This window comes from Podarcis muralis, chromosome 9, assembly GCF_964188315.1.
Source record: "Podarcis muralis chromosome 9, rPodMur119.hap1.1, whole genome shotgun sequence".
In the NCBI taxonomy this organism is placed as follows: Eukaryota; Metazoa; Chordata; class Lepidosauria; order Squamata; family Lacertidae; genus Podarcis; species Podarcis muralis.
The window spans coordinates 31,993,001-32,065,089 of NC_135663.1; positions in this window are offsets into that span (position 1 = coordinate 31,993,001).

Here is a 72,089-nt window from a genome sequence, read left to right on the forward strand (position 1 = left end):
GAATGTGCAATTTTCTTCTGTTAATATTACCTCTGGATGAGATGGCAGCAGTGGCTTCTGGCATGCTGGTAATGTTTGCTTTATTTTCAAACATACAAGCAGCACATAAGCGGAGGTGCTTGTAAGGTGCCTGTACACTGCTGTTAGACCTGCTGGTTTGATATCCCTCAGTCACCTCCAGACTGTCAGTATTTTGTGGAATGGATTCGATATCATGCTGGAAATTTTGGTTGGCACAATTACAATGGATTAAACTGCTCTGTCCCTTTGATACAACAAACCAACTTCTTTTTAAATGTATTTTTTTGTGGAGGGCAAAATGATGGGGAAATGCAATACAAGGTGTGTGATTGACAGAAAGGCATATGGCATCCATGCCAGCAAATCAAGATGGATGCTTATTGTGCTGTAACAACCCCACAAGCAAATAAGCAAGCAAATAAGAATGAATGCAAAGCAGGTTGTCTGGAGGAGCTCCTGGTGTCATACAGACCTAGGATCTGAGGTGGAATCCTTCATGCTCCAGTTATGTGACAGAATAAGCTCCAGGTGAGGCTGTAGGAAACACACATTTAGCCCCACCTCCCCGTGCTTCACAACCTCTTCCAGCCCCATACATGGTTAAAGTAAACATCTGCAGCAGAGTCTTGTGCATCCATGGAGCTCCCCAGGCAACTGAGAACCCTGGGTTCTAAGTTACAAAGGAGTGAAAGGAGTTGCTAAGCCCCAGGGGGGCAGGGCTAAATGTACATTTTTGCAATCCTGCTTTACCTGTGTTGCCTCTTAGGGAAATAGTGCCTGAAATGGAGTACTTATTGATGTTGCTATGGATTTGTCCAAATATTGTGGCGTGTATTGTGCTAAAGACAGAGGACAACCTCATGCCAGAGGTGCCCACATAATCCCATAGTACAGCCCTGAAAATGCATGACATAGAGAGATCAATGTGTCCTGGGCACCAAGTCCACCCCTTAAATGGAAGGGCTATGGGTTTCAAAGTCTGTTTGAAATGAAACATCATAGTTAGCCAGCCATTTATTTTATCACAACAGAAAGAGCTGCTGCATAAGGGAAGTCCCTTAGGTTTGTTTTTCTCCCCAGGCATTTCTTAATGCTTTCTAGTCAAGATTCAATGAAGGTCAATGCAGTAGGAAGTGTCTCTACTGATTTAGATAAATGGTGCCTTTTGCAATGGATTGCTTTTCCTTTTATCCAATTGAAGGTTTACCACAGGATTTTACTTTAGGCAGTATGGCAATGTGCAAATATTTCATAAGCCATGGTGGGGGTTATTAACTTGGCACCAATTTGACCCTGCAGGGCAAATGCGTCTTGCTTCTTAAGAGGGTTTTATATTACAATATAGATGCTATAAATACTCTAAATATCTCATAGTAGTGATTTATTCTTCTGCCACCGTGGCACACAGAGCACAGACATAGTCAACAAATTCAAGATAAAGGAAGACAGTGCAAACCCCAACATATTAATTTATTTCCTATTTTGTCAAAATAAACTTTGGAGTTCAAGCTGTTTAAAAATGTTTCTCCTGGATCTGAATGGAATGGAAACTTGACACACTGTGACTCACAGAACAATAATGGGTTATGACTCATAGAACAAGAACTAGCAAACATGGAGTTAATGCTTTGCAAGAGATAGAACCTCTGCTTTGGTCCCCACTCTTCCTTATCTGATGTCCTCTACAACTCTCATTCCTGACCATTGGTCATCTGGACTGGGGCTGATTGGAGTTGTAATCCAACACTTCTAGAGGGCAAAAGGGTTGGAGAAGGCTGGTATAACCCTTATGCAATCATCCTAATGTCACAGACAGAATATACTTGATGAAATTCCTTCCCCAACCCCCTCTGTACTATGCGTTCCTTGGTATACCTAAAGCTGAGACTCTGTGGACATTACCTCAATAATATGCCCATAAATAAAGTTAATGTCTCTATACTAATCGTTCAGAGTACCCTTTGCAGTGATGGATGATTTGGTCTCCTGACCACTGCAACACAGTGTTCCTTACTGTGACCCTGTAGATGATCTATAAAGTAAACCTGGTTCAGTATGTGGTCTTTAAATAATGCTTCTCATACTATAAGGCTTGGATAACTTAAATATATGTAAAAAGGCTGCTGTTGTTTGAAATTTAGTTGTGTCTTCTCTAAGATACATATGTGCCTCAGCATTAATCATTCATGGATCTTTGGCTGATAGCACAAGAGTCTATCTGTATTTTTAAAATGCAGTTAGCAGTGGCAGTAGGAACATAGTTGGAACATAGGAGCCACTAGATCATATGCAAGGACCATTCACATGATCTTCCCTTCCAAACAGGGGACAGTATTTGTATTGTACACTCAAATGGCTTCAAAAACTATCAAACAGTTGCCTATGGTTGGGTAATGTTGATGTTTTCTCACCTGTAGAGAAACCATGTGTGAACCAGGCCTAAATGTCTAACCGTAATTCCATATGAGAAAATAGGCAGAGAATATGCTCCATTCAGCACTCTATTAATTATTCTTTTTAAGGAAAAAGATATTTACATGGGAAATTGTTTGGTCATTCATAGATTAACTGTGCCTTTACCAATGTATGCTTGCATGGGAAAGGCTTGAAGTTTGGTAGTCCCTATTCACTCCAGCACAGAAATGGTTAAACTTAGATGCATAGGCTTTAAGCAAAGCAGGGTACCTACCCAGAAGGTGCCTACTAATTCTGGAAGCAAGTGATTGTAAGGTGCATATTACACTAAGAAGCGATATGAACACAAGTCAATCAAGAAACTTAGGGATCTTATTGATCCAGCATAAGCCTTCCTGGTGCATCAACAGAAGATCTGATCCTGGAAGCACCCCAGTCAAGTCTTGTTTTAAGGTATAGAGATTGAAGAAGGGAGGCCTTGACACATCAGGTGAGCATTGTGCATTCTAGTTACTGTCAGGTTCATTGCAGTCCTTGTCCAAGCTATGGTCCAAGAAATGCTTATGAGTGATTCTTTGGAATAGGATCCTATAGGTTGATGATTCCTGACCAAAGTCACACTCTACATATGGAAGGCCTACTAAAACGGGATAGCTTGTATGGAACCAGACTTTTCCAAGAAGGTATTGTTTTTGAGCCTTTGTGTTTGCAAATGTAATGTCCTCTTAGTTTTGTTTACCATCATTCAAATTGGAGTAATAACATCAATCAGTGTTTGGAAAAATTCTACTAGTGCTATTCTTTCATATATATTTTTTTGCAAGGAATAAACTTTACAAACCTTGTAAAGGTATTTTGTCCTGAATTTTGATGCTACCTTTGATTTGCTTGTTTAAAATAGTGTATGAACCCGACAGCTTACAAACAGAAACCTTCCGGTTATAAAACTGTGACCTGGGATCATCTGTTGTTCTGAGGTCTTGCTTGTTTTATGAAGCTTTATGGCAGATCTTAATGATAAGTCAGCAACAGGCCAGAATTATTGTACTGTCATAAACACCCCTTGCCATCTCTTTTCCTGAATCCATAGCCACCATTTATAGGATCAAGATGGATTTTGTCAGTGTGTGGTGGCTAGATTTCTGTTCTTCTGCAGCTTACTTTGCTTTCAGCTGTAGATATGAGCGTAGATTTATTTATTTTTATCTTTTAAAGGATATACTGGGGGGAAAAGTTTGTAAACTCTGAAATTGGGATTTAAGAGACAGGTCAAGCTGGGGTTTACCAACCTGAAAGTAATCGAATGTCAGTGGACATTTATGCTCTTGTCATCTCCTTTTCCAAGCATAGCTGTTTCCAGCCTATTTGTAAGCATGGTTACTGTGTTTCCTACTCTTTTCAAAGGTTAGAGCATTGGAAAAAGACACAGAGATGAAAGCCATTGTAAGGGAACATTTGAGTCTTTCGATCCCATCCTTCGCCTCATGTTTTTAAGCGCTCCACAGGCAGCACAGTGGTACAATGCTCTGTGGGATATCTGCTCGAAAGACCTGATTGCATCTACAAAAGATATACTGCTGACAGTGCATTTTTAAAAAGGTCCAAAACGTGAACTGTCAAAAAGAGTATATACAAAAATACAAAGACTTTGATGTTTATTGTTTTGTTTCCCTTTGAAATGCTCCATGGAGGTGAAAGAGTTGATGGACTGAATGACATATACAGAAGTAACTTTTGTTAATATGGTATGTATATTTGAATGGGACTTCTATTCACTACTGGCCTTTCATCTCTTTGGAGTTTGTCTCCAAGCAAAACTGAAAACATAACTGTTTTTCTTTGCGATTCCTTTTAATCATAAAACATATACACACATAGTCACAAGACATGAGGATCTAAGATTTCAGAGAATCATGGAATCATAGAATTGTAGAGTTGGAAGGGAAGGGACCCCAAGGGTCATCTAGCCTAGAGTTGCCATTTTTCAAGAAGTAAAAATCCAGACACAAAAAATTGTTGAGCTTCCCCAGCCCCCCAGACATATGACAATCCTTTCTAGTCCAACCCCTTGCAATGCAGGAATCTCAACCATGCAGATCATACATGACAGATGACCGCCCAGCCTCTGCTTAAAAACCTCCAAGAGAGGAGAATGCACAACTGCCTGAGGTCAACCATTCCACTGTCAAACAACTCTTACCACTAGAAAGTTCTTCTTGATGTTGACATGGAATCTCCCTTCTTGTAACTTGAATCAATTGGTTCAGGCCGTAGTCTCTGTAGCAGGAGAAAACAAGCTTGTTCCATTCTCCATGTGACAGTCCTTCAGATATTTGAAGATGGATATCATATCTCCTCTCAGTCTCCTCTTTTCCAAGCTAAACATATCCAACTCCCTCAACCATTCCTAATACGGCTTGGTTTCGAGACCATATAACATCTTGTTCACCCTCAACTTTACATGTTCTAACTTGTCAATATGCTTCTTAAATTATGGTGTCCAGAACTGGGCACAGTATTTCAGGTGTTGACTGACCACAGCAGCACTATTACATCCCTTGATCTGGACACTATGCTTCTGTTGATGCAGTTTAGAATTGCATCCCCCCCTTTGGGGGGGGAGCTGTTGCATCACACTGTTGATTCATTTTAAGTTTGTGGTCTACTAAGACCCCTGAATCTTTTTCACATGTACGATCAGAACTGTCTTTATCTGAGGGTGCAAGGGGTGCGAGGCACCCGGGCGCCAAATTCTGGGGGCTCCAGGCGCCCACCACTGAAGCCACCTAAGCTCTTAACTATCTACCTGTTATAAAATAATAAATAATTTTGATCAAGCTTGAAAAACAAAATACATATATACCTAGGTATTACCGACATGTATATCTACTCTTTCACTAAAGGACTTTCGACTTTGTGCGCTCATTTACCAACGACGCACTGAACCAGCGGCGGTGCTTGTCATTCACAATGCTGGCGCTTGTCAGACTCAGCAAATATAAGTGTATTGTAAATAAATGAGCAAATAAAAAAGTTTGTTTCTTTTTCCTCCCTTCTTTTGTAAACAATAGATAAGGTGTAAGCGTGGTGTCTGACATAAGCATAATAAACGTTAATTTGGGGGCTAAACTAAATTTGGGGTGTGCTGGGTGGATCTTTGCACCCCGGCGGCACATATGCTAAAGACTCCCCTGTGTACGATTGGTGTCTATTATTTGTGCAGCTGGTTCTTTCTGCCTACGTGTAGAGCCTTACTTTTGTTCCTATTGTCCCTTTGTTCTGGAGTCCCCCACTGCTAACATCTTATTATAGTATGGTATTATGTATTTTCTTTCTTTTTTTGGTGTAAGTTGCTTAGAGACCTTCAGGTGACAAGCGACTAATAAGTTGAATTAACAAAATGAAAATGAAATGAAGGTTTGGCTCTGTTTTCCAATCACTTAAGGTCATATTGAATCCTGATGCTGTTTTGTGTCATCTGCAGATTTGATCAGCATTCCCTCAATTTCTTCATCCAAGTCATTTATGAAGATGCTGAACATCAGTAGGCTCAGGACAGAATCCTTCTCACATTTTCCCAGGATGATGAAGAAACTTTAGTGAGCACTCTTTGGGTTCAGCCAGTCGTAGTTGGGCCCAAAGGAATACAGGACTACTAATGATAGGTTTCTCACATCCGAGTGTAACATTGGATGTTTATTTACTCACAGTTGTAGTGACTGGAGGTGCTTGGAGTGCGAAGTGGCTGAGCTACCTGTGCTAGATCATGGCAGCAGGAAACCAGCATTGGAATGTAAAGGCTCAGATCAGAAAGCAATAAGGCAGTCTTAGTTTCTGAAGCACCAAGTGACTCCTAGCCACTCCCAGTCATTTCTTTTCTCCTAGATACACTTTTACACAGTTAACCAAAGACTAGAACTCAACTGCATGCATGAAGAAAAGGTGCTAGGACCGCAAGTGGCAGGGATGACGCAAGTCCTTTATACCCCAGAAGATATTTTGTGGTCGTTGAACCATCTTCAATATCCTGCTTGGCAGGGATGCCAACTTAAATAAACTTAAAAACAATCAATCACATGATGTGGTGCACACACACCATTTGAATGGCAATACACATCAATTTTGGGGGTCCCAACCCCCTCAAATATTTTATTGGGGGGGGGGGTGAAGGGACCTTGGCCCCTAGGAGTTGGGTCCTATGCTGCTTGATATTGGGCTAGGCTGGGCATGACAGCCTCTGGTGCAAGAATTGTGATGTAAAGCCAATATACTTCACTTCATCCAGCACAGCCTTCTCTTTCTTTTTCTCCCCTCCAGCCAGTGCAACTTGCTTTTCTCACTCAGAAACATGCTTTGCAGAGTATTCGTGTTGGATCCAATTTTGCAGTCATTAACTTTGCCTATGCAGTCATTAACTTCCATCGGGGAAACACCGACTGATCATCTCTATTAGCAAGCAATGAGCATAATTAAAGATGGACATCCAGAATCCAACAGGCCATATTTTTTTCCTGAATCCAGTTGCAGATAATGTTCTTAAAATATAATATATCTAAGGCCTATGGTTCTCCAGGCCTATGTTTAGGCTCTGATAGTTGTAAGGAGACCCCTTTCCCCCTCATAGACCTACAGTTCTCAGAGTTCCCTAGGAAGATGAATTGACTTCTAAGCACTCTGGGCTGCCCAGCTTGTCCCCTGCCAAGGGTGCAGACCCAGGTGCAAAAATCTTGCCTCTCCACTCTGGCTCAGAGTAGCTAGGAGCCTGTCTGCCCATTCACATGCTCCCCAGGCTGCTGTTATGGGTGGCTGGGCAAGGTGTGCAGGCCCCTCTGGGTGCATTGGCAGCTGAATCTAGTCACTGGAATGGGGCATTGCAACAGCCCTTCCCAACCAGCTAGTGGTGCTATTAAAAGTGTGAGGGGAGTGCTTGACAGGGAGCAGAGGGAAGAAAGATGGAGAGAGCTGGTAAGAGTTGCAGGAAAAGGAATAAGGGAAGGAGGGGGGGGGGGAGAGGCAGAAAGGAAGGAAGGAGGCAAGCAAAGGAAGGGAGGCAGGCAGACAGATGGACCAGCAGAGCAGGTGGTGGTGGAGGGGAGGCAGAGCAGACTTGACCCTAATGGGCGCAGAGGAGGAAGTCAATGGCATGTGAAAGGTAACAAAAAGCAAACGTTTAGAGTTTCTGGTCCATGGCTTTAGGGGTGCAAATATATCTTCTTGCCAAGGGTGCATGGGAAAGTGGTGCTGATACATCTCCTTGCCAAGGGCACAAGGGACAGGAGAGCAATACAGCTCCTTGCCAGTGGCACAGTGGAGCCTAGGTACACCTCTGTTCTGGGAATTATAATTCTGTGAAGGGAATGGGGGTGTCCCAAACAACTCTCAGCAGCTTCTGTCTTCTTCTAAAGCTTCTTTTAGAATTCTCAGCACAAATTCCAAGGATTTATAGTGCAGATGGGGTCTGAAAGGGAAGATGCTTTTGCTGATATGTTCTGTGCTCCTATGAGAGCTCCTGTTCTAGAATCAAATCCTGGAATCAGCATTATTTTATGCAAAACATGATATTCCCAGTAGTTTGTGTAGACAGGCACAGTCTCTCTCTTATTACACTAGAGGAAGAAGAAGACCAGGATCAGAATGACACAAAAATAGTTCAGCATGGTTCACCTTCTCCAGTATTTTTGCTGCTTAGGTTTCTGGAAATTTGACTTGCTATTAAATGTTTCTGAGCGCTTTGGAGTGCGAATTGTGAGTAGACACACAAGTCCTGTGTGATTAATCATTATGACAAGACAATGACAATAATGGATTCAAATGTAATCTTTATTTTCAACATCAGTAATGAAAATAGAGAAAGCATTCCTTCCAAATTGACATGCAGTCTGAATTAGTTGGAGAGTGCCAGGAAAAAGAGTTATGTATTTGTGATTCTGCATGTGTTAAGTTTTAAACAGAACAAAGAAGTTGATGAGAGCATAGCAGTGCCCAGCTCAAATGCATTGGATATATTTTTAGATTCAGAAACATACTGACAATATGAGCCTGTGAGTGAACCCAGGCTGTCACTAACTGTCTTTGTGACTTTAATAAATACCACTATTTATCCCACTCCATTACCAAATACACTACATATCAATTTCTGTTATAGCTTTTTAGCATATTAATATTAGAGACTCTGAATTTTGACTACCTGTCTTCTTTGGCATTTACATTTGGCTTTATTGCCCACTATATCAGCTGCATGAATGGTCATGTATTCTATTTCCTTTTACAGTCATACCATTTGGCTCTTGATAATCCCTTGGAGAGCTGAGTCAGCATCATACTCTGATACATATGGTAAAGCATTGTTGTTGCTGTTGTTTTAAAAAACATACTTCCATGTATGCTGCTAAGAACAGACAACATTGTGCTCAAAGATCTGATTTATTAAGTGTTGCAGATAATATTAAAAAATAGCTTTCATTCCCAGTCTCTTAGGCACAGCACCATGAAATATGAACCACAGACACTTGGAAGTACCTAACGTTCCCTGATATAATGCTCTCTGAAGTATATTATTATCTGACCTTTAGAACACACTTTGTAAGGACTAATATATTGATTCCTGAGTGTTTTAACTATTGCAAAATCTAAATGGCATTTAGCAGTTTTAAGGTCATTAGATACATCCAACAACTTGGGGAGAAGATAAGCAACAGCTGGGGAATAGATTGGGAATGCTACGGAGGAAATCTTTGGGTTTACTTCCTGATCCTGCCTTGTATAAATTAATTCAATTGTAAGTAGGTTGTTTATATAGGGGTAAAACTAATTTAAGAACAGTCTCATGCATCAGTGTAAATAAGTGATGTGATAAGTTCCAGACTAGTATAAGAAACCCACAATTAATAACAAAACCAATATCTAGAGATTCTCTATTCAGTAACATAACTTTTTGTAGCCTGGAACCTTTGGCCCGCCAGATGTTGTTTGGCTTCAGCTCGCATCAGTTCCAGCCATCGTGCCAATGGTCAGGTATCATGGGAGTTGTTGTCCAGTAGCATCTGACTGGGCCCCAGGTTGGGACTTCTCGGGGAGGGAAGATGGTGGATTGATTGTCTTTCAACAGCTGTCTGCCGACTCAGATAGCTAAGTGGTGTTCAAGATAGGCAGACTCAAGTCTTGGATATCAGCTTCACTCTGGAAAAAGAGTGAACAAAGGAATTAACCTCTGGATGCTTTGGGAAAGACATTTCTTGTGTGAAAGGACTGAGAAGCTGCCAACAGGTCATCTCTGGGGAGCCGTGGCAGGTGGAATGACTTAGAAGCCAATTGTTATCTTGCCCATAGCACTTATCAGCCTTTGGTTTCACAAATGCTTCCCTTTCTTAAGTACATTTAGAAAAGAATAATTTACAATCCATACAAGTTTCTGCATCTGCCAGTGAAAATCCACATTCAGTGAGTCAGTGTCAGGGCTGGAGTCAGATGCAGGTCAACACAAAAGACTCAGGGTTCCATTGTCAGTGAAGTCAACTCTTCAAGGAAACGGCATACAGCTCAGCAAGCCTTCCCAGTAGGTCTTGTCCCTATGGAGCAGTTGCCAGAATTGAAGGTCCTTGCATCCCACCCTTTCTAAGACTCCTTCTCCTGGATGTTTCTCAAACAGTCTCAAACTATGTCTGTGCACCTCTGGCCTCTGTTCAGCGACCCATCACCAATCCTCTGGCTCTGAGCATTCCCACAGATGTTCCCCAGCTGGTGCCTCCCACCACTCATCTTCGTCCAGCTAGTCCCTGACAGTCAGCTGCTTTCCAGGTTTAAGAAGAAGAAAAGGAAAGTTCATAGAATCATAGAATCATAGAGTTGGAAGAGACCACAAGGGCCATCGAGTCCAACCCCCTGCCAAGCAGGAAACACCATCAGAGCACTCCTGACATATGGTTGTCAAGCCTCTGCTTAAAGACCTCCAAAGAAGGAGACTCCACCACACTCCTTGGCAGCAAATTCCACTGTCGAACAGCTCTTACTGTCAGGAAGTTCTTCCTAATGTTTAGGTGGAATCTTCTTTCTTGTAGTTTGGATCCATTGCTCCGTGTCCGCTTCTCTGGAGCAGCAGAAAACAACCTTTCTCCCTCCTCTATATGACATCCTTTTATATATTTGAACATGGCTATCATATCACCCCTTAACCTCCTCTTCTCCAGGCTAAACATGCCCAGCTCCCTTAGCCGTTCCTCACAAGGCATCGTTTCCAGGCCTTTGACCATTTTGGTTGCCCTCCTCTGGACACGTTCCAGTTTGTCAGTGTCCTTCTTGAAGTGTGGTGCCTAGAACTGGACACAGTACTCCAGGTGAGGTCTGACCAGAGCAGAATACAGTGGCACTATTACTTCCCTTGATCTAGATGCTATACTCCTATTGATGCAGCCCAGAATTGCATTGGCTTTTTTAGCTGCCGCGTCACACTGTTGGCTCATTTCAAGTTTGTGGTCAACCAAGTCTCCTAGATCCTTTTCACATGTACTGCTCTTAAGCCAGGTGTCACCCATCTTGTATTTGTGCCTCTCATTTTTTTTGCCCAAGTGCAATACTTTACATTTCTCCCTGTTAAAATTCATCTTGTTTGTTTTGGCCCAGTTCTCTAATCTGTCAAGGTCGTTTTGAAGTGTGATCCTGTCCTCTGGGGTGTTAGCCACCCCTCCCAAGTTGATGTTTAAAGTGCTCAATTCAGAACAAAAGGTTTGATTTATGATTCGAGATAAGAAGGATTTAAATGGACAAGGAAGGAAGTTATATATGTTAAGAATCAGTGGATTGATTTTTATCTCATTTTTGACACAAGTGCTCTCTAGAAACCAAAAGTAACATTGCCAATTGAAAATTCCTTTGGGTGGGGAAGGGTTGAACTAAATCTGTTGGTGCTATTGTCATAACAAAATATCTAGCTCTGATGATGTCAGGGGCTCAGGAGCAGAGGCACAGGGGAGAGAGGAAATGGAGAGCGAAGGCGAAGAATCTGAGGGCAGCGTAGGGGAGTATGAAAGTGGCCCGAGAGATTCCATGAGTCTCTCCAGCGAATCAGAAGATTCCCAGAGGGGGGCGCCGATGGCCAGGGCAAGGGGGGTCCCAGGGGGGGACACACCAGAAGCAAGGGGCCAGCGGGGACTCCCAAAGCAGCAGCGGGAGAGCAGGACCAGCTCCTCCACCAGAGCGTAGTGAGGGGGAAGAGTCACATGTATCAGGGCCAGCTTCTCCTCCAGCAGGGAGAGAAGATGAGTCAGGAGTGGCCACGCCTCCATCGCAGAGTGAGGGAACGGAGGGAGAGTCAGGTGCAGCTAGCCTCCCTGAAGGGGGAAGCAGTGACAGGAGCAGTGTAACGGTCAGGAGGAAGGTGGCCGGCTGGGCGCGCGCGCCAAGTTCGAATGTACAGGCATACACAGCAGGAAACCAGGATTGGGAACCAGGTCCTAAAGCACGCCGGAGGGAGGGGGAGGACTCAGGAGACTCAGCGTCAGAAGAGTCTAGGAGAGGCGAGACCCCAGCGGACAGGCGGGCCCAGAGGAGAAGAGAGCAAAGGAAGAGGTGGAGCAAGGCTAGAGTCTTAAACTGGTGTCTGGGGGGAGGAGATTCAGACGGAGCTTCGGCGGTCTAGAGTTTGAGACGTAGAGCTGCGCGCCGCGGCTGTGAAAGAGAAACTGAACTTCAATAAAGACTTTTGTATATAACAACGAAGTGGCGTTGATCCTTTGTGAGCTGGGACCTAGGGCAGCTCTGACAGATGGTCTTAAGGTGGCAATGGTCTTAAGGTAAAAAAATTGAACTTTTAGCAATATAAAAAAAAACCAGGAAAATGGGGGGGGGGGGGAAATGTCTGGGGTTTTTTTACGTTTTAAGTAGCCTTAAAATTCAACATGGCAAGTACCAGTATGGAGGAAAGAAAGGCAACTTTTGACACAGTGCTTATTGTTGGCATTCTTCAGCAGATATTTACTGAACAAATAAAATCTTTCGTATCAGAGATGAATGAAATGTGGAATGAAATTAAACCAGAGGTGGATGAAATGGAAAATGGGGTCAGAAATGACCTAGAGGTTGTAGATGTCAAAGAGCTGACAGGACTGAGAGCTGAAACTATGGCAAAATTAGAAGTAACTGATAAAATGGAAGACCCCACTATCCAAGTGCATGGAGAAATTACTCATTTTCTGGGTTTTTTGTTTTAAAATGTTAGAAAATGATTCCCCCACGCAAAGTTTGTATATGCTTATTTAGAATCTTCACATTTTCACATCTTATGTTTCTTTCTTTGTACATGTAACAACTAAGCAGAGCCGTAGCTAGGTGATCTAGTGTCCCTGGCAGAACCATCCAGATTGTGCCCCCTAGCCATGGACAAATTAGTTCTTTCCTCCTCTCCACCACTCCCACCCCCATTCAAGTCACCCTCTATTTAAAACCTTTTCTTATGAGGTAATAATCAATATTTGTATTTAAAGACATATTTATGGATATATTATTTAGCCAATTTTGCACCCCCCTTGCCTGTGCCCCTGGCAGGGGCCCACCTCACCACCCCCTAGCTATGGCCCTGCAACTAAGCAATTTATTTTGTAGCACTACTCTCAAAGCAATAAGAGTGAACATCAGCATCTAAATAATACACCCCCCCCCCAAAATTTCCAGGATTGGTGTATTCAAAATGTGCCCCATATTATCTATTATAATCACCTCAAGTTCCTGCAGGCAAATCATGCATTGTTAGCAACTGACTTTCCAGAATATGTAATATATTCTTAGGTAAACTCTTCAGTATTATGTGTTTTCCCAAAGAGATGTCAGCAGGAGCTCACAAGTCAGGAAAAGGAGTGTGTGTGTGTGTGTGTGTGTGTGTGTGTGTGTGTTTGTGTGTTTTAAACAAAGGGAGACTACCAGCACATATCTGAGTATATCAGCCAGAAATACGTTAGTAGCAAATGTGTCATTAAATAAATACACAGTCTAATCCTAAGTATAGATTCCTTAGCTGATCCTATGCTGCAGTTGGCCACATGACCCAGTATTCTCTTTTTAGACAGGAAGCGGGTATTTGCATAACAAACCTACTGGTACTTTCCTCAAAATCGGACATTTTATGATTAGGAAAGTGATGGGAAAACAAACTGTAGCTATGAATCAGGAATATCAGAGAATTAAAATGGTAATTCGGTTACATAGATTTACTTTTGTCTGGTTTAAGATGGATTTAACAGTTGTTCTCAGATTTCTGGCTTGAAGATGAAGGTGAAGAGGAAGAGGAAGAGAAGAAAGACGATGTGCCTAGACAGGTAAGGATATATATGGTTATGCTCTCCCTCTGTCAGGGCACAGTGGGGGTATTCTTTACAGGATTATTTCTAGTAAACTTATAGAAAAACATGGTGAGCTGCAGCTCCCATCAAGTGCCTATCTAGCAAACATGAATCATTGGTTTGACTGCATTGTAAATATTCCACGATTTCCACATTACCGTAGTTTGCATTCCCCACCAAGTCCCTGTGATAATTCATCAGTCAGTTTTTCCTAATACGCACAATTTTTCAAAGCAATTTTCTGAAATATAATGCATTTTTGCCTATTATCTGCACTAATATCTGCATTTTCTTAGGCTGGAAAACCGCAGTGCAAAATGTGGAGAAGATCTCTGTTTTTTTGGTTTGCATATTGTTTTGGATGCTGAAAATTATCTAGATTTGCATTTAAATAAGTACTCAATCAAATTTCTCCCTCAGTCCTAACATGGTGTCAAGTCGGACTATCTGAAGTGAGCGGAATAGTTCATAGGGCTGTCCTGTGCTTTTTAATATTAGATCACAGAATTAGTGAGTGTGATGATCCAAGCTACAGCAAACATGTGGGCTCCCAGAAAGGAGCTCACACTGGCTTTCCTCCTCTCTGGTCCTTTGTACTGCCATGCCAAGCTAAACCAAGGTTTAACGTAGCATATAATCTGAACTGGGACCTGTAAACTCTCTTCTCACTAACCATGAGCTGTCACCATTGTGCCAAATCTTGACTTAGCTCAATGTGGCAGTAAAAAGAACCAGGGAGAAGCTGCCAAGCGGCTGAGAGCCGATGTGGATTTAGAGAAGTATGACCAGTTCAGTTGCACTGGCCGTGGAGCCTCCTGGGTGCCACAGGGGATGCCTCAGCTATTATTTAGACTTGAGTGTGAGAGGCAGGGGGGCGTCGAATTTTGACACTGAACTTTGAGACTCCAAGGTCCACCACTCCAGTGAGCTCCTCTCCAGAAGCCTGCAAGTTAGCTCTCTCAAAACACTCAACACTACAATAGACCAAGGGATTAAAATTTAAAGTCAGGCAACTGGGGTATAAATGCAGAGGTGAATATTTCCAGTAGAGCAGGGTAGCATTCGTTTTCATAGTGAAAGATGTATCAGAGCCTTTGTCCTCAGAGACAGGAAGAACAGCGTTGTGTGGGCTGCCTAGCAACTAACCCATCGAGTGAAGGTGGTGCAGAAGTTAATCTCTTTAGTAAGTAAGTGTAACTATTAATTTAATTAGTAAAGGCATTGTAGCATGAATCATCTTGGTACACCAGCAAATTTTTTAATGAACATTCTCAGATTCTAACCTTGAATGGGCACATTAGAGACTGGCTCTTCATTATAGTTGACAGAAGGCATCATTATTAAAAGCAGAGACAGCTATTTACTGAAAAGGGATCACTGAAGATAGAGTGGGGTAGAGGGTGATTCTTTATTGGAAAAGAGTAATGAATAACATACGGGTGCTTGTTTGTTTTTAAACTGGGAAGAAATTGAGAAGGTCTTAAATTCCCTACTCACTCGATGCAATTTTGCATTTTCTTTCAAGGCTCTCATCTGGCTTGGATTCCAAACTGATCCCTGAAATAATTCCCCATGGCCTTTGTTTTATTAAAAGAGGAGTTAATAAGAAGGATTTTGAAATAAGAATCATTTCATTTCTGTATATTTATTTCTCATGCAAATACACCCACATGAATCCAGAGTTCTTTGTGTTAAATGGAAGGCTGCGTACTACCGTTGCTGCATGCAAAAAAATCTCTGCTGAACATTCTGCTGAACAGATAATTGGTGCTATCTGCGCTGCCAGTGTCAATCACTTTTTTTAAGGAGGAAGGGGTAGATTTAGTTCCTGTATGTTCCTCTGTTCATGCAAGTAATGTTTTCACATCATCCATAGGAATTGCCTATGTATGTCTTTAATCCAGAAAGCGAGGACATTGCTATCAGATATGATAAAAATCACCCCATACGTTTTCATTGCCCAAACTTCAATTTCCAGGGTTATGATATCCCACTTTCCTCCAAGCAACTCAAGGCAGCACACGTGGCTCTCCATTTTATGCTCACACCAATCCTGTCAGGTAGGTTGGGCTGAGAGACAGTGACTAACTCAAGGTCATCCAGTGAGCTTCATGGCTGAGTGGGAATTTGAACCTGGGTCTCCCAGGTTCTTTATCCAAGATTACCACATGCTTGCTACTTTACAGCACTAATCTTTCTGGCAACAAGGTGCATGCATGTACTCTTTCCTAAGGGAAAACATTCGAGAAAAGAAGCCTAACTTGAGCTTCAGGAACATAAAACAGGGAAATATCGCGAATGGCAATCCAATAATATGGCTTACAAAAAAAGGGAAAACAAAAACTGTTCTGAAAATGAAGGTTGACAACAAAATTGCTACTGTGAAAATCAGCTGAAAAGTTATTGCCAGATAATAATGGCGGAATAAAAGCCAAATATGCCTAGTGTAGTGTTGACCTTGAAGTTGATATACACCTCCTTATAATGCCAGCAATCCAGTGGGGAGATATAAGTGTTGCAAAACTACACTGGAGCTTCTGTAATTTATTTATGTTCCTAATATACCATATCCTATCTACCTCTGAGAGAGTAAGCAAACAAGTAAAAAAAGAAAAAAGAAAAGAGGAAATAAAGCTATTAAAACTGTGCTTTTAATAACAGTTATCCTCAAATTAAGCTTTTTGTTGTTGTTGCTTTTAAAAGTATCTTAAATCTGAATGGTGGAAAATGAGGAATTGATCAGAGATCAAAGCTTGAAAACTAAAATTTAAATTCGACACTGCATAACAGTGGAGTGGTTGGATGGTTACAGACTCTGGACTTAATGGGAAGCCCCTTTAAGTGGCAATGTGTATTACTTCACTTACTGTGGTATGTGGTAAGCCAACCGTGCTGTATTTGGAGCCCTGGACTTCTGTCCAAATACCTTGCCTCAAAGCATCACTACTGCCTGATCTTAAAGGTGTTGTTTTGTATAATCCTTGACAGTAGAGATGGGGGAAGGAATTTTGTTCTGTTCATATGCAAAGGTGAACCAATCTAATCTAAAGTAGAAGATGGCATGGTAGGTCTGTATTGTTTACTTCATTGTCACATGTTGCTTGTTATTAGATTAGATTAGATTAAACTATAACTTTATTCGGGCATTCACCTGAACATACAAGGGCTTAAAGTGGGGAGTGGTGGACATGGGTGTTCTGCCCTCAGTGTTTCAGCAGATATGGGCATCTATCTCTTCACATTTTCATGAATTCAGGACTTCTAAGTGCATTGGTTGAACATTCAGAGAAGCCTCCCCATTATTGGGAATCCTTGACCACGGGGAGAGCCTTCTAAGCACATTCAGCCAAATGTGTACTGCCTTTAATGGTCTGTAGGTTTTTTATATTGTTGCATACCATGCTGGGAATTTATGAGAGGGCAGTATATATGCTTATATCAATAAATATGCATAGAAACACTCTTCAGACCTCCTTACGAAATGCATGATGGGGGCCGGGTTTCTGGGGTCAGGCAAACAGTTGACCAGGATCTCAAGCTAGTTTTGAATACTTATAAAGGTGAACTCGTATACCTCTCTATTAAACAAAATAATGATTTTTTTAAAAAGAAAAAAAAGTACATGCTAAGAGAGAGGAGGGAACTCAATGACAGCAATTCATTGATTGAGTTAATTAACATGATCTGCAATTCAGGAGGAAGTGTGTATCTTAAAGAGGACTCAGAATTAAGCCTGAATGTTAAAACTCAACATTCCTGAGAATAGACTTTGCCAAGAAGAAGAAGGGAAGGATAAGTGTTGTTGATGATTTAATGAGCCAGATGGCCTATTGTTTTGTAACCAAGCCACTAAAAGCAGTCATGTTCTAAAGCCAAATTAAAGACTAATTTATTGGTTTTAAAATGATGTCCAATACTAGTAAATCAGACACTGTAATGAGATTTATGCCTGTAGAAGATTAGTACAAGCCCTTCTGGAAAACCCTAAAGCATTTAACTAGAAATGCAACCACTATGGATCTCTAATTGGAATGAAATCAATTATTGTGTGTGTGCGCATGCCTGTGTGTATTTCTGTGTGCAGGCATTATCCAGTGTTATTCATACTCAGAGCAGACCTGTAGAAATCAATGGACTCAAGTTACAGGTCTACTCCAAGTATAACCCAAGTGTATACATATGTATACACACACATATTTATGACCTGCGCTGGGAGAGAGACATAGGGAGTGAATTTCCTGGATCTCTATGAAGCTTTCGACATCATTAATCACTGTATCCTTCTTAACGAGTGATTGAATACATCCATACATAGGTACACACACACATACTTTATGTTTTCGTCATGTGAACTCACTATGGTGACACCTTGGCCAATATTTAACACAGAATGAAGCATCTATCAGTCCAGTGAAATCAATGGACTTTGCACTTTGTTGGAATGTAGACCATATCTACTCATTTTACATTGTTCCATTTAGTAACCCCTGCCTTATTAAAGATTTGGAATTATTGGACAGTGTTAAGCATGCTTAGCTATAGATGATGGTAGATAAATACTCGGAAATGTCCAAAGATATTTTGCAAGTGACTCTCACCAAAGGCCACTGAGTAAATTTAGCAGCCATGAGACTATGGTTTGGTAGCTGGTTAAACAGGAAACAGAAGATAGAAATCAATGGAATATTCTTGCATTAGAAGTAATGTGTAGTGAAAACACAGTTCAGTGGTGGGTGGGATTGCCAAAGTCATTTTCTTGGAACCCTGCCCCCTTTCTGCCCACCCCCTTTTGCCATATGCGTAAAACTGAATGCACACAACTTAAATGCACATAAATTGCAGGCTTACTGTATAGTGGCAATAATAAAAGAAAATTCCATGTGAGGAACCATGAAAGGGACTGAACACTGTGTGTGTGTGTGTGTGTGTGTGTGTTCCAGATGCATTTCCAATATGGGGGGGGGGGGATCCAGACTTAGCTGAGCTTAGAGTAGACTAATTAAAATTAATGGGACTTGTTAGTCATGACTAACTCAAGTCCTACTGATTTCAGTGGGTCTAAGTGTGGCTAAGGTTGGATCCAACCAGTGTCAGTTGCCAGTCTTGAAAAGGACATTGCAGAACCAGAAAAACTACAGAACAGAGAAACTAAGTTATCAAGGGACTGGATCCCTTAAAAGACAAACAATAGAAATTTATAAAATGATGCATAGTTTGGAGAAATGAGATTGGAGGTTGCCAGTGTCCCTTCCCTTCTTCACAGATCTAATACTTGGATACATGCAATCAAATTAATTTTGCAATACATTCAGGAACGCCAGAGACAGTACTTCATCCCACCACACATAGTTGTGCCACAAGATGTAGAAACCATCACTGCAGGTCATATGGATTTGAAGGAGACTATACGTATTCATGCAGGATCAATTTTTAAATGGCTACAGCCATGATAGCTAAATGAAACATGTAGGTTCAGAATTAGTTTGCCACATAATATCAGCTGTTGGGAATAAAGCAGGCGTGGAGGTCAATTCAGTGTGGAGCGTTCCCCACTACTGAACAAGATGGTTTTTTGGTGTGTTCTGGTCTTGGGCTTCTCAAAATGTGCATCATGATCTCATGATGTCCAGGAGAGATGTGTCCCTTTAAGAACTCTGACAGAAGAAATTCCAATTTCTCTCTCTCTCTCTCTCTCTCTGTGTGTGTGTGTGTGTGTGTGTGTGTCTGGCTGAGTGTTGCCCTGCTTCAAAGCTTTTAAGGAGATGGATTCTTTGGGAAGATCATCACTCTCGCAGCTGAAGTCAGTGTGATTCATTCTGATGCTGCCATGTTTAGGATTGGGGTGTCGTACTAAACGGCTGAGTTTGGTTTATTAAAAATTATTCAATTCTTGTAGCTATGCTGTATAACTAAATGTACTCACTTAGCAACCATGGAAGTGTCAGCAGTTATTTAATATATGGCCTTTTAAGGGCATTGTGTAGATGACAATAAATTGTTGTCAGACATAGAAGTATTGCTCGCAAGAGGTAAATGAGTTATTTGGGCATAGGATAAAAGAACACAGAGAAAAAAATCTTATTAAGAAGCTTTGCAATGTCATCAGATGAAAGAGGCAATATCATTACATTTAACCGAAAGAAATGTGTGAGTAATAAATTATTAGTAAATTGGACTGAGTACCAGTCCTATAACTGTTCCTCTCAATATTATTTATTTAAAAGGGAAATGGTTCAATGACTCTTTTCCTTCAAATCTAATAATGTTTTAGATCTAATAATATATCAGGCGTATGTTTGAAGACATTGGGTGCATTTGTTTATTTCATTATTGATTCTTGGAAGCCCAGATATCAAAGGAAGCCCAGATATGCTACTATAGGAAACTGATATGTTCTTTCTCTCTCTTAATTCATAATTCATAAAATCTAATGACCCATGTGGGACGCGGGTGGCGCTGTGGGTAAAAGCCTCAGCGCCTAGGGCTTGCCGATCGAAAGGTTGGCGGTTCGAATCCCCGCGATGGGGTGCGCTCCCGCTGCTCGGTCCCAGCGCCTGCCAACCTAGCAGTTCGAAAGCACCCCCGGGTGCAAGTAGATAAATAGGGACCGCTTCTAGCGGGAAGGTAAACGGCGTTTCCGTGTGCAGCTCTGGCTCGCCAGAGCAGCGATGTCACGCTGGCCACGTGACCCGGAAGTGTCTCCGGACAGCGCTGGCCCCCGGCCTCTTGAGTGAGATGGGCGCACAACCCCAGAGTCTGGCAAGACTGGCCCGTACGGGCAGGGGTACCTTTACCTTTACCTTTTAATGACCCATGTACACTGTGTGTGTGTGTGTGTGTATGCGCACGCGCGCACACACACACACACACACAATTGACATGGGTATACTATTAGCATGAGTGATGCAATGCTGGAAATGTACATGCACAAATGTTCTAGCAACAGCTTCTTCAAGGCTACAACCTTATTCAAACATATGTGAGTTGCTAAATGTTGGACAGTGTAGCATTAATGGAAGATACTATGTCAGTGATGGGATCCACCGCATGCTTCCTGATGCCATTGCCACACCGTGGCTTGTGTCATTGAGTAAATTTATATTGCCAGAGATCTTGTGTGGGTTTGTGGGTCCAAGTTGCCCACAGTTTTTAGAATTAGTAAAAGTTAGAATTAATCAAGCTTTGCTTAAACTGTGCCAACCACGAAAATTCCTGGGCTTAGCTTATTTTAACAAGCTAGGCTAGCCAGGCAGGGCTAGCTGATTGCAATCCATTAATGCACAAAGACCTGTGATAGTCCATCAAGGAAACCATCAAGAGAGAACAAACACTGCCCTTCCTCCAGCTGTACAATGGTGGGCAGAGACCAGAGATGATGTAAGTGACCGGGAAAAAGGTGTTCGTTCTTGCAAGTGGCTTGGGAAGCAGAGAAGGGTGGGGGCAGAACACAATGTTGGCTGGTGGGGAGGAGCGATAACACAGAAACACAGAGGATGTCTTTTTGCTGTTTTTCGAACCCAGTACAGTACTGTACTACTGGAGGAGGCCCGGGTGGCTTGAGATGTAAATGCTCTGCAACCCCTTCATCAAAGTTCAGGCTGCATATAGTCATGTATCATAAAGACACCACAGTCTCTGTTGTGCTTCATTGTCCCAAAAGGGAACACAAACCCTGGCAAACCCTCCTGCAACTCCTGCAATTTTGCACCATTTGTGATTATTGTCGTGGCAAGGCAATTATATAATTAAAGACCCAATCGTAGCTGTTCCAGCAGGAATTTAATTGACTGGGCTCGGTGTTGGCCTGTGTAATCTTCTTTCATATTTTATTTCTAAAGCAACGAAAGAATGTTGTGTAAGGGCCCATGCTAAGTGTTTCTGCGTATCTGAAAACCTAACCAGTACTTGAAGAAAGATGTTTACTGCACTACAGCACATGATAAAAGAGAAGTCGTATTGTACTACACTACTAATCAGATGATTTGCTATGAAATAATTTTTCCAATAATCTGAAATTATGATTTGGAATGGTTTCCCACATTGTAGCAATCCCCCCCCCCCCGCCCTTGACCACTTAACACTGGATATTAAGGCTAATGCATTAAAATAAGACCAACGATCTATTCTCATTCACTTTAATTGAGTACAATTAGACTTAGGTACATATGTTATTACTGAACAAAGTCTCTAAAATACTCTTGTGTGCTTTTTGTCATTTTGAAGCCTCATTAGGAAACTATTAATTTTATTGTCTTTTCTTCCTTTCTCTTTTTATAGAACTCTCAGAGTAGATACGATCAAGGCTTTCATTTAACAAAAGAGTCTACCCAAAGTGAGACAGAATACCGCCTACTGTGAGCAATCCGTGAAGCTGCATGTAGTAATGGGAAATAATAGGGTTAAAATTGTCAATCTTGGAGCGAAAGTCTCCACACTCAGTCTGCTCTTGTGGCTACTTCCATTTCAGTTAGTTCTGTGTCTTTGTTCCATTTTGTCCTCTTTTTTGGCGTCGTTTCCCCTCTTTTCTGGCAATGCATGCATAATAATGTAGGAAGCTACCTTAGAGCAAGTCAGATCATTGGTCTGTCTAGCTCAGCATCACTGACTGGCAATGTGGTTCTCCAGGGATTCAGATAAGGACATTCCCAGCCTTATGTGGAGTTCTGCCACTGAGCTACAACCCTTCCAATATCTAGGCCAAACAGTATCCACCAAAGCCAAGTATAATTGCAGAACATTTCAAATTCCATAACAAGGTGACAGCAAGTTGAACCATCCTTTTGGGGAAATTCTAGAGATGCTGTTTGAGACAGATTTGTTTGCACAGTGATTTGCAAACACTTATAATGCTCTTGGGGGATGCGGGTGGCGCTGTGGGTAAAAGCCTCAGCACGTAGGGCTTGCCGATCAAAAGGTCGGCGGTTTGAATCCCCGTGGCGGGGTGCGCTCCCGTTGCTCGGTCCCAGCGCCTGCCAACCTAGCAGTTCGAAAGCACCCCCGGGTGCAAGTAGATAAATAGGGACCGCTTACTAGTGGGAAGGTAAACGGCGTTTCCGTGTGCGGCTCTGGCTCGCCAGAGCAGCGATGTCACGCTGGCCACGTGACCCGGAAGTGTCTCCGGACAGCGCTGGCCCCCGGCCTCTTGAGTGAGATGGGCGCACAACCCCAGAGTCTGTCAAGACTGGCCCGTACGGGCAGGGGTACCTTTACCTTTACCTTTTATAATGCTCTTGATAGAGCTTCTGTCAAGAATTCACACAATGCTCTTGATGGTGCCCACAATTTTTTAAATTGATGCAGCTAGCAACAGGGCATTTAAGTCATGACGCCAAACCTCTGGAATACCCTTCCTTATCCTGCCATCAGGCTCCCTCATGTTGACTTTTAAAATAACTCACAAATTTCCTTCTATTTTGCTGTTGACAATGACAACAGGATCTGCCCCTCCTCCTCCTCTGTCTCTCTTACCACATTGCTTATTGTTTGATTTGTGGTGTGTGTGTGTTTTTAAATGATTTACTTGCTTTTAGATTATAATTCAAAAATAATTTATACATTGCTTAATTGACAAGATGGTATCTAAGCCATCATTTTAAAAACAATTATAATATATGAGTTTCTCCTGCCGCTTCACTGAAGGGGCGCTGCGCAGAGAGGGGGAGATTTTTTTTTTCTTGTTCTCCCCTTCTAAAACAAGGTGCATCCTATGGTCGTGTGAGTCCTATAGAGCGAAAAATATGGTATATGGATGCTCACCAACTCAATTTTAAGGCAGTGGGTAGATGTTTTCATGCTTACAAAGTAGCAAGTTCCATTAAACACAGTGGTACCTACTTCTGACTAAACATGCATAGGAATGCACTGGTCAGATCCTGAAAAATATAGACCTTGGATTCTAACACTTGATTGCAGGACTACTTCAGAGTTTTCATAATAAACCAGCAGTAGCATTCTTCTGAGTCAGTCTGAAATTTTGTATTGAAGCAAATAGTCTGAAAGCCCTCACCACGTGTCTTTCATCAAAATCATGTTGTCCTTCAACATGAAGACTGACACAGATGTGAGCTAAAAAGCCACAAGGGCATACCATCTCACAATAAATACAATTTTTGTCAAGGCACACAATGTGGGTTTAAACACTAAAACAAATGGTCTAAAACGTAGAACAACAAATTTGTCTCTGAGTGATGATGATCCCTTCAGGAGCTTCTGATTTTGCACTCCCTGGCCTGACCACTCTACTTAAGCCTTCCCTTGAGGCACACAGTTCTCAAGCAGCACCAGGAAAGGAAGAGGTGAGGCCGCCCCAATAGTTATCCCAGGCTCTTGATGCTTCAGGAGCATTGCTGGCCTGGGGTTTTCCTCTGCTTCCTTATCTGCTGTTACTTTATAAATTTCTTTTTCTGCACTCTTGGGAGGTATATATGGGAACTGCTATAAATCTGAACTGGTATCTGAACATCAGCCTTGTTAAGTTTTGCCAACACAGTGACAAATATCAGGGGATATGGTGCCATAAAACTGAACATACGCAAGAACTGTACGCACTTTGCATCCAGTGTCAGCTGAATATATCATGGTGAGAGGGACTGCACACACTTGAACTTAGACATCTGAAGGCAGCCCTGTTTAGGGAAGCTTTTATTGTTTAATAGGTTATTGTATTTTAGTGTTTTGTTGGAAACCGCCCAGAGTGGCTGGGGAAACCCAGCCAGATGGGCGGGGTATAAATAAATTATTATTATTATTATTATTATTATTATTATTATTATTATTATTTATTATTATTATGGCCAGACCCACATGCATTCAGTATAACTTCTGAAAGAGCTAAGACATGAACAAAATGTTCTGATCCGGCTCATTGGTTCTGAACTTGTGGTTGGGGATCCTGTAGAAAAGCAAGGGAAAACTTGTCTAAAATTTGTATTTATAAAAGCTCTTTCAAAAGTTATGCTGAATGTGCAAATGAAGAAGGATGGAGGCAGCAGGTGCAATCTTGGCCCCCTGCAGTCATTCAGACAGCAATGAATGGAACGTGTGCACAGTTCTATAGTTTCCATAAAGTGCATGTTGACAGGGTGGAAATAAAACCTCTATTAGCCACTGCACTAGTTGTATATGGCTATAACTAGAGTTTATTGCATCACAGCTGTTCTATGATTCTCACTGTTCATAGCAAATGATGGGAAACAGAGCCTAACTAAAACTGTATTCAGATTCTATGGTCAGGGATGAAGCACAGATATCATCCTACTATGTGGAAGCTTTGAAAAAAACGATTTACATCCCAGTATTCCCAGGCTAATTGCAGGAATAGGGAGAACCTAAGAACAGATTTCTTTTATGATCACCCACAGCTGGGGTGTTGACAAATTGAAATCCAAAGCTTTACAATGGTATGAATGGTCTATCAGTGTTTATGGGAATAAATTTCTTCAAGTCTCAGAATGTAAGAATGAATTGCCATTATATTTAAAGGTTTATTGGTTTTCAATGAACAGCTTTAAAAGTCTCGTTACATAATTTAGTCTATAAGAATGTCCAAGGAACTTTGACCAATTTGGCTATATTTTGCTTCCACGTGGTGCTTTTTCACGTATGTATATGCAAATGTCTACTTCTACAGCAAAGATTTGGAAGATATACCTATACATTATACATGCATATTTCATTAATTGTCCTGGCTTCCAGTAGTTAGGCCAGTAATTAGGCAATTACTCCACTCTTTGCTGCCATAAATGTTATTTTGTTTAATGCTACCACTTTTGACCAATGACCAAGCATTCAAGTATTGCATAAATATGCAAACTCTATTAAGTCAGTCAAAGATCGGTGGATAGATGTGATAGACTCAGTGAATGGCTAATTGGTAGAAATAAATTTCTGCAGTAAAATTAAACCAAATCCTTAACTTTGGGAAGAGAACTCAATGGAAATGGTGCTTCAAACAATGCTTTTCATGATTTGAAGTCCAAGCTCAGCTTATTTGTCCTCATCTACTCCACCACTGTGCCCAGACAAGGATGCAGATCATGCACATCATCTCCTGGCTCAGATCCTAGAGAAGTAGAGCAGCATGCCATCAGTGTACTGATGACACTTTGCCCTAAAGCTCTGGATGAGCGCATCCAGTGACATCATACAGATGTTAAAAACAGAATTGAGGACAGGATTGTACCCTTTAATACTCCATAGCACAAAGACCATGAGGCCAAAGCATAGTCTTCCAGGGCTGCTATCTGGACACAACCTGTAGGGAGGAGTGGAACCACTGTAGACCAGTGCCTCCAATGTGCATCCCACAGAGCCAGTCCAAGAGTATATCATGACTGATTGTATCAAAAGCAGCAAAGAGATCAACAAAAGTAGAGCTGCACTCCTCCTGAAGTTTTAATGACTGTTTAGACATCCAGATATTGTCATCTATCCATGTTTTTAAGAAATCTGGTGCACTAAAGCAAAGGTGCACAATTTGAAAATAAATGAATGAATAATAACTAATGTGGTGTCGTTAATCATATGGGTAATTAGAACTAAAATGGGTGCCTCCATCCTTTTTATTACAACTTCCCATTCCCATTCCCAATCTCTCTCTGTTGCTCCTTCTCTGTATTCTTCTTTATACCACCAGTTTGATCTTCTTTCTCCCACCTTTCACTCAATGAATCAATCAGATAACACACTCATTATGAAATGCTAATGCTCAGCTTTATGTGGCCGTCAGCCAAGGCACTGTGACAATTTTATTTAGCTTATGGTAAATATTTCACTTTTAAAAATCCTTTTCCTTGCAAGCTTAATAAACTGTCACAGCAGCTGCAACTGTGTAAAATGGATTTGAAATCCTCTTTACTTCTCTTTCAATATTTTCATTTCTGGCTTTACATTGTTCATTGGTTGTTAAGGCTCTTTTGGATTTCCAGCACCTGCGTTTGAATAGCTGAGAATCGTTGTCATAATATATTTTTTAAAAAATTAATAAATATATAAACAAATATATAATTTCAAATGTTACTTCAAACTGTCTTCTAATATAGCAGTTATAAAAAAAATAAATAACCAGAAGAGGGTATGATTCATCGTGCAGTTTAGAGGCTGCTTGTTTCAACAGGGCTTGTGGGGGATAAATGTTCATTGAATTGTGTCTTTAGTGAAGAAAAGCTGAGCTTAATGTGAGCGAGGGCTTCTCAGAGCTCATAGCTAGGATTTGTGGTGGAATACTAGAGCCCATACATGGAACCTGAGTAAATTAATAATAAATAGAGTTTTCACTGAATTTCCCCCTGAGGTGAAATTCGAGGTGAATTTGTTGCATGCTGCTCAGGAAAAAGAAACAACTATAGGATGTTTAAGGCAACTTAAAAGAATTTGTAACAACTGGGACATTTCACAGAGGTTCCTCATATTGAGGACTGCCACCTTTTAAAAAAACAAAACACCAGATAGACTTGCTGTGAATTTAACAGCTTCATGACAGGCTGTTTTCCCCCTTCATTGGGACTGCATGCTGGGAATATAGTTTTACTAGTGTAACCCCCATGAGGATATTGGTTTAAGCCGACAGAGGCAGTGTCAGTCAGTGGAGAGCTCTAAGGAAAGAACTGAAGCTTGTTCTGATAGAGAACTGAATAAAATGTATGAGTTCTTATCACCTTGTAGAAATGTATAAGGTAAATTGGATTTATCTATATTTATGTATGGTTAATTAACAAGGGGAATCATTTTGTGTAGGGTATTGTCAGAAATGACTATTGCAGTTTTACAAAGCTTTAGAAAAGTTTAGGTTTTTTAATGCACATATGTTTCTGTGAAGTTTCAATCATATTAAAATTCAGGTTGTACAATTATAGTAAATAAGGTCTTGCACAACAAGCCTTATTACCCAAAAGATTGGGCTTTTAGCAATGAGGGAAGTGATGGGGAAAATGCACTGGAAAGTGTGGGATGACTCTTGATACATAATCACCTAACCTTTCTGCAAACAAATGAGAATGAAAGCTCAATAAACACTGGCAGAGGCCTTATACTCCTTTTGTTGTTTGCAGTAAAAAGGGTAAAGGGGACCCCTGACCATTAGGCCCATTCGTGGCCGACTGGGTTTGTGGCGCTCATCTCGCTTTATTGGCCAAGGAAGCCAGTGTACAGCTTCCGGGTCATGTGGCCAGCATGTCTAAGCCACTTCTGGTGAACCAGAGCAGCACACGGAAATGCCGTTTACCTTCCCGCCAGGGCGGTACCTATTTATCTACTTGCACTTTGACGTGCTTTCAAACTGCTAGGTTGGCAGGAGCAGGGACCGAGCAACGGGAGCTCACCCCGTTGCGGGGATTCGAACCGCCGACCTTCTGATTGGCAAGTCCTAGGCTCTGTGGTTTAACCCACAGACTTGTTGTCTGCAGTAGGAGGCTAATAATACTCCCTGGCCTTATAGGACTTGATATGTGGCAAGGGTTGGAAACCTTTTTTTTAGCCTGACGGTCACTATCACTTCTGGGCAATCTATAGGAGGCGGGCACATGCCAGTGGTGGGTAAAGAGAGATTTGAGTGCTCTTAAATTGGGCAGGTTCACTCCCTTTGATCAGTCACCTCACCTTTGGTGACCTCTGCCTCCCCTCCCCTTGGAAGAGTCCATCCTGAGTGTCTTCCAGGAAGGTGAGGATAATTTGCCCCTGCTAATGACAGGAGTGCCAACATTTCAGTTTTCCCCCTCTAATTGGTAAGAGAATGCTATCATCATGAAAAACTTATTTCAGACATCTCTTTGTAAAGTGAAGTAACGGTATTCATGACCTGAAATCCCCAATATGTTTGTGTGCTTGAATCTGTGAGAGGCATTTCGTAACTCAACCCTCAGAGATGCTTTTTCTCATTGAGAGAGAGGTTTCCTTCGGTGCTTATGTGGGTCTTTTGTGCTGTTTGCCTGGGTCCCTTTTGTGCCTATCAAATATTTAGTGGAGACCTACTGTGCACAAACGCTTTCCAAAATCAGTAAATTTAAACTCCCCCAAAAAGGAGAAAGAAAAAAGTAAAGACGTAAATTATTGAGTAGATTTAAAGGTTTTCCTTATGAAAGTCCTCAAGGTGGCTGATGCTTCACGAGGAGCTTTTACTGTTCCTTGGTTATTTGAAGACTCTTTTAGATGTATTGCTTCACATTCTCTAGATTTTGTTAGAAACTGCCAGAAGTTTTTTTTTAAAGTGTATACCTTTCTCTTCTTTCTTTAGAATTATCTGAATGCTGAAATCCACCTATACCAGGAAGCATTATGCTTCTTAAACCTTTAGACTGCAGTCTTGTACTCAATTATTCATCTGTAAGTCCCACTTAAATAAATAGAATAAAGGAAGCTGCTTTAGATCGAGTCAGACTCCATTGGTCTATCTAGCTCACTAACTGGCAGTGGCTCTCCAGGGTTTCAGATGGGGTCTTTGTTGGGATTTCAGTCCCCACAAGCTGCAGAGAAGCAGCAACAATGTTTACATCATGTGATGTGTCTGAGCGTGAGAAAGGAAGTCTCACTCAGGTCTCAGAGTTCTCAGTGTAACCGGGTGGAGTTACAGAGACGTCCCTTCCGCTTCTGGATTGAAGCAGAGTCGAGTTGTAGACTCTCATGCTGTACTGCTTGGGTCAGCAGCCATGATTTGTACAGTCTTAATAAAGTAGCGAGTAGACTACGGACTGCCTCATTCTTCTGTGATGCCATGCCAGGAGAATGTTAGTGTGTTCCTCTCACAAGGGAAGGATCGCTTATTAACGGCCTCTCTGGACTGAAGGTGGATTCCTGGGTTCCAGCCAGAGAGTGGCCTCTGGAGAAACTCCCCGGTATGCCTGGGACGCTGGCAACCCTCCCGGGTGGGCGTTTTTCCAACAACAGTCTCTCCCAGCCATACCTGGAGATGCTAGGGATTGAATCTAGGACCTTGTGCATGCATGGCCAATGCTCTACCACTGAGCCCAGGGTCCTCCCTGAAGAACCTCTACATTAGAGTTGAAAATCCAAACACAAAAATCGTTGAGCTTCTGGACATATGGCAGCTCTATCTTACATGGTAAAATGAGTGCAAGGTTGCAGTTCTAATGGACCAAGTCCTAAGCCAACATAACCCAAGATCTCAGTCTGCCATGAAATCTGATTACAACATCATCCATAGAAAACCTGTTGGGAAACTGCCAGGGAGATATTGTCCATCATGGCCCCAAGTCGGCTGCCGGACGTCCATCGATCTCCCGTAGCCAGGCAGATCCAGCAGTTAGCGACACGAAGCCTTAGAAATAGATTGCCACATTCTAGGCTTGTGCACACTGTTCTTTATCAGCAGAAAACACAGCCAGAAAGCTTGCACCGCAGAAGAGCATAATTTACAGACTTTATTTAGCGTTAAACAGAACAAAGGAAAAACATGACCGTTCTGAGTCAGTGACTCCGACCGACTGAAATCGAAAGGAAACAGCAAACATAAACATCCTGTGAACAGGACATGCGCAGACTCTGTGACTTACAAAGCCTGCTCCCTTTTTAAGGTGGAACGGAAATATCCTAACAAAACCAACGTATGAAAAAAGCCGCTTCCCTCAATTCTAAATGTGGCATTTCATAACCAATTCATTACAAGCCTAGCTCCAGTGTGCAAGTGGTTAGCAAGACTGATGACTCGGACTTGCCACTGTCTACAGATTTGCACTGTCAATGCTGGTGTGAGTTAAGAAAGTGAAGGAGAAATCAGTGAAGGCTTTCATTTTACAGAAACTCTGTATTGACAGTTTTATGTCTGCAGCACTTCCACATTTTGGATTCCCCACCCTCAATACTAATTTTTAAGGATCTTTAAGCTTTGAGGTGGTAAGCCTTTTATAATCGAGAAAATAAATCTCAGCCACCTGCAGGGATACCTAAGAATGCATAACACAAACTTTCCAATGCATTGTAGGAAAAGATATCCATTGAGAAGTGGGTCATGGGAAAGGCTGACACTGTAAAACCTAGAAGTTATGCAAACCTTTTTATATTAAAAAAATCTAGTTTATTTAGTACATATTTCTCAGTAATTGTATAGAGCATTGTTTCATAGAGTCATGGAATTGTAGTGTTGGAAGGAACCACAAGCGCCATCTATTCCAGTTCAGCAATCCTTTTGCCCACCCCCCATTATTTAATTCCATGTGGACTGCCATTTTCAGAGTAACGTAGTTCTCTTGCAGTGCAAATTCTTTCTGTAAACGGCTTTGACATCCTTTTGGTAAACAATTTTGAGGGGTTTCTTTTTTTTTTACAATCGAGTGGTATGATTTCATGAAAACAACTAAATGAATAATGTGTATTTGAATCTATCCTTAAGAATGACAAGAATAATGCTCCATTCCCCTTTGGCTGTGGGGAACGTTGTGTGTGTTTATGTGTGCCATTTATATGAGAGGCAAGAGGATTTTGAGGTGGTTAGGTTGGTGAATGGTATCTAACTTCTCATTGGTTCCCAATCAAGATGTTCCAGAGAGTGAGAAAGTCATGCTCCCCCCCCCCCAGGTTGTCATTTGCATCTGACAAGCTGCATATTTGTTTAGCACTGCAACTGGAAAGGGAAGGGAAGGAAATATTGGGACATGTGTCATGAAGATGCTGAGATTCATCTCCATTATGGCTGTAATGTCTACAGCTCCTCCTCTTCTAAACTGGTGTCATTGGTTTGTGTATCACTTTCTCTACAACCTCTCTGGTCAAAAGGAATGCAGAATGTGGGCACAGGGACTCATAGTATTATGATGCTGTTGACCTGTAAGTTTAGTACTAGTAGACATTACAGCCTTGCCAGGAATCACTCTCCATGGGAAGGCTGATCTCAACAGAGCCTATGGAATTGTGATGCTATTTGTTAGCTGATTGTGAGAGAGATTTTGCAGGCATTTGTGAATTTGGTAGTAGATATGCCCATTAATTCTTTTTAGTTGACTTAGAATTATACATACAAATAATAAAAGTGCCTTGATGCTATAGCAACTCTTTTAAAGTAAGATTAAAAAAACCCCAAACTTTTCATGATCGTCAAAGTTCATGGTTCTTTGGAGTGACTTGGGAATAAGTATAAATAATGGTTTGTAAACCAAGATTATCTTGAGTCCCTTTTCCTTTCATTCAGTTGCAGTTTTGTTATGTTGTTATACCTGAAAAACATTTCAGTCAAATTCAAGGGGGCGGGGGGAATGGTTACTCTCTGGAGAGGATTAATATATACTCTCCATTTTCCAACCGCCTCTTCATCCTTCAGCCACCTCTACAATGGTATCCAAGAATCATCTTGATCTAAAGGAAGGAGATAGCTAGCTTTCAAAAGCATTTTTCCTCTCTTTGTAGCTTGTATTCATTGTTTTATTTAATAGTTTCAAATTTATGTTTATTGTTATAACATTTTTTGTCAACTACACTTCAAAATTGTATTTCAGAGAGGGAGAAGTAGGAATAAAGGGAGAATTTCCACACTGACTGTTAATGTGTTCACAAAAGCTTGTCATTTAGCATAACATGTATTTATTTAATTAACATTTATCTCCAAGGAAGCACTTATTTTCTTCACATGTATAGATGCCAGACTTCTAAGGCTAGTAAGTTTAGTATTTCTTCTGTACTCCTTATTGAAGGGTTTTTCAAAAGCAGTTTTTGGTATGGCATGGGAGCTGGGGGCTGTTCAAACAGAAAACCCTTGGACATATCTAAAGTAGCTCTTTGAATCCCGGCCATGTGCTGAGCCCCATGTAAGCTTGGTTTTCTTTAGGGTCTCTGGTTGTTAAAATATTTTCATTTCTACCCAAAGAGGAGGAGTTGTCCTTATTTGCCCCGTGAGAAAACACATACGGCCATTAACCCTGCCAATTTCACCCTACATAACCCCTTTAGCAAAATGATGATATGCTGCGGTGCAAAGCTTTTATGAACGCTCATTTGGGATGGAAGCATAACTTAACAAACAGCAAGGCAGACCTTTCTGTACAAGTGCCCAGAACATTGTGACTAGATCTGAAATGAGCCAAAGTGCCAACCCTAACAATGACTGATGAATTGAAATGGGCAAGAATGTGAACAGGGGATAGGAACTTAACACATACCCAGGTCTGGCACTGCCAAAATGTAGATCAGCTTTCCCCAACCTGGCCCCATCCAGATCCTTTAAACTACAACTCCCATTAGTACCAGCTGACATGGCCAATCATCATGGATGGATGGGAGCTGTAGTCCAAATAAGTTAAGATAATTATGGATAAAGTATGCTTTGAATGCTCAACAACATTTAGGAGCTGCTTCATTTAAAACTTCATATCCAGTTTGATGGTTAAGTGCCCCCAACATGCAGCTCCAGTTTGTGGGAAGATGAAAATACCTGCAAAGATCAATGGACAGCATTTGGACAATCCTCTGCAAAGGCACACAGATTACACCCACCTCTTCCAAACAAATTGAAACAATCTTGTGAACCAGGCAGATTAATTCCCAAAGACTCGAGGCTCTAATTTATTATTGCAAAAATCACATGCATTTAAATTATCTGTGGAACGTTTTAGGAGTGAAAGCTCTCTCTTTTTTGTTAGCTACACTGTACTTGTTATAAATATGACAAACCCCCCATTATTTTATTGAAAAAGCCATAATTTAAATTATTCTTCACACATTGTAATGCTCTTCTGCATTGTTCCTAATGAAGGTCGGGTCTGTGAGATAATATGCTATTATTGGCTGGCTTCTACCTGCTTTATACATTTGACAGCTCCAGAAGACGTGATTCATTTACATAGAAAAAGCTTTCCCATAAGTAAACCAAAGCATATCCAAAGCCATATACAGTATAGAAAGAAATGTGTTGCTGGATTTGTTATCAACTCGCCAGCACATTTCTATATATGACTGTCGACATGCCGGAGTATTTTCAGAACTATATTCATTTACATGAATTACTGAAAACAATAACAAGCATTGCCCCCCCTCATCCCCAAAAAAGAATGGGCATCCTTGATAGTTTTTAAAACTAAGGCTATTCTTGACAGTTGATGGGATAAAAATAAACTAGCTGTATTCAGGTGTGATACATAAAAAGATGCTTTGTTAAAAATTCACTTCTGATTACTTAGATGCTAAACAACAAAGAGATACTGGTTCTAGTTTCCCCACATGTAGCAAACATCACTTTGCTCAACAAATGGCTCTATTTATGATGCACATAAGAATGAAATCTGACAACACAGGCTCCTTGGCACCCCAGCTTGTTTATTTGCTTTTCAAACTAGACTTCTGAAGCTGCTTACATGAAGAGAAACATTAGAATAAAAAATTAAAACCTAAACAAAGCAAAATACACAGGTGCATTAAAAAGCAACAGGAGAAAGCATAAACACACGGTAAAAACAGCAACACATCACCGAATGTTTCTTAGAAAAACACATTTTTACATGCCATATGAAAATAAGGAGAGACTGATATTGTTGAGCTTCCCTAGGGAGGATATTCCACAGCTGTGGTGCCATCACTGTGAAGGCCTTATCTCCCACAAATTGAATATTTGCTGATGAGACCTAGGCAAGTTTGTTTTGGCAAAAGTGGTCTATAGGATAACCAAGTTCCAATCTGTTTAGCAGTTTAAATGTGGTTACTAGCACTTACACTGATCACAGAAATAAATGAGCAGTCAAGGCAATCTGTTTAGGATACCTGTAAAGATACTTGCAAGTTATTTTTATATTCAGGCTAATGACCCTTCTATTATTGCATCCTGCTTTCACAGTGGCCAACCAGATGTCTATGAGAAGTTCACATGCCAGGCCTGAGTTCAACACCTCCCCCTCCCCCCTTGTGATTCACAGCAATTGGCATTCGGGCACATAATGCCTCCAACAATGGTGGTAGAAAATAGTAATCATTGCTAGTGTATTACATATAGCCTGACCACATGTGCTCTGAAGCATAGGAATCCTTGCTATGTCCTGGCTGAAGACGCCAATTGTTAATTTCCACGAGCATTTTCATCTTCAGAGCATCTGAGGTTCAGGATTCTGAATATTGTAAACAACATAAAGCATATTTTAATTAGGTTAAACATTAAAACATTTTGGACAACCTAGTATAGTGCAGTGACTGGAATACTGGCATTGTGTGAGATAAACTCAAATTCAAATTCTGACTTACTGGATAGCATTGGTCAAACCACTATCTGCATGCCTATTCTAATTCAGAGAATTGCTTAGAAGCTGCTTGAGTCAACCAAATGGTCTAAGTTTTATTTTCCATAATGACTAGCAAAGGCTGTCCAAAGACCCAGGCAGATGTCTTTCCCAGTGTGGGTATGTGAGAAACATTAAGGTCGCCATTGAACCTGAGATCTTTTGCATGCAATGTTCACAGTCTAGGTGTGTGCCTGAAAAATTCAACCACTTTGTCCAAAAGCTCATAGCAGATTTTGATTCCCCAGTAGTGATGGGGTAGGAGTGCACAACCCTGTTATATTCTACTGTAACAGGAATGCTGCATTTATCCTAGGAATGCAGTGTTTAATTCATAAACTGTGGTTTAAAAACAAACCAACCTGTGATTATTTTTACTGCTGGCAATATTATTTTTATAGTTTTCAGGCAGCATTCCAAAACCCAGTTACTTGGGAACAAGCTCCATAGAACTTAATGGGACTTACTTTTAAATAGGCATGCAAAGAATTGTACAGTTACTGTGCTTGCTGTTTGAATGTTCTGCATTAGTTTCACTTAATAATCTGAGATGTGGAAATCTTTAATTGGAGATGCCACAAACAGAACCTCGAACTTTAGAAAGCAATGGATGTGTTATACTACTGAGCTGTGAGCTCTTCTTTCTGTGTTCCTTGGAGAAAGGGCAGGATAGAGATGTTAAAAATATATATGCCTCTCTCATAACCCTTTCTCATAATACTAGAACTCATGTACGTTCAATAAAGCTGGATGTTGGATGATTCAAGACAGATAAAAGAAAGTACTTCATGTAGCATGTATTTAAACTATGGAACTTACTTCCACAGGTGGCAGTGATGGCTACCAAACTGGATGGCTTTAAAAGAGAATTAGGCAGATTTTTTGTTGGGCAAAGCTATCAGCAGCTACTAGCCACAATGACTATGTTCTGCTTCCACTCTCAGAGGTGTTATGCCTCTGAATACCAGTTGCTGTGACTTGCAGGTGGGCAGAGTGTTGTTCTACCCATATCCTGCTTGCAGGCTTCCCACGGGCATCTGGTTGGTCATTGTGAGTATAGGATTAGGTGAGCTATTGGCCTGATCCAGCAGGGACTTCTTATGTTATTAATGCCAAGTATGACTTCTATAATGCCTCGTGTTGTATGTTTTATGTTATGCCACTTACTTTAAAAAAATAGACCCAAAGATTTCTTTCTGCATGCTATCAGAATAAAGTATTAGAATCCGATTGATTAAAGTGGGATGGATATAACCTTTACACTTTTCAGCTGAGAGGCTATTGTTAATTAAATTACAGGCCTTTCCATAGATAGAACTAAAAGAGTTCCAGCTCCAACATCCATTCTCAAAAGGGTATAAGACATTGATGGATAAACTCAATTAAAGCCTGGACATTAGAGAAGTTATCCAGAGAGCTGCACTGATCTCCACCAATCTACTTTTTAAAATTGCAATAAATATTTTAAAATAAAACCCTCATAAATTATGCTGAGGATACATGGTACAGAGATTGAATGGGAATTGAATTCAATTACTCTAAGTGAGTTTACTTTTGGCTAGGAAGTGGCCTTTGTTTTTCTGACAATTATTAGTTATTGCATCTTACAGATGGATTATTAAAAGCTAAAGTAAAATAGGACAAAATGATGCTATTCCCTCTCTGCCTTTTAAGATAGAATCCAAAGACGTCGAAAGAAATCCAAAGCAGATCCTGGTGACCTATATAGCTTTTCAGGCTTGTTATCTTGCCCTCAGGGTAGATAAATTTATGCAGCACAATACAAATATTTCTGCAATGGTGAAGGGTTGGCGGCTGACTTGCAATTGCCACTGATATTGGGAGCCATGGCTAATGAACTTGGGTGAGACACTCAGGCTTTCAGTGTGCACCTCAGACTTCTGTGTTTTTTTGTAATATGTATATTCACCACCAGGATCATTAAGTGCACCATGGAGTAGTCAGGGCTAGGATCATGGGGCAAGGATGTGGGCATAGAAGCAGGATTACAGTATGTGGGGAGATGAAGTTTAACCCTTTCCTCTCATGTTGTAAACCTGAGGGGGAAAATGATTCTTTGATGCTTCTACACTGGTGCCTCACAAGACGAAATTAATTCATTCCGCGAGTTTTGTCGTCTTGCGATTTTTTTCGTCTTGCAAAGCACGGTGTCGGGGAAGTTTTGGAAAAGCTTCAAAAATCACCAAAGTCTTTAAAAACCTCAAAAAAGGCTACCACACCACGTTCTATGAGTTGCTCCTCGAAGTCAAGTCGCAACTGTATTAACGGTGTTAAGAAAAAGGAAACAAACTTGCAAGACGTTTCCATCTTGCGAAGCAAGCCCATAGGGAAAATCGTCTTGCAAAGCAGCTCAAAAAACAAAAACCCCTTTCGTCTTGTGAGTTTTTTGTCTTGCGAGGCATTCGTCTTGCGAGGTACCACTGTATTTGTATAGGGAGGTAAACATTCCCAATTGTCATCAAACGAGTATTGATTAGGGCAAAGGCCTAGATTTAGGTCACTATCCCTGTTTAACCTTTCCATTCCTCTAAAGGAATTTATCCATTGATCTCTTGGGTCTGTTGGTGCTGGTATTGAATGCCAGGTCAACCCATACTAAGATAAAGCTGATTCACAACTTGATCATGGATGGAGGAGTTGTCCTAGTGTGCATTACTGAAACTTGGATGGGTGAGTTGAGTGAACTCACATAACTCAGTTGTGCCCATCTGGTTACTTGGTACAGCAACAGGCTAGACCAAAGGGTTGATAGGTGGTGAATGTTGATATTGTTAACTGTCTCCTTTACCATATTACCTTTTGATGATTGCATGGGCTTAGAGGGTCTGCACTTGCTTGTTGGGCCAGAGAGACAGACTGGGGATGCTGCTCATCTGTCAACCACTGTGTTGTTCAGTGACTTACCTGACTGACTTGGTTGAGGTGGTCTCTGGCATGGTGTTGAAGCATGGCAGGCAAAAGTTCTGGGTGACTTCAATATTCATGTGGAGGTTGCTCTTTGGCTGGAATGGAACTTCATGGTCTCCATGATAACCAAGGGACTGTCTTAAATGGTCACTGGTCCAACACACTGGGCAAGGAATATCATTGATGTAGACTCATATCAAGTGATATTAGGGGTGGACTGAAGGTAGGGGGAATGCAATGCTCTTGCTTGTCATGGCTGGACCATTACTTGGTGAAGTTTGGATTGGTAGCAGCAATTCCCACTGCAAGGTTCGTGTGACTGATTGGATGGCCTGTCCTCGGAAACTAATGTGTTTTGGAGTGCTCTGGGGGATTTTCAAGTGGAGAAATCTTATGATCTTGTTGAAGTCCTAGTCTAACTGTGGAATGGCAAGATAAAATGGGCAGTTGACACAATCAGTCCTGTGTGTCTTCTCTGTATGAATGGTGTTGTGGAGGCTGCTTAAAACATTTGTGTTTAGGCAAGCCTATTTAGACATGTAGATGTTTTAATCTTTTTTTGCTGTTAATTTTAATTACCATTACATGCTTTTAATTGTTTTTAACTGTTTTTCATGAAACGTTTGTAATTGTTTTTGTAAACTGCTCTACAAAAACCAAGTTGTATATAAATTTTGTTAAACAAAAAAACCTGCAGATAGCTGCTCTAGGGAAGAGACTTTCAACATGACCTCAGGAAGAAAGGAAATGGTTAAATTCTTTAGCTTGTAAGTTAAATATAAGGACATATTTGATATCACATTTGGTTTGGCCCTAAGTTGAGTTGCTCTCAGCACTCCATGGTTTGGTGTAGTTTGGCCTTAGCTGAAGAGCTTAAAATGGCCACTTTACTCTTTAGTTAGCACTCTTCCTTTACCAACTTCATTTGATTTGACTGACAGATCTATTTCTTTGCTTTGTATACTGGCAGTCAATTCTTACTTTCTCCTCATAATTATTAAAAACCTTTTAAACATATCTCTCCCCCACCTCATGTTGTGAGCTGCCATGGAGACCTCACTCAGGTATGAAGATGGGATGTGAATAGGATGTGAATATTTTAAATTAAATAAAATGTGTAACCCTGTGAGTATGACTCTCAGTGGATTCCTGCAGAGAAATATATTTGTTACATGAGGAGGAACTACAGAAGTCTGAGGAGACAATTAGACTGAGGCGCTTTCTGAGAGAACTGAGAGAAAACATAGCCAACATGAGAAAGAAAGGAAAAAGAGACACCCATAGAGGAGATGTGAGAAAGGACAATGAACAAGATAGCTATGGCTCCTCACTCATGTTCATACAACTCACAAGCAGCAACAGTAGCTTTCAAGCCAGCCACAATGCCACATGCCCCTGTGGTATAGCTTGCTGTGATACAAGTAAAGTGGTACCTCGGTTTACGAACAGCCTTGTACCGAACTATTCGGTATATGAACTCCGCAAAACTGGAAGTAGTGTTCTGGTTTGTGAACTTTACCTCAGTCTACAAATGGAAGCCAAACAGTGGAAGGCCACCGGCGGTGGGAGGCCTCATTAGGGAAAGCGCACCTTGGTTTAAGAACGGATTTGGTTTAAGAATGGACTTCAGGAATGGATTAAGTTCGTAAACCGAGGTACCACTGTATGTGCTTTTTGCATGGTGGTACCAGTTCTCTCCAGGGATGCGGGTGGCTCTGTGGGTTAAACCACAGAGCCTAGGATTTGCTGATCAGAAGGTCAGTGGTTCGAAACCCCACGAAGGAGTGAACTCCCATTGCTTGGTCCCAGCTCCTGCCCACCTAGCAGTTCGAAAGCACATCAAGGTGCAAATAGATAAATAGGTACTGCTCTGGCGGGAAGGTAAACGGCATTTCCATGCACTGCTCTGGTTCGCCAGAAGCAGCTTAGTCATGCTGGCCACATGACCCAGAAGCTATATGCCAGCTTCCTCAGCCAATAAAGCGAGATGAATGCCGCAACCCCAGAGTCGGCCATTTATGCATGTGTATGGTGGATTGTGGGCAGCAAACAAATAAGAGGTAATATGCAGTATTATGGCAGTGTGGTGTAATGGTTTTAATGTGGCACTATCACCTGACGTGGGTGGGACGCGGGTGGCGCTGTGGGTTAAACCACAGAGCCTAGGACTTGCCGATCAGAAGGTTGTTGGTTCGAATCCCCGCAATGGGTTGAGCTCCTGTTGCTCACTCCCAGCTCCTGCCAACCTAGCAGTTTGAAAGCACATCAAAGTGCAAGTAGATAAATAGGTACTGCCCTGGCGGGAAGGTAAACGGCGTTTCCGTGTGCTGCTCTGGTTCACCAGAAGTGGCTTAGTCATGCTGGCCACATGACCCGGAAGCTGTACACTGGCTCTCTTGGCCAGTGAAGCGAGATGAACGCCGCAACCCCAGAGTCGGTCACGACTGGACCTAATGGTCAGGGGTCCCTTTACCTTTACCAGTTCTCTCCAATTATCCTTCCTGAAGAGCTGGGAACCTGGAACTGTCTCTAACAAAGGTTCTGCATGAGTTTCAGACCTGAGAGACTATGGCCACATTCACACCATACATTTAAGGCACTGTGATACCACTTTAAACAGTCATGGCTTCCCCCAAGTCTGGGAGCTGCAGTTTGTTAAGGTGCTAAGAGTTGTTGGTAGACAACTATTCCACTCACATAGCTACAAGAAGGATGGATGGTTAAACTACTGATGCTGTGGGTTGTATTGTGTTTTAGATGTCCTGTTTGTATTTTACATGCACCAACCTCACTTAAATTGTCATTTTTTAAATTGTAAACTGCCCAGAGAACCTTAGTTATTTGGTGGTACACTGTTGTTTTTCCTGTTCTATGTGGACTCCAACGTTTGATCCCTGACTTCAAGTGGCACAGTTCAGCATGAGCTGATGCTGACAGTGTATTGCAAACCTTGGTATTTGGTTCTCAAAGTCAATTGTCTTAGCAATTGTAATATCCATTGCATAATGCTTAATGACATTAATTTTCTTGTAGCATGTTGTCATCCATTTGGAAGCCAGACAACTCCTTCCTGCCTCCTCAAAGTTGTGGTCTTTCCCAGTGAAAGTGCTTGGCACTGAAGAGATGCCAAGAAAATTGTTGAATGAATCAAAACCTTCTGAAGTCTATGAGTAAGGTTTTGCTGTTGTTATTTTTTAGTGATGCTGACATTTAGTCCTGTTGTAGCTGCTGACATCTAGAAATAATGTTTAATCCTATACCATCCAAATATACTCCACATCTAAGGCATCTTATATCCATTCTCCTCACCTGTCTCATCCCCACATAGCATTTCCTCTCAGTTGTTTCTCTCACCTTTCTACTTAAGAACTCTGCTAGAACAGGCCAATCACCCATCTAGTCCAGCATTCTGTTGCCACAAGGACCAACTTGATGCCTATAGGAAGCATGCAAGCAGAACCTGAGTACAATAGCACTCTCCCCATTGTGATTCACAGTAATGGTATTCAGAGACCACTGGTATGCCTCAAACATATCTTCCAGGAATTTATAAATTCCTCTTTTAAAGCCATCCAAGATGTTGTTCGTCACTACTTCCTATGATAGTGAAGAAATACTTTCTTTTGTCCTGAGTCTTTCAACTTTCAGTTTCATTTGATTGTCAAGGAGTTTGAGTATTGGGAGAGAGGGAGGGAAAACAAATCTTTACCTTTCCCACACCATGCATAAGTTTATATATCACTATCAAGTCCCCTCTTACTCTCCCTTTCTCTAGACCAGGGGTCTGCAACCTTTAAGACAAAAAGAGCCACTTGGCCCCGTTTCCGAAGAAAACAACAACTGGGAGCCGCAAAACTCGTCATTATAAAAATAACTTTTTTGTCACTTTTTAAATTATTTCTTTGTTTGACCCCTCAGAATTACTTCTCCTCATAGAAATAAACGTTAAATTAACAACTTACCTTTTTGTGTGTGTGTGTTCTTCACTCCCCTTCAAAACAGTGACCAGCGTACATGCCCCCTTTCAATGCAGTGACCAGCGTACATGCCCCTTACAATGTAGTGGGTGGGCGGGTGGGAAGGTGACGTCAGGATGGTGCGTGACTAACGCACGCACCGCCCCCATGCAACGTCACAGCCATTACAGCGCCCGCCACAGTGGGGAGTGTCGGGGTGCACAATGCGCCTCCTCCCCTCGCTAGTATCCGCCCCGGAGCCACGGCAAAGGTGTAATAGAGCCACATGCGGCTCCGGAGCCGCGGGTTGCAGACCCCTGCTCTAGACTAACCCACCTCCAAATATAGTAGCCTTCCCTCATGGGGGAATTGTTCCATCCCCTTGAATATTTTGGTTGCACTTTTCTAAAACCTTTTGAGCTCTGCAATATCAGTTTTGGAGGGGAGCTGACCAGAACTGTGCACAGTATTTAAAGTGTGACCACCCCGATTGGGATACTGACAGCTTTATTTTCCACCCTGGTTCAACATCTTCATTGAGCTATCCACTATGACACCAATGTCTCATTCTTGGTCAGCCACTGCCAGGTCAGACCCCATGAACATATATATGAAATCAGAATTGACATTCCTCTTTCTCATGAATCATTTTACTCTCTGGTAGTTGCATTAATAGACCAGTCAGCAACTGGTTTAAGCTAACATATAAAGTTATAATTGCTAATATTAGGCAGAATGAGGTAGCTCCCCTGGGAGGCACATGTCAGAGTCGTAGCAAGGTACTGCAGGAACAGTGTTGTGTGTGAAATGCAGCCTGCCCTGCACTCCCTAAGCTGCCCTGATGCCTTCAGGTGCAGTGAAGGCTGTTGTCTAATCAAGGGTTGAAGTAAATTTCAACGACCAATCCAGTTAGCTTCTCTCCATGGGATGGGAGTGGGGCTATGTTGTCCTTCCCATCAGGCTACCAAGTGTTTTGGGCTTGTCCTGTAAGTTCACATTTTGGAGCAATGTCCTTGAAACAATAGAGAAAAAGTTTCACTAGTTCAAGAGCCTTAGATACCTTATAGAAAAAAAATATGTTCTTATTTTCTTTGAGGCTGTTGTGCTGTCCCATAAATGTGAGCTATGCACATGAAGGGCAACCACAGAACCTTCCAGAGCTTCTATTTTCTTATTATTGTGGTGCTGAGAGTCAATTGCCATGTTCAGAATAAACATGGATTACTGAAACATAGCTCATCATGTCCTCCAGATGATCCAGGCCACCCATATTTTGTTATAACGAGATCTTTGAGTCTGCTTTGGATGTTACATTAAAAATGTAAGTGATTCACATTTGTGAAACCCTTATTCTTTTGAATACCCAAGCCAGCTCTCAGTTGTCACCAATTAGAGCCAGGAATGGCTTTTCACCTCACTTCTCCCTTCCTTTTCTGTATCAGGGACTGTCACAATGAGGGATACAATTCAATTGCATGGGCTTTTATTGCTGTAATTAGGGTTCCTTGAGGAAGGCTTGGTGGATGTGTGTAGATTGAAGCTGTAGTCTGACTGAGCACTTCATTGTGGCCAAGATGGAATTTCTCCAACTGTTTGATGGGAGCTTGGAACTACACTGCCAGCACTATATCTGAGTTAACGCAACTTCCCACAGCTTCTGCTTATTGTTGGATATTTACTCACATAGAACTCTTTCTTCTCATAGGCATCCATGTTCAATACATAAATGTCAGGCCGCACAAGCTCAGGGTGGGACCTACAGTGTGGCTTCCCTGTCTTGTAACTGTATGGAGATTCCTTCATGTGAAGGAGTGGCCTTCTTGGTAGTAAGTTTGCTCCCTTGCAAAAGTCATGGAGAAACTCTCATCAAGGAAAGGTTATAGCACTTGGAGCTTTTTAGTATAGTAAAAAAGCATGTTAGGGGGGACATGATAGAGCTTTTCAAAGTTATCCATTATTTGAAGAAAGTAGATAGAGATAAGCTTTTTTCTCCTTGTCTCATAATACTGGAATCCAGGGTTACTTAAGGAAGGTGAATGGTGGAATAGTAGAAGATATGGGACAGAGAAAATGAGATATTTCTACACACAGTTAACTTATTGAATTCATTGCTATGAATCATGATGATGGCTTGAATCACACCTAGATGGCTTCTTAGGGGGATTTTGAATAACATGGTTACCAGTGGCTACTGGTCATAATGGTTATGTGCTATCTCCGGGATCACTCCCTTCTGACTACGACCTGCTGGAGCACAACAGCAAGAAAGTAATATTGCCCTCAAGTCCTGCTTATGACCTTTTTACAGGATGCTGGTCTAGAAGGGCCTTTGGTTTGATCCAACAGGCCTCGTCCTATGTTCATCCATTTGTTCTTCTACCATCTTGTTAAATTACTCATTTTCATTTTTGTTGTTTGCTTCTTACTGTGTGAATGAGGTAGCAAAGGCTCTTGTGTGGGTGGAACTGGATGAAGGATGTGTCGAGAATGTAGCCAGCATCGGCTTATGTAAAATCCTAACATCATGTTGGATTTTTACTCTAGTAGTTCACACCCTCATTTTTCAGTAGAACAGTATTTTTTATGACTGTTTATGATGTACTGTTCTGTTAACCATAGCCAAGAAAGGCAGTATGTTAAAGTGAAAACATTACAGATGCATGGAAACAATTTTTATTGGTTTTACCATATTGCTTTTGCCACAAGGAACCATTATCAGATAAAAAAAAACTCTGGACGGTAAACTTGATAGATTATATGATACATTTTTATAATATTATCCAAAGCATTATGCTTCCCACTCCTTTCTACAAGCTGTTTCTTTTGTTGAAAAGCTTTATTAAGCAATTGTATAATACAGTACAGCCAAAGTAATATGCCACAAGGATACAATACAGTATGGTACCAAAATGATTAGAGAGAGGAAACAGTGCTTTGAGGGCATCTCAGTTTTATTTCTGAAATGTAGTCATCCTTTTATATGTAGCTGTGCATTGGAGGAGAAATATACCAGACCTGAGCTGAACTTGTGCATGTTTGATGAACATTTTTACCTCCTGTAAAATACATAGCTTGAATCAGAATCTCCACACTGCATGGCATTGCCTCTAGGCAAAAAGGTAATCACAGCTTTTGATTTCCATCTCTGCATATGACTATCAGTTCTCTCCACATCCCTGCCTATAGATTTGCAGCTAAGTGATGCTCTAGGTCCTAACCTGTTACATTCTTACTCAGATATATCCTAATGACCTCTAATGAAAAAAAATAGTTGAATTTATTTATTGTGTTTCCTAAAGTGATACATGTCCAAAGTATCTCATGATAAACAGCAACTAAATATAAAATACAACATAGCAAAACATACACAATTTTAAATAAAATGGGGCTCCATTGTAGAATATGTGTTTTATTTAACAAACCCACTAAAGAGGCCAGGAAAAAAATCCCACAGGGGGCTTAAATGGCTTCAGAAGAGAGGTTCTCAAACTGTGGTCTGAAGAACCAGCTTTTCACAAGCTCTATGCAAGTGATCCATGGTGAAGTTTTGCAGCAGTTGAGAAGAGCAATACTTGACCTTGTAGTTGATTCTTATCTTTCTGATGACAGAAAACAAGTCCTTTTTGATCTGAGGTGGATTGTTTAATGAACTAACAAAGCTTTGGACTAGGGCCCATTATTTTCTTATTGTCAACTAATTTTCCCTTTAAAAATTATCCATTAAAGGAGCTGTTCTCAGATGCTTGACCTTGGGCCTACAGTGTCAATAATACAGCACTTATTTTGAGAATGATGCCAGCACTGACAGAAAGAATGAATGCTATTAAACTACAGTTTATATTATATGCTTTGATTCACTGAACAAAATAAATTAAACTACAAAAGGGAAAAAAGAAGCATGTTTGAGAACCATTGCTTTAGACTCAGGACCAGCTCAAACTCCACAATTTTCTTTGCAGCATGTAGGACTGCCATTGCCTTGCAACTAGGCCAGACCTGTGTGGAGGTATTACTCAAATGAACTAGTGCTTCTTCATGGGAAATGCTATTGGCATGATAGAAATTGCAGTGGTCATCAGCATTCATTTGGCAAAGTAATTTCTGGTCCTGTTCTAAAAAATTAACTTACCAGCACAGCCACCCCCACTTTGGTCTTGTGATTCAGATTTTCAAACAGAACTTATTAAGGCACAAAACTTCAAAGGCTTTAAAAAAAATCAGGCCCTTATCCTTTTAAAAATTTCTCAGCAATCAAAAGGTTAAAAAAGATTATTGCTGATATTTCATACACTTGTATGGGATGTAAAGAGGATTATACAATGAATAAAAGATAAATGCCTCTGGTTTTGTTTTTTTGTTTTTTTAAATAAAAGATTAACATGAAATGTGAAGCCTATTAACATATGAAAGTTATCAGCACACATACTCCATCCCCAATGTGCTTGAAGCACGATTGTCTGAAGAACTTTAAACACATGATCAAGCTGAAGAAAAAGCATTTATAATTTAAATTAACATAATCAGCACTTGTCCTGGTAAGTATTCAATTTTGCTTTTAAGTGCTTTTAATTATTAAAAAGAGTGAAGTTAACATGGCATTGGAGCTTTGTAAAAACAATAGATACAAATAAGATTATAAAGAGCTCAAGAGTTGAAATGATGAAATGTCAAATACTGATGGTGTTACTTTGTACTTGTCAGTTATCACAAGGGAAAAAGAGTGAGAGAAGCGTCTCCCTTTAATGTGTATCAGGAGAGTTTCTACTTATCACTACATTGTGGTCAATGAAGAAAACACCAAGTTTAAAAAATACAATGAAATGAAGCTGACTAAGCTCACCCCCCCCCTAAATTCTAAAGTGGTTAACCTGTAGTACACAGAAGTCTGATTTGGATTGCCATGTCTGGAGACGGCTTTGTGTAGCATTAATATTTGCATAGGATTCTCCCAAATGCCATAATCTCAACACTGTGACTAGAGATGCTGGCGGCAATTTCTGGAATGCTCAGGGGAACTATATCTCCCATAATTCCCTAGGATCTCAGGTTCTACCCATGCTGGTTACAAACTCTTCTTTGTATGCATACACATTGCCATTACTCCCTATCACCTGGCAGGAAATAAGGGAAAGGTGATCCTGTTTGAAAGTGCTGTCAGGGTCAGATGCAATGCTCTTCTGGACCTTCCAAGTGGCTTGGGAATATTTTCCCTGTGTTGTGTTTCCTTGAAAAAATTCTGAGTTAAGCAATGGAGAGCTCCAGGGTACTTGCCTATCTCTAATGGTGACTGGGAGCACCCATCCCTAAAAAGCTTTACCCTACCCTCATGGATAAACCATGTTGAGGACAATCACGAACAATTCTAGATCCAAAAAAGCTACTGTATGTTTTTGTGGTTAGCATGGTTATTCTCCAGCAGCTGTAGATGAGGCCTTGGTTGTGAGGTATCCTCCTCTCTCTCCCCTCTCTCACACACTGTGGAAGTGCACTATACATGTCAATTGTCAATGGTATTTCTCTCTCTCTCTCTCTCTCTCTCTCTCTCTCTCTCTCTCTCTCTCTCACACACACACACACACACACACACCATCTTCAGTTAGTACTCCTCATTAGTGGGTGAGGACTTCCAAAGCAAAATCCTTTGTTTGTGGCATTAGAAACAATAAATTAAAAAAAGAATCCTTCACTAATTCACAAAAATGCATGGTTCTAAGGGTGTTAAAGCTGCTAAGAGCAAAATGTTGGGAAAGATAAAACATGATGAAAAAGATTACTATTGAAATATTAATAGGAAATGAAAATGAATGGCATATGTACAGAACTTACTCATAAGTTGCAGTTACCTGAAACGACCACCTTCTGTCACTTCCAGTCTTCACGGCTCTTCCCCTTTGCCCCCGCCTTCCCTTTGATATGTTTCAACCACAGAAACAGCACCTGTGGCTACTTGCAGGGTGGTTGGTAGCTATAGACTTCTCAGAAGCCTGTGATCTATTTTTCAAGAAATGACATTTGTTCCTCTGAGTGGCCCCCTACTGATACTTTCTCAGCCTTCTTGGATGACTGCTGGTTATTCTTCATCTCCAGAGCTCGCCTGTTTAGTCTTGTGTGGAATCAGATTGGTAATAACTGTGCTGCAATTCCCTTTTGGTTCCATTGCACTTTTGAGGGGGTTATACTTTTCTTGCGCAAAGTAATAAAACCTGGTTATACTGTCACTCAGCAGGCTACAGCCAGACGACATTGAATCCATATTGAAAGAAGGTCAGAGACAGAGTTTTGTGTGTTCCTGCACTGTATTTTACTGTGATTTATTGCTGGCTGTGTCCTTTCACCAGCTCCTTTGGCATGTCCTGATCAATTGTGAGGAGAGGGCACAGAGGTGTTGGAAGGAAACAGAGATAATATTACAGCCATGAGTAAATAACATAAATGACTCTATGGTGACAGTTGATGCTCAAATAAAGTTTCAGAAAAAGAAATTGGGGGGGGGGGGGCAGCATTAAAAACAGAAAACTTCAACTTATGAATCAGACCTGAATCAGGCAGGCCACATTGGAAGCACCAGAGATGGCTAACTTGTGACCCTCCAGATGTTGTTGAATTACAACTCCCATCAGCCCTGGCAGAATGGGATGATGGGAGTGGTAATCCATTAGCATCTAGAAGGCCACACATTAGCCTTCTCTGCTATAAATAATCCTGCTTTAACCGATCCTCCTATGGTTTCATGGAAGATTCTGTGCACTTGTTCCATGTACCTGTAATGTACTTTGATAGAGAAGCAGTGTACAGCAGATAAACAGTGCATAGCAGACTTGAGCCAACAGAGCTATAGCTCTGTCCTATACTTTGGCAATAGAGCAGCTTTACCATGCTGTGCTATCTGCTGTAGTGCAGTACAAAAGCAACCAAAACAGGTTTGGGGATATGCATTGGAAGCACGTTCAAATCACATGTTGCAATGCCACCCACTGCAATTTCCCCTTTTTTTATCTAGGAATCCACTCCATAGACTGACCAGGATTTATGTGGAATCGGAATTTTTGTCCCTTCAGATTTCCTGATTTATAATGGTAGTGTAGGGGGGGAAATGAAAGAGAAAAAAGTTACCTGCTTTCGGAAATTACTTTCATTGTTTTGCTTTTGTAATTTAATATTAAGACGTCAGATCAAAGTGTCATATGCATGTGCTTCCAGCTGCACAGGTTTATGCCAGAATAGGTAGCTCTGTGGTGTCCAAATTCATGACTTTTTCCTGTGCCCTCGCAGACTTCCAGATGATGAAGGTGAGTAGTCCAGCCCAGCAGGAGGTGGGCTTTGAGACATAGCAGACAGAGTATTTACTAACGGGGAGCTGTCCAGCAGTTTCAGCACGGTCGACACTATAGCCAAAGGCCATGTGGTTGGCAGCAGGGAAGCTGTCCAGATGACTACTAGAACAACGAGCTGGCCTATAGACTGTTGCAAGCGCAACTTCAAGACGCAATTGGTGGCTTTTTGTAGTTAGCCTGGCTGCCTCACTCTTCTTGATGAATTAATGGAGGCTTGAGCCCACCTGTACTTAAGGTAAGGATTCCTCTTGCTGAGTATGGCTTTGGATGGGATGCCACACATTGCTAAAGAAGTACTACATCATTGAACTTTGTTCAGGCTCATTGGCATCTTTGCACCTGAGACCCAGCGGTTATCATGGGGAGGCAGCCAAGCATGATTCTAGCTGCATTCAGTTTGTCAGTTCTACAAGTTTCTAAGGGTAGAGTGTAATCTGGAGTACAGTCTCAGGAGTTTTCCAGCTCCTAGTTCATACCAGGACCATGATGAGGATCTCTTCTAATGTGAAAGTCTCATCTAAGTCTGTTTCTGGAAACTGGCAGTAGCTTGTGGGCTACTTTGGAAGAGATCTGTGCAAGCTACAGGCTGATGTGATGCTGCTTCCTAAATAGGCATGATATGTAGCAATTTTGCAAGAAGTCAATATTTTATACTTCATCCACAACAGAATAGTGACTGTTGCAGATGTAGCATCTTCTACATCTGTGTCATGTTCCCTTCATCCACATGCAGTCATGTGATGTCCTAATCTGCCGATTAAAAGCAGTACTACACCACTGATCATGACAGTATTAAAATGTAGCAATGTTGCATCCCATGCAGAAATATAAACTTTTGCTGCAGTGGTCTATAGGACTCCTTAGTTGGCACATTCCTTAACTTGCATAGGCTGCTTTTCTCGAAAAACCATTGTTCCCCAATCAATTTTTTTGTGTGGTTATCTCCCCACTTTTTAGCAAAAAAATACTCTTTAAACCCGAATATATTGACTTGACACTGGATTTATATATCTCCCCAAGGGAGTATGTCTAGTAGTTGGGGATTAGTCACTTAAGCTTTGTAAATTCAATTTAAATTGCAAATGAAAACTATCAGAAGGGAACACCTGTAAGTGTTAAATCAAGCAACTACTGGTTTTCAACTAAATCAATAATTTGTAGCAGGAGAATGAATATGTACCACCCAATCAAAACAAATAGGGGCTTCTTCTGATTATCATAAAAGCAATAAAAAGGCTTGCACAGCATTCTTCCTTCCAATTTGTCTTTCACTCTGCACTATAAAGATAACAAAGTGTGGCGTCCTCATGGACCATATTGTTTTACTCAACGTGTTTTTCCTCGCCAGAGTCTGGAGTGTATTGTTTTTTAATTTGCTGATGGAGACCATCAATTAGAAATAGCAAGTGTTCAGAATAAGGACAATGGACAGAGAAGAAATAAAGGAATTTCTCGGATAAAGTAATGATGCATTTATCCTGTTCTGTATCCTTCCCACTTTATAATTACCCTTAGTCTAGAAGGGTTACAGTTGCATCAAATGTTGTGCATTGTTTGGAACAGGGTGGTGTTTTGTATGCTATGTATGCTATATCAGAACCACTTCAGCAAGAATGCAAAAACCGCAGCCTTCCAGATATTCTTGGACTACAACTCCCATCAGCCCCAACTATAGGCCATGCTGATTGGGGCTTATGGGAGTCCAACAACAGCTGTAGGGCTTCAGGTCCCCACTTCACCCTAAAAATACAGCCTTATACGGCAAGCCCATACAGGTTTAGGGGGTCTGAGTAAGTTTGTATAGGATTTCAGCCTTAGTTGGAACATTAAGCTTGCATTTCCAAATTATAATTCAGGTGGTTTGCAAGCTACGCAAAAGCCCTCCCTCCCTCCCTTTTTCACAAATGGGGGGAGCTTTCTAGTCTCAGTATATCTTATTCTTAAGGTTCTAAGTCAGTGGCAGGAAACTCATGACCTTCCAGATGTTATTGGACTCCAGCTTCCATCAGCCCCAACCAGCATGGCCAATGGGTAGGAATGATGGGAGTTGTTCTATATCTATATCTATATCTATATCTATATCATCTATATCTATATCATCTATATCTATATCATCTATATCTATATCTATATCTTTATCTCTATCTCTCTATCTCTCTATCTCTCTATCTATCTCTCTATCTCTCTCTATCTCTATCTCTATCTCTATCATCTCTATCTCTATCTCTATCTCTATCTCTATCTCTATCTCTATCTCTATCTCTATCTATCAATCAATCAATCAATCAATCATCTCTCTCTCTCTCTTATCTATCTATCATCTATTACCTGTCTTTCACCCTAAGGTCCTAGGGTAGATTAAAACATTAAAACACAATATTAAACACAGTTTTACACAACTACAAAGAGGGTCCCCCTCTGCCAATTTCAGCAACCAAGAGAGGATCTGTAAGTAATATATATATATATATATATATAGTAAAGGTAAAGGTGCCCCTGCCCATACGGGCCAGTCTTGACAGACTCTAGGGTTGTGCGCCCATCTCACTTAAGAGGCCGGGGGCCAGCGCTGTCCGAAGACACTTCCGGGTCACGTGGCCAGCGTGACAAGCTGCATCTGGCGAGCCAGCGCAGCACACGGAACGCCGTTTACCTTCCCGCTGGTAAGCGGTCCCTATTTATCTACTTGCACCCGGAGGTGCTTTCGAACTGCTAGGTTGGCAGGCGCTGGGACTGAGCGACGGGAGCGCACCCCGCCGCGGGGATTCGAACCGCCGACCTTTCGATCGGCAAGCCCTAGGCGCTGAGGCTTTAACCCACAGCGCCACCCGCGTCCCCTATACACACACACACACACACACACACACACATATATATATACCCTGCCCATCTGGCTGTGTTTGATGCTTTATTATTGAAACATAATAAAACATCAAACATTAAAAACTTCCCGATACAGAGCTGCCTTCAGATGTCTTCTAAAAGTCAGATAGTTGTTCATTTCCTTGATATCTGAAGGGAAGGTGTTCCACAGAGAGGGTGCCACTATTGTGAAAGCCCTCTGCCTGGTTCCCTGTAACTTCGCTTCTCACAATGAGGAACCAGCAGAAGACCCTTGGAGTAGGACCTCAGTGTCTGGACTGAATGATGAGGTGGAAATGCTCCTTCAGGTATACTGGGCCAAGGCTGTTTAGGGGTTTGAAGCCCACACCACTTTGAATTGTGCTCAGAAATACACTTAGAGCCAATGAAGTTCCTTTAGGACTGATGTTATATGGTAGGGGCGGAGGAAGGGGAGTGTGGTGGGGGTGGACTGCCCTGGATGTCACCACTGGGGGGGTGACAAAATGCCTGGCGGCACTCACCGCGGGGCCTGCAGCGGACCCGAGCCATGCGTCTCTCCTGGGAGTGACACAGTGGCTTGGGCACCTGCAGGCTCCCCACTGCCACTGCAGACTCCTCGGAAGCTCTGAAGAGTGTCTTGTCCCAGGCGCCCGATTGGCTGGCTCCGCCGCTGCCCGGTGGCCACTCCCAGTCACCAGTCTAGCTACCGCATTCTGGTTTAGTTTTAGTTTCCGAGTGGTGTAGTGTCTGTATATGTGTGTTTGAAAGAGACACATGTGAAATTTAGTGTCTGGAAACAGCCATCCCCTTTAGATTCCACCTTACGTCTAAAGGATTTTGCTCTAAATATGTAACTATGAGGAATGGCTTACAAATGTGCAATTCTTAACAACTACAATTTGTCTAATAAATACCAGCTTTATTTTGTATCTCTAAAAATACTTTGCCATTATTAAGAAAAGTTAGACTAACCATGACAGTGACCTATTAGAATGCATTTTTCTATTGCTAATAATGTCATTACTTTATGAAAACAGTTTGCCATAATATTTAAAACCCGCCAAAAAAAAAAAAAAAATCTCTTAGCCAAATAAAACCTAGCATAATTAAACTAGTCAGAATGAATTAAAACAGTCAGATTAACATGGAGCCCTTTCTGCCATCCACTGTTTTCTAAATATGCATTTTTAATTAATGTTTAAAATGCACTTCACTTGTACTTGATATTTAATTTATCCAAGAGAGAATGTGCCTGCTTAAAATTATGAAGGGAAAACAAATAAGAACACAAGGGCTGCTTTGTTCTTTTATAACAGAAGAGAAAATTTTTCACTGGCTTTCTTGTTTCACCTTTAACTAAATTAAAATTGTATGGGAATCTGAAGCAGCAATGAAACCATGGCAGCAGCAACATTTAAACTGGAGTCTCACAAAACACACAGGGCTGACAACTTTTGAAGATTATATCAGGTCTATAGAAAACCTAAATTCAGTGATGTGGAAAACAACCCTCTTCAGTCATAGTTGGGAATATCCACAGGGGAATGCAAAAATCTCAGACTGGCCTAGTTTTAACAAGATTTTATTGTTATAAAGTGTTACCCTGTGTAGGTCTATGTGCTTCTTCATTGATGTAGGGATGAATGACCAAAGGGCAAATGGTTGACAATTCTGAAAGTTATTAACCCTGGAATTAGATGGATCTTCTTGGTGAAATAGCATAAAAAAAATAAAATTGACCTCCCTGGTTGGCAATATGTCCCTCTCCCTAACGATACACAGGACTGAGGAATTTTTGGAGCTTTCATTTCTACCTGTTATGGTCTGCCTGTGCATATTCATATATGAGGTATGAGGTACTGCCTTAATTCAAAGAGAAAGAGAGATCTGGCTTTCATGTGTGTGCACAAATCTTACTGAATGTGTCACTTTGAGATAAATAGCAGCTTCAAGTTCTCATTTGATCATGGCACAGGGAGAAAGGGTTCAACTCTCCCTCTTATGTAGCATAAGTGGGATCATCTTTAGAATGGTCCTGATTGTGGGCAGGCGTCCAAGCTGGTTCCTCCCCCCCCCAGCGTGGGCGGAGTAACGCCTTCATGCCAGGGTGGCACCATGATCACCCCAGGCCTATTGGCCAATCATTTTGAGCGGGGTGATCATGGGGGGTTTAAAAGGGACAGCGTGACGTGTGTTGAGCACCTGCTTCACGCTGCCAAACACACACACACACACACACACACACACACCCTGTCATTTTATGTGTTCTGTGGCCTTGCTTTGGACTTTGGTTGGTCGCCTGTCTTGGGACGTGGGCCAGGTAGGAATTTTTCCCTTTGGCAAATTAGCACTGGCCACTTGGTTTTGCCTACCTCTTAGCAATCGTCACAACTTTGTAAGGTTTGGCGGTTAGGCATTGGCTCATTTATTTGTGGGGGAGGGGAGGTCAGTCATCGCCTGCCCCTCCATTGACCAAGGGTATTCTGTTAAAGGAATCCAGGGCCTGGGTCCTGTCTGAAGTCCGCTTGAGGGGCTAGGGCCATGCCAGGCCTCTGGGGACACTGAGGAAAGCTGCAGGTGGGTTTCCCCGATGTGGCTTCCTCTTTGGGTGGTTTACCCTTATTGACTTCCTGCAAAGGGGGCAGGAGTCCGATATAGTCTATGCCAATGCCTAAGCCAATACCGCTCACATTTCTGTAATTCAATAAAGTTGTGGCCTAAAATTTTGCCAGTAACCTTAAACTAAAATTCTGTGTCTGTGTGAATTTATTTTAACAAGGGGCTGGTCTGGGGGCCTTGCCATGCAAGAGGTTTCCTCATTGCAAGAAGTGAGGTTACAGGGAACCAGGCAGAGGGTGCCCATCCTGTTTAACACTCCCCCTTCAGATACCAAACAGATAAACAATTGACTAACCTTTCAAAGACATCTGAAGGCCATCCTGTATTGGGAAGTTTTTAACATTTGATGCATAGTTGTGTTTTTATACCATATTGGAAGATGCTCAGAGTGCCTGGGGCAACGCAGTCAGATGGACTGGGTATTATTATTATTATTATTATTATTATTATTATTATTATTATTATTATTATTATTATATCCCGATCCATGATCTGATTGCATGTTTTTCACAGGCATCTCATTGGCCACTGTGACAACAGGTTACTTTGGGCCACTGGCAAGATCCATCAAGCTCTTCTTATGTTCTTATCCCAGTAGGTTCCCCCTACAATGGCTGGTTAATTTTTTTAATGACACGTTAATTGTAACCATACAAAGTCATGTTTAGTTTGGCTAACTCAACATTAGCACACTTATGGCTTCAAGATGCTCCTTGTAGCTGCACTGTCTAGGCAGTTAGTATTCAGTGATTCATTGCAGGGCTAAAGGATTTTTTGCATCATGACAACCCATCTCTTTTCAAGTTGTGTTTGTGCGCAGGTGTGCATGTGAGCCCAAATATCCAATGTACCTTGAATGTACCTTGAATACCTTGATTTGTCCTAAGACATGGCTTATATTTTACTATAGAATCCAATGATACACCATATCCATTATTGCTATCATCTTCTAATCTGATAGGCTGTAAGATTTGCCTTTGAATTATTTAGAAGTCAAATGAGTTTGTACAAGTCTCTGTCTTCAGTTGTGTTTATTCACTGTTCACTTGTAAGCTGAGGCCCAGCCGTGACAACTTTAAAACTCAATAAAGACAAATGTGAAGAATACCATATCCAATGTTGCAAAGTATTTCATTTTATTGAGGGTGGGGGGGGGGACCCTATTTCAACAAGTCTAAACAAGGTGTCTATATGGGGAAACACCATTTTTAAAACCCCAGAAATTGTCTCTAGTTTTAAAGATTTAAAAACTCTGAAATATGAAAGGAAGTCAATTCCAATAACAAGCCTTGTAATATAAAGAGAATACCAAATGAGAGCCGCTCTTAAGTGGCAGTATTTGGCTTCAGCAACTTTCACAGAATGACGAGCAACACTTTCTCCCCTAGTTATTTCCCCATAGATAAGCCTGGTGACCTGTCATTGCTCTTTCTTCACAAATTAGTGACAACCTTGATTCAAGAAAGAATGCTCAGAATACATTTGCAGTACTGTGAATTCACTCATCCCCCACTCTCCAGAGAGTCAATAAATGTCATGTTCACAGAAAGACAGCACAGGAATAAATTACAGGATATCATGGTGGAAATCGGCAGCCAAGTACAACTAAAACATTCTCAACACATTCATCCTTGAGTCACAATCCCAAAGGCTTTTACACAGATACCTAAATCCCACTGGAGAACTGAGAATTTAATTTCATTAACCACCTTTAGGGCTGGGTGCTAGAAAAGCACAAGCTACATACCAGGGTTTTCTGACAGTACTATTTTTGAAGTTGTGATGTGTTATTGTTGCTAAGTTATTATTATGGGGGTTTCAAATGGCAGTTTAAAGAATGGCACTGCTGTTGTTGCCTCAGATTAATATTTTGCAGTTAATCCCCTCTCCAAATATTGAGCTGTTGAGAACAAGGATGAGCTCCTCATGTGACCCAGATTCTGTCCGTGTTATCTCAAAATGTTTTCCTCCCATGAGAATCATTTAGTGCAACACTTCTCCCCAGCATTGTATGTACATGCCCTCTAGGGATAAGCTTCCCCCAGTCCAACATCTGTAAAGAGAAAGCAACTAAACAGATGCTTTCAGACACCTCTAGTTCTTTAGGGTAGGCTTTTTCTCCTCTCCTGAATGTGGGAAGGAACGGCAGATAGAGAGAAAGCACTAGCAGTGATGCAAACAAAGTGAGGGGATAAGACTCTCATGTCACAGAATACCACCTGTAAGAGACCTAGTCTTCTCCCATGGTGATGATAATCATCATCATCATCACTGATTTATTAATCGCCTGCTGAACAATAGTCTCAAGGTGGTGTACAGTAAAGATAGTTAAAAACAGTTAAAACACAAAAAGTAGCAAATACATTGAAAAGAAAAATAAAACCATACAAAGTAGACACTTCTAGTAAAGATCCACATTGGGTTCCTGTGAGCTGTTGGGCTAAAAGGAGGAGAGGTGGGAGTAATAGTAACATGCATTCCAGAGTCATGCCCCCCTTAATTTCTCTTAGAAAAGATTTCACAAATTTCTAAATAGTACCCTTCATTGGGAAATCAAAGGCTCTAACTATAGGATGACATTAACAGCAACAACAAAAATGATAAACCTTCTCTCTTTGTTGTCTGGCAGGAAGCTGATAGATACAGTGGTACTTCCTACAATCAAGCTACGTTTGGCTTTTGGAACTTGGAGTGCCATTATGGTACAGGGACTGAAGAACAGGGCATGTGAACTATACATTCAAGTTCTTGCTCTATTGTGAGGCTTATGAGGGAGCTTTCAACAAATATTCCTGGCTTTCAAAATTATTTTACTTCAAAGTAGTTTTGTTAAAGTGATCTCTGGGTATGAAGTGTGCTGTGCACTGTGATGGCTGAACCTCACTAGAGCAATTTAGAATAACTGATGAAATTGTATGTCTAAAGACATATCAGGTATAATATACTTTCCATAGATGCAGCTTGTGACATGGAAGTGATCAATAACACTCAGTTTTCTGTTTGATGCAATCTATTGAAATCTGACCACAGAAACTAATGTACTTCCTTTTTGTGTTTTAGAAAAGCTTTTACAAGGTTTCCAATTAATGCCCTCTGCTGTTATAAATGGGAGGTTTTTAAAGACCTGTCCGTTACTTTCTCCATTGTGGATTGTATAATCAACTAAGAATAAGATTTCTGTCTCTCATTATAAATAATTATGTGACTATGAATGATATGAGAAAAGTGATGCTGTCAAATTTTGATAAATTCATTACTTGTAGAGCCTACCTATCTGATATTGGAGCTGGGAATAAATGATCAATTTTATTCAGTAGATTGCAGTTTCCTTTAATGGTTACAATGAAGATACTTCTAACATAATTCATCAAAACATGACCCCAATTTTAAATTGGGCTCCAGGCCACTCCCGATATCATTGGGAATAAGAGGTCTACCCACTGCAATCCATGTCTGCTGTCTCCTGTCTTTCCCAATTTATGTTACCAAGGTGATGGGAGGCAGCAGAAAAGCCTTGCAGTTACCACAGGACTCAAGATTGTAGCCTGGTTCATGGGTGTCAATGTCTTTTTGGCTCTGGCAGGCATGAGAACCATTGTAGTTCCATTGCTTCCTGTTCATAATGTGTGTAGTTTTGAAAATCTGGTTTCATGGAGCCTTGGCCCTCTAGACCTTTCTTATTTTTATTTGACACCACTATTGCATTGCTATTTCCCTATGGTACAGGGCTGGCCCATCTATGGGGCAAGGTGAGATGTCTGTCTAAGGTGGTAGTATTCACAGGGACAGCAGATCTGGCCTCCAAGGAATGCATTGACCACTGCTGCCACCTTTGCAGTGACAGAAACAGTTGTGGCACGCTCTTTGAGGCTGGATCTGCTGCCTCCTTGGCAGCCTCCACAATGCTGCCTCTACAGTAGCCTCTTGGAAATTGGAGGCTCTGTCCTTCCACCCTTGCTTTTGGTGTAGATCTTTATTCCACCATTGTTCCTCATGTCAATCTTCGCTCATCCCTTCTTCCCTGGCGGGAAGCGAGTCATTTTGTGGTTTGCCTCACGTGCCAAAATGTCTTGGGCCAGCCCTGGTACAGTACTTCCATTCCGTTGGACCTGTTGGCATCCTGATCACTTTCTTCACTATTATTTGTATTTATAGTAAAGACCCTAGAAAGGAAAGTGATTTATTTCAACGATGTGGTCCTCCCCCGTACAGCATTTCCACTGTCATCTGGTGTTATAAGTGACTTAGATTGAGGTTTGGGATCTCAGCCACTGACACTTGGTGAACAGTGGCTATTTAATGACTCCCTCAGAAAGCACTTGGCAAAGAAAGTGGTAGCACACATTCCTGCAGTGTTTGTGTTTGCAAGCAGGCAGCAGGCAGGCGGCTCCTGTCTCTTGTGTTCCCTAGGGGCATTCATCATTTTCACAGCCCATGTATCTCACATATACAGCTTCACAACTCCTGTCAATCACTCCTGTCCTAATAGAGATGTGTCACTTCTGTGACACTGCAATATTCCTAAGAAAACACTGAGAAACAAATCTGAAAGGAAAGCGATCCGTTTATATATGTGCATATCTTCCCATCAAACATATGGACTGGAATTCAAAGAAGGGTCACCTGCACATGGTGGAGAATCATATATGGCCAGAGTTTTCTTTGCTCTTTGCAACACAGCACAGCTTCACAAGTGTCTTATATCTTCTGCAACAAAACCACAACACTGCAGTCAAAAGAGAAAACAATGCTTGTGGCATATGAACAGTTCTTTCTGATAGGTATATGCCCATTCTCTAATCTTAACCACAGACATTCAAGGGTCTGAATTTTAGAATGATTAGTTCATATGTTATGAGAGGCCTGTTAAACTATCATAAGCAGAAATGAGTGACTTACGAATGCTGAAACATTTCAACTACATGCTGTTTTTAAATCCTTTGGGCCTTTAGAATTACACTTTGTGCTGCAAATGCAAACACTAAAATATATATTGTTTTATGTCTCAGTGGGAGTGGAGTTATTAACTTAATGTTCTTCAAAGCCTCGACTTCCACAGGTTTGTATCCAAATTTGTCCTGCCATTCACAGATGGCTCTTTGAGACAGCGGAAGTTTCCATGAGCAGAATGATAGATGGTTTTCATGGATGCCCCCCTCACTCTGTAGCTCCTGCATCCACCATCCAAAACTGTTTTGGGCAGTATGGGAGTGTGGGTGGGGATACAAGAGAAAGGGGTATTTTTAAAACTTCCACTGAAAGAAAGATCTTTCTGTGAGTGGAGAAGTGGGACACAATTGGATACAATCCAATCATAGGTAAAAATAGTGTTTTTAATTGTTAGGAAGTTATTTTGTGAGCACTGTTTCCATAAGGGACAGTAAAATGTCACTTGGGGATAGCTCAGTATTCAAATATTCTCATTATTTTATTAATCACCTCCTATACAGTCATCCCAAAGTGATGTACAATATGTTAATACAGTGGTACCTCGGGTTACATATGCTTCAGGTTACATATGCTTCAGGTTACAGACTCCGCTAACCCAGAAATATTACCTCGGGTTAAGAACTTTGCTTCAGGATGAGAACAGAAATCGTGCAGCGGTGGCGCAGCAGCAGCAGGAGGCCCCATTAGCTAAAGTGGTGCTTCAGGTTAAGAACAGTTTCAGGTTAAGTACGGACCTCCGGAACAAATTAAGTACTTAACCCGAGGTACCACTGTATGTGACAAAGGAAGGATTGCTGCTGCTTCCAGGTATCAAGAAGTGCAAAGCAAATAAGGCTACAATATTCCACAGACACACCTGTGTTTACTAGCACATTCTCTGTTACAAGTAGAATCGGTATCATTTTTAGAGCCCAGTTAAATGGAGAAACTTGCAATCTTTCAACATAATTATCCTTAGTTCATCTATTTCACTAAGAAGTCCAGAGAGTATGAGAGCATCAGGATCTTCTTGACATCACCCACAATTCATTGGAATACAATCAGTTCTAGTACTATTCAAAAATTGCAAATGAAAAATTAAATAACATGGGCCACCATCCAGCCAAATTTAAACAGTTTTAAGGTCTGTTGATTTCAGTAGGAAAATTCAGTACCTGCTTAATTGCTCTTGTTGAAATCATGTCTCATTACAATCAAGGAGATGTAAGATAACTGTGACTAATGTTAGGGAGCGATCCTATTCTCCAGTTACACAGGAGTGGGATATATATATATATATATAGATATAGATATATAGATATAGATATATATATCTCACCAAATCCTACAGTGGTTCAGCTGCTGTATCCTACAGCTATTCCGCCCCAGAAGAGAAAACACAATGTTTGGGAAATTCCAATGGCACAAATATGACATACAAAGTTTGAACAGAAAATTATTAGGTGTGCCAGCTTAACTATAAAAATTGAGTATAATGGAACAAATAGGAAAGTTTTGCTGTATTTGTGTGACTTTTGCATGCAGTTGAATGGTGTTGAGACTTCAAAATGCACTCTGTCCATATCCCTCTGTTTGAGACATTTGACATCTTGCTTCTAAACTTTCTTTAGAATTTAGTCTATTTACTTTGCAGTAGACCATCCATAGAGCAAGTTGTGTGTCTAGATGTGGGGAGTCGTAACAGAGTTGTGACAAAAATACGATTGGCTATTGGTTAAAACTGTGCAAATACAAGGAGTGGTATTGAAAAGTCTTTAAAAGTGTATTTCATAGGCAGTCAAACAAAAATGTTAAATGTTTATTTTTAATCAATTTATTTTTTGTGAACTGTTTGTACTTTGGCATCTTCCCAGCACATTCAATTCCAAGTTTAACATTTTCTCTCTGTTTGTTCACCCTCAAATAAAGTTAATGTGTTTATAACTTTTCAAAAATATTTCAGCTCGGTCATTTAATTAGTGACTATAATTAATATGACTTGCTCCAAATGAGATTAGATTGACTGTAATCATACGGTTGGAGTGTTTGGATTGGATTAATTGTACCTTAATTGCAGAATCCTATAAATAGAATGAAAAATATTATTTGGTACAATTAAAACTATCCACAGCTGGTAAATCATTTTTTTATTATAAAAAAAACACCACAAAAATTAGAGGTACATTGTTAGACATAATTTTCAGAGGAACAATGGAGGTACATCAGAAGATATGGTTATAAACCATCTATAGGCGCAGCAACATTTGGAATATACATGTGAAATACAGTGGATTTCATTTTGGTCACTCTGTCTCAAAAAGATTACTAGTATTTATTTATTATTAGTTTTACAGTTCATCTTTCTTCCAAGTTGGCGTACATCGTTCTCTACTCTCTCCAATAACACTGTGAAGTAGGTTAGGCTGACACACAGTCACTGGCCCAAGGTGTGAGCCTCACAGGAGCAACACACTAACCTTTGCACCACATTACTTTTGGAATAGTTACAGAAAAAGAGCACTGGTGTGTATGTTATTTTGTTTTGTTTATTTCCTGGCTAATCTGAATTGAGTGCTAACTTCAATCCCAGCTCTAAGGTTCATATTTCACAAGCCTCCGTGATTCCCAGCTAAATTTTTAAAATATTTTATTTTTTGAAATTACATACAACCTTTCTGTGATCAGCTCAAGCTGGCAGAATCCCATTTGGGTTATGAAGCCATCATTGCTTCCAAGCATCTGGAGTCTCGGATAGCAATGGGTAACATTGACAATTTTGGTTTTTTAAACCAATTTCTCATTTTTCCACACTTAAATTCATCTCATTTCCACATCCATTTGTAATTTTTATTTAAATAGTTCTCATGAACATTTGCCCGCATTTTAGCATGCATTTCTCACAATATACACACATTTGTGTACAATTTTACAAACAATTTAACCCAGTACAATGCATTTTGTATGTTGTTTTCACTAATATGTGCATTTTTATCCACATTCCCTCCCAGTTTTTGCACATTTTGTACATTGGAGTTCATTGGAGAACTGCATTACAAAATTCAGAGAAGTGTGAATTTCAACGGCAGCTGTGTGTGTGGTTTTGGGAAGCATAAATGCAAATCAAACTGAATTTCTTCCCCTCTCTCTATCCTCGAACTTCACAGGAAGTAGTCAGAGGCAGCACAGGGTGTCTTAGCAACAGACAACTCTGGAAACTACTTTTAAAAATTAAAAGAATACAATAATTCATAATGCTAATAATATTAGCTAATATTTTATTGCAAATGCATACATAATTAAACAGTCCTATGTTGTGCATTTTCTTCACCACACTGATAGGCTAAGAAATGAGGATAACAGATCAGGTTTTCAGCTCACAGAATCATTAAAAGGGGCTCTTGAAACCAAATGTGTTCAGCATATAGGTTTTATACTAAAGGGGCACCTGAATAATTAGAAAGGACAAAAGCTGTTTCAAGTCATGCAAACAAAATGAGATTAATAGCGGAGCATCATTTCAAAAGAATTGCAAAACACAGCTGTGGTTTTCAGGCCAGAGGTAGTTTCGGTTGCAGCTGCTGAGTGGTGGGGAATCTATCTTAAAAATAAAAAAAAGTCACAGTTCTAGCTTGTATGCTATTCTGACATAAAAAGAGTTTCAAATTATTCTCATAAGAGTAAATATGATCTAATGGGCTGGATATTGGTCGTGAAACTGGGTTTCTTGGAGTTAATCTGAGGCAGAGTTACCCATATAAAAATAGGGGCAAGAGATTACAATGTTTCTGCAGGATTGATTTTATATATTTGCCACACACTGGCCACACACTGAAGACCCTCCTAACAGAGGGTCCATGTTGTGCTTGGCCCTGAAACTCTTCCCTAACTGGCTTGTGGGCGGGGCTTGCCCCACTCCAAGCCGGTGGTACCACAGTTATGCCAATGGCCTTTAGCCAATCAGCAGCGTGGCAAGGTTGGGGGTTGGGGGTATCTATTTGGCAGTGTGACATAGGGACCTCCTTTTGCTTCACGCTGCCGAACACCTGCCCACCCACCCATTAATTAGGTCATGTTTGGCCTTGCTTTGGACTTTGGTTGGTCGCCTGTTTTGGAATGGGGGCTGGGTAGGGATTTTTTTTCCCAATGTGGCAGATTGGTTGTGGCCACTTGGTTTTTGCCTACCTCTTAGCAATCATCACAACTTTGTAAGGTTTGGCAGTTAGGCATTGGTTTAGGGGAATGTGGGGAGGGGAGGTGCGGCCATCACCTGCCACTCCAATGAATAGGGTATTCTGTTAAAGGAATCCGGGGGTCTGGATCTTGTCCGAAGCCTGGAGAGGGGCTAGGGCCATGCCAGGACCTCATGGGAACCCCAGGGGTGAGCACCAGTCAATATACACTGATGGAGATCCCCCTGCTGGTTGTTTACCCTTCCAGGCTTCCTGCAGGGTGGGGCAGGAGCCAAATATTGTTCAATACCAATGCCTAAGCCAATACCAGTCACATTTGTGTATTTTAATAAAGTTGTGGCCCATTCGGGATGGGTTTTGGGGCTCGAAGCACAAGTAGGGAGAACTTCCTGCATCAACCCACCCTGGCCCTACAACTCTGGGTTCATGAGGCAAATTAACCTCAGAGGCAGCACTTATCCTGCTCCTGGCCTATGCAACCCTTAGGTGTGGGTCTCAGGCACTACCAATCACCTGCAAGGGGGCCTAAGGGGGTCACCAAGCTGCCTTAGCATGTTTCCCTTCCCGCATCTTCCTCCCTAAATAAGTCTGTAAGCAGCAGTGGAGCTGAAGCTTTTTTGCTTCACATGAGATAAAGACCCTCCTCAGGTCGTCATCTGTGTAGAATGAATGTGTCTGAGATGGTAAGGGTAGGAGTAAGTTCTTTCCCAAAAAAATGCACATTCACTGTAAATAGGGTGCCTCTCCAAAAGCTAAACCTGCTGAAATACCTCTGAAGATATATAGTTTTAAAAAATATTAATTGGTTTGAAGTGCTTTAAAACAAATAATTTAAACAAAAGAAAATGAAACCCTTTTCTGCACAACTATTCAGTGTTCAGGAACACTGTCCATTCTTTTGTCTACCCTGTTTGGAAGGTCTGTAAGCAGCTTTTGTGCAGAGAGCTTGATATACTTCTGCTGTGATGCTGTTCCCGCCATGTGTGCTAGCATGGTGCAGCATGGCACAGTCATGTAGCAAGTGGTGGCCTTTTGTCAGAGTTAATTGGTTAATTAGGATCTCCTGGACGATGTACAGATGGCAATACCTCAAGGAGTAATAACTGCTATAGTTGGGGGTGGGGAGGAGGTAGCAGCCTTGAAGGAGGAAAGTAGGGAGTCTCTGCGGAACAATATTACAAGCCCTGAATGCAAACATTTGTAAATCCATCTTAATTATTAGTCTCATATCCCTAGAATGGAACTAAGTGTAGTTTGAGATAATTGCATGTTTATAAACATGACTGAATAATAGCAATAGCATGCAGAGATTAAGCTCATATCTGTAACCAAGGATAGACTTCATGGAAAGCTTGTGAAATCTATAACACAATCAGTACCCGAAAATAATTGGTAGAACTTAGCAAATCTGCTGTACATTGGTAGTTTCATATGTGTCTTCACAAGTTTTCACAAGTTTCATTCAAAGAAGGCTACTCTGAAACTATAACAAACAAACATGAAGAAACCAAAAGAGGAATTTCATCATACCATTATATTAATGCCAAGCTAACAATCAAATAAGGTAGGAAAGGGTAACATTTACACACTGGGTACAATGTGTGGAGAAAATGTAAACAGTTATCCTACTCAGATTTTATTGAAGGATACAAGAAAGTAGTTCATGAAATAACAGCAAAAGTGAAATTGGTTCTACATCCAGAGAGACCTACTGCTCTGTGGGTACCTGTCAGGGAATGGCTGGATGAGGGTGGTGGAAGCTACCTACCCAAGAGCCCCCCAGGGAGGACACAGAAGAAGATGACTTAGATCCTGGATTGTGCTTGCAGAATGCTGAAGAGAAGTCTGGGGAAAAGGACAAGATGGGAGGTGCTAGAACCTGATCTCTTTATATTTTTTTGAAAAAGGACTGCCAACTTCTTTCACTGACCCCTGCACCTATGCCTTTAAGAGGTGCTGTTTGATCTACAGCTATTAGCAGGTAAACTCCACATGCTATGAAAAGCATTTTTGGCAACCAGACTGCTGTTAAAGGTATAAGAATAGGCCAGGTGGTGTCCTTTTCCTGGTTGGTATCATGGTCCTGGATCAGGACTTCTCTGAGGCAGAGTTGTCTGGCAACTGCAGCTCTGAGGTTAAGACGGATGCAGTGACCTCCGGTCACAAGCATTTTTTTTTAAATGTAGTTTCCCTCAACCCAACTACTTTGATTTTGGCAGGGGGGGGGGAAAGAAAAAGTATAAATCAAAATAGACACAATACTTGCATGGGTGGAATTCAGTGCCCTGCTGGAGATTCAAATCAAATGCCCCTGGTCATCAGATTAATCATTTGATGAATGGAGAGAGGTAATAATGGATCAGCTGAGGAAGGGGCTATGAACTCACTGGGACTTACTTCTAGGTAAATGCTTTTGAGTTTAAAAGAGACAAAAGAGGGGGCAATGACAATAAAGATATTATTATTATTATTATAAAAAAAAAACAAGCTCATGGTTGGAATGCTGTTTTTAGCTATTTTATTTCTACTGTTTCAGTAAGCCAGGGATAGTAAGACCACAATGCATCATGTCTGACCTTTAGCCTTTGGCCTGACCTTTGGCATGGACTTGATGAAAGCTGGAGTTCAACAACACCTAGAGGGCTGAGGGGTTTTTGTTGTTGTTGTTGTTGTTGTTGTTGTTGTTGTTGTTGTTGTTGTTGTTTTTTACACAAATATTAAAGGCACAGGAGCATTGCCCTCTTGCCACCTTAACACTTCAGATAATGAGAAATACGTACCATTTTATAGCTAAAGCGCTAATGCCTTGTTTTTCCTTGCCTCTCCTCTGTACCCCTCCTCCATAACCACTCCATACTCTATCGAGTGTCTCACATGGGACTCTTCTCCTCCAAGTCATAGATCATTGTGAGGCATGAAATAGTAATGGGGGATGTCTCATAGCATCCCCAATAGTTAGGAATGAAAACACAATGAAGCATAGTTCTCCAAATACAAGCTGAATTGCTTCAGTGGTTCTTGCTCACTCTTTTTAATATAACACTACCTCAAGGTGACTTATGTTGTTCTGGCTGCACTACGAGTGTGGTCTTATTGCCTCATTAAATTATTTCAGGTTTGTCAAAACCCATAGAAAATGGCATCACATACCAAAAGTATTATCTCCTTGTTGGGGAGAAGTGAAGGGTAGCATTACGGTGATTCATTTTTAGTACGAGGTAATTCACTGAGATGGATCATGAATACATTTGTTATAGTGGTGGAACAAACCCACACAGAGCAAAGACCCTCTTTCGGAATAGTGTAACACAACATGCAGTATGCTACATCACATCCTGGTTGGTATAATAAGGGCACTTCCATTATCCTTCCCAGGTTTTTGTTGTTATTATTTATTGTTTGAATTATAATAGCACCCTGGAGTCCAGCCTGAGAATGGAGCTGTGCTATACAATGAGAAATGTTAGAACCTGCTTTGAATATGTTATATTTTGAAAAGGCAGGACAGCTGTAGGATAAATGAAGAGGAGGAAAAGAAAGCCCAGGCAGTTGAAGCAGCAAGTTCCACATCTGCCCCACACAGTTCAGTCCCATGCACACATATTCAGAACTAAGTCCCACTGCGTTCAATAGGATTTATGCCAAAGGAAGTGCACCCGGGACTGCAGTGGATGCTATGCATCATGCTGATTCGGAAACTCAGCCAGGCTTACTTTCAGCAATTTCAGCCAGGCACTGCAACCCTAGGCATCATTACTCAAAAGTACATTCAAGTGAGTTCGGGAGGCTTTATAGCAAATGCCAAGTAAAGATTCAGTAGATACAGCTGTCATAGGGGTGCTTAGACAACTTCCCCTTGTGTTCAGTGAGCATGTGGAAGATCACACCCATTAGCCAATCCCCCACTTCTTACTGCATACTTGTCGTGCTTAAGGGTTCTCCACAGGAACAGGGACACTGGCTGAGCATCTGCACATCTTTGGGCCCTCTTCACACTAATACTAAATCCTCAGATGTGGCGTGAGGGGATAGCAAACAGGCAAGTGTTAGCACTGTGATTATGTGCCTCCTCGCAACTCATAATGCAGGAGAGTTCCCTGAAAACCCCTCTGGTGAAGTATCATTAACAGTTTCATGCTCACTGTTTTATAAACTACTCACTTGGCCTGAGCAAGTTTATAATACTGTGCCTTCTCTTAGAAATGTGTATTGTTGCAGCTGCATGAATTGTTTGCCTGGAGTAAATTTGTCAACATAATTTCAATCAACAACAGTGCATAATTATATTTGAATAGTCTTAATGTGGGATGGCTGCAGGATTTTTGTCACCTTCTTTAATGAGCATTAGAGGTTCTTTGAGCCATTGGTGTACAGTAAAAAAGAAAAGAAAAGAAAACGAGTCTTTCAGGCCCCTAACATTATGAGGAGCTTCTAAGAGACAAATCTATGAGTTTTTAAAAGATACATTTTATGTGGTGAGGAAGCTGTGGTCATGGTTTAGTTGCCTTGATTGATGTAGTCATTTACATTTCTTTCAAAAAAAAATTCAGTGTGTACTCTTTTGTCTAATAACTTCAATTTATGAGAAATAGTTGCATATATTCAGATACTGAAAGGCTGCAGGTCCTCCTCTCCACTAATGAAGGATGGGAGGATAGTGTTTCATCTAATCCAAGACAGGATGAGGCATAGGTGAACTATTTTAGCCAAGTTATAGCATCAATCACTGATTGGCCTGTTTTGTTACTTGTCTCAGCATTCACTCACTAGTTCCTGGGTCACAATGTAATATAGATGGTTGTGGAAAGATTGAGGAGGACATTTTTGCTTGTCAACCAAACTGGTCAAGGAAGGCAGCTTTGGGTAATTCCCACTCCCCTTGTTTACACTTTATACCACATGGGGAGGGTAGCAGTTAAGTGTTGGGGGGTGCCAGTAAATTGGAGATGAAATCATGTCAGAACAGTGAGGACTGTGTGGGGAAGTAAATAAAAGGTAGCATGATGAGTGAGCACCCTGAAGGCACTAAGATTGTGAAGTAGGGTTCCTTAGTCCACTCAAAGCTTCAGAACTTGGACTGGAGAAATGAACCATGTTTGACACTTGCCTGGTTCACACATCCTATAGTCTTCAGCATAAATTACAATAAAAGCAAAACTAAAAGAGATATGAGGGGGGAAATGAATAAGAGAAGGAAGAAAATAAAGAAGAAGAAAGGGAACAAAAGAAAAGGAAGTGAATACATCCAGCATCTGAGGATTGCAGAGGTAGGTCCACCTTTAGCATGTGAAGAGATGTGGCCAAATAGGGCAGAAGAAGACAGTTTACTGTTTCAAACTCAGGACTGCAACAAGGTCACCTTCATTTTGGGCAGGGAGGTCACAAGGTGTTTCCTGCTTGAGACAGTGTTGCTGTAATATGGCAGTATACAAATACTTCTATAAATAAATGAATAAAAAATTGTGTCCTGTTACTTTTACTGTTTGGGATTTCTGTCTTATGCATCTGTTTGTCCCTGGCTGTGAGACTAGATGGACTGGATCTGGATTCCAAGTGTATCTGTGCTATGTGGTTTATTCACTGTTCTCACAGTAACTCTGTGAAGGTAACTAGGTTTGGAGACAGAGATTTGCCAAAGCCACCCAGGAAATTTCATAAGAGAGAAGAGAGCTAAAGTCAGGTGCACTCACTCCAAAAGGGTGCATGAGAGCACCCATGCTCAGCTTTAAATATGTTTTTGGTAGTTTTGCAGTCTAACATATTTTTCTTGTCTCCAGCCTTATCTCAGGAAAGCACTGAGCACATTTTACTCCCAAGGTTGAAAGGTAGGTTGCTTTGTCAATATATGACTTTGCATCTCACCTTCAGCTTGAAGTTTTTTATTGTCAAAGTGACAGGTACATGCACCAAGGTTTTTCATATCTTGTAAGTGACAGCAGATATCTCATCATTTTTTTCAACTTTTGAAAGCTTTCTTTTAACTTTATTTTCTGTAGGGAACTGAGACAAAATAAAACATTCCTGGATCCACACTGGGAACAAGGTGGTCTATACTGTAAATGAATATTTTGTGTCTCCTCTCTCAACAATATGGCTGGAGGAATTTTTTTGATTCAGTTTGCATTCATAGGTGAGTTTACCTAATTTATACTTTCTGAAAAAAATATTTTGAAATTGTATGTAATTGTATGTATGTATATTACTATGTAAACTGAAACACAATCATCCTTCTAAATTCACACTTACCTGAATTTTGCAATGCAGTTCTCCAGCATTTATAAACAAAGATGCATATACAGTGGTACCTCGGGTTAAGTACTTAATTCGTTCCGGAGGTCCGTTCTTAACCTGAAACTGTTCTTAACCTGAAGCACCACTTTAGCTAATGGGGCCTCCTGCTGCCGCTGCGCCGCCAAAGCACGATTTCTGTTCTCATCCTTAAGCAAAGTTCTTAACCTGAAGCATTATTTCTGGGTTAGCGGAGTCTGTAACCTGAAGCGTATGTAACCTGAAGTGTATGTAACCTGAGGTACCACTGTGCTATTGTATTGTGTGCATATAAATGCATATAGTCATAAAATAGGATACAAACATGCATTTTATTAGGGAAAATTACATACATACACTAAAGTGCTGATGAATTTTCATGAGGACTTTCTTTTTTAAAATACAGTGGTGCCCCGCAAGACGAATGCCTCGCAAGACGGAAAACCCGCTAGACGAAAGGGTTTTCCGTTTCGGAGGCGCTTCGCAAGACGAATTTCCCTATGGGCTTGCTTCGCAAGACGAAAACGTCTTGCGAGTCTCGCCATTTCCCCCCCCGCTTCCCCCCCTTTCAAAGCCGCTAAGCCACTAATAGCCTTTTAGCAGCTTAGCAGCTAATCCTTTAATAGCCGCTAAGCCACTAAATCGCCTATAGCGCTAATCCTCTTAGCCGCTAATGGGGTTGCTTCGCAAGACGAAAAAACCGCTAGACGAAGAGAATCGCGGAACGGATTCTTTTCGTCTTGCGAGGCACCAAATGGATGTGGAAATGTGGAGAATTAATTTAAGGTTATAAGAATGAGAAGCTGAGAGAAACCAATATTGACCTATGTGCTCAGCCCTACTTTACAATTTTTTTGATATCATCACCTTTATTTAACAATTTTGCAAACTGCTGAAAAGTTTGAGTACAAATGTGACCCAGCAGAAATTAGTGCTGAACTTTAAAAACACATGATCAGTGATCTTATCCTTTGATTGGAGTTCAATCATTGCCCAAAAATCTTAACTCTGTTCTTCATAGTATCCCTTTAGACCTAGTTTATTAACAGTGTGGGGGCTATGAAAATATTTGTGTGCAAGACAATCTCATAGACCAAACTGGACATGCCTCCCACTTCTTGGCAACCTGGAGCTGCAGAAGGACCTTGATGTAGGCTTTATGGTGCAAAGGTAAGTGTATCATACAATAAACTTTGTGTTAAATTATTATTTTTGCTAGTGGGAGAATAATTTCTAAGTGTTCAGGATTTTAAAATAAATAAATAAACAAATATAAATAAATGAAGTTGTTTCTGTATGTTACCCAAATAAAAAAACTAAAATGCCACAGAGGTAAGACACAAAAAAGTAGAGATGAATAACTTTTCTAGTTTTTTCATTTTTTGTGAAAGTGCATTGCACAGCACTGTGTGCAGTCCAGCCAGCTTCATGGAAATAAATTGGAATTCTACTTGTGGAACATGGAGCAACATCTTTCTTTTCCAGACTCCTGTAGATCAGACACACAGAGATATTTTATGTATATATATATTTGCCCCTACAGGAAAGAGAGAAGTCCTCATCCTTAATGCACCTCCTTTAATCACGTAGAAGTGACTGAGATGAAAGTCGGCATGGGAAAGAATTGAAGAACACATTCCAGAGGGGAGAAGTGAAGAAGAGAGAGTGACCCTAATTTATTCTTCTCCAGGATGTTACTGTTCAGTATTCAAATAGCAAAACCTACATCAACCAACTAGCCCTCGTAAAAAGGCCCTTATTCAAAGCTCCAATTTTTCACGTAAAAGCGAGCAAGATTACTTCATGAATAAAACCAGATGTATGTGACATGAGGAAGGAGCCAATAACATTAGGTGGCAGTATAGCTCTTTCATTTCAGATGTTCTGTACAAAATCACATAAATCCAGCTTTTACAAAAGTCACAGCCATTTCCAGATGCACATACAGGCCTCAAGGCCATATTGAATCCTGCAATTCACTTTTCATTGCTGGGGATGTCTCATTAGGAGATTAACTGTTTAAAATGCAGCGCTAATGTGAAAGTTTTAATTG